This window comes from Chiloscyllium plagiosum, unplaced genomic scaffold (assembly GCF_037043375.1).
Source record: "Chiloscyllium plagiosum isolate Xiang-an unplaced genomic scaffold, Cpla_swu_hap1 HiC_scaffold_16, whole genome shotgun sequence".
Lineage (NCBI taxonomy): Eukaryota > Metazoa > Chordata > Chondrichthyes > Orectolobiformes > Hemiscylliidae > Chiloscyllium > Chiloscyllium plagiosum.
Genome location: NW_028270154.1, coordinates 21,717,182 through 21,789,270, shown reverse-complemented (window position 1 = coordinate 21,789,270; position 72,089 = coordinate 21,717,182).

The following is a 72,089-nucleotide window of genomic DNA, read 5'->3' as shown; positions in this document are numbered from 1 at the left end:
AAATGCCCATCAGCCATGATTGAATGGCGGAGTGGACTCGATGGGCCGAATGGCTTTACTTCCGCTCCTATGTCTTATGGTCTTATGGTCTTATAACCCACACATGAAGATTTAAAAACAAACTTTCAGGCTACTCTACCAATGCATTTCATGCTCTATCCACAAGGAAGTAATCCATGGACAGTTGTCTTTGGATTTCCTGCACCAGCCAATGGCACATCATAGGTAAGATTAGAAATACTTTTACTTACATATAAATGGGCAATAAAAGTGCTGGGTGTGTTTTCAGTGGGTGACAGGGAACATCTCATAGGACACTGTCAATTACCCTTTGGCTCACTGCCAGGGTATGGGAGGGGAAGGCACTAAAATTAGTGGCACACACACTTCATTTAAAAACATAAGCAAGGGTCAAATGAGTTTTTACACATGTTATCCTGCCTTTGCTATGACATGGCTGGCAAGGGTGGACAAGTTTAAGTCAGAAACCCAGGTTTTTTAAAAAAATGCTTTTTAAGGACAGAGTGTTATGATTAGATTAGATTACTTACAGTGTGGAAACTGGCCCTTCGGCCCAACAAGTCCACACCCACCTGCCAAAGCTCAACCCACCCATACACCTACACCTAACACTATGGGCAATTTAGCATGGCCAATTACCTGACCTGCACATCTTTGGACTGTGGGATAAAACCGGAGCACCCGGAGGAAACCCACACAGACACGGGGAGAATGTGCAAACTCCACACAGTCAGTCACCTGAGGCGGGAATTGAACCCGGGTCTCTGGCACTGCAAGGCAGCAGTGCTAACCACCGTGCTACCGTGCCACCCACAAGTCTTTGGGTAGTGTCCATAACATCTCTCTTTAAGGTTGCCAAACCCTCCCAACCAATGTTTTGGCATAACCTACCTCCAGGATTCCATTGGGCCTTCTCATTGGGATTGGTTGCTAGCATTCAGTACCTTTCTGTGGTGCTATTGGGAATCTGGGAGCTTCCAGCCAATCAGATTGCTACTCACTATGTATGAGGGGAAGTAGATGACAGGGGATTGGAGCTTAATGGGAAAGGCTCTGATATACCATACATAAACATCGATAGTTCGTAATGAACCTGCTCAAACATGTTGTGACTCACATCTGGAGCTGGTAGGAATCAAACCTGAGGCTCCCAGTCCAGAAGTGGGGACACTGCCACCAAGCTCTCAAACATTGTGTAAATAGATATTTTCCAATTACCCTTCTCAGAGATGTTATTATACACCTCTAAAATTGATGGGACTCCTGGCTCTGAGGTAGAGGCATTGCCACAGCACCATAAAAAATGCTACTATTGTGACTATTGTCATCAGCCAGCTCAAACATTTTATGACACATGTCCAAGGCAGGTAGACTTGAATCAAAGCCTCCTAGTCTAGATGAAAGGACATTATCACTGTGCCGCAAAAACCTTAAACATAGGGTTAAAGGAAAATGTTCCTAATCAACCTACTCAAAGTTAAAAATCACACAACACCAGGTTATAGTGCAACAGTATATTAGTGTAGGGTCAAGAAAGCAGAAAAAAATGTTTTTCTTTCAAAAAAAGAACAAACTGTAGTATTTAGTATACTGATTCCTGCCTTCGTGAGAAGATGTAAATCTGGTCCCAGGTCTGTGCCTGAAACATTAACTCATCTTTGCTCTTTACAGATGTTAATGAACCTGCTGTCTATTTCCAGTATTTTACAATTACCACTGGGACTAAGGTCTTGCTCCATCCAACACTCCTGACCAAATATTGGCCACCTTTCTACTACTTACTGAATGAGGCAAATGATAACACCTTCTTGGTAACTACTTATAAGTTGTTTAATGAAAACCAAGCCATCAATGATAACTATTCAAAAACTATGGGCTGAATTTCGCAAAAAAAAAAGATTGTGTGTTAATTTCAGGTGGGTTTTATTCAGAGCTTCTCTCTGTGGGCTTCAGTGGGTTACCTCACAGAATTCTCTGCTGCTCATTTATAGAACAATGCTATGAAGATACTCTCACAATATCTTGCATTTGCCAAAGTTAAAAGTCACACAACATCAGGTTATAGTCCAACAGGTTTAATTGGAAGCACACTTCCATCAGGTGGTTGTGGAGGACGCAATCGTAAGACACAGAATTTATAGCAAAAGTTTACAGTGAGATATAACTGAAATTATACATTGGAAAATACCTTGGTTGTTTGTTGAGTCTCTCATCTGTTAGAATGACCATGATAGTTTCACTTCTTTCATATGTAAATCACAAAGCTTTTTTAAAAAAATTACATTCTCACCTTAACTGTAACAATTGGTGTCAGCCAGATAAGATGTTAAGATGTTGAAGATGTTAGCCCCCTGTGTTCCCTGTCTGTGTCATAATGTTTAGACTGATTCTAAAGAGTGAGTTAACAGAGTCTTACATGGATTCATGCAGTTTTTGAGTAAAGTACATGTAACTCTGCAAGTACAAATTCATCCCACAAATGTATATGTGTATGTGTGCATGTGGGATTTTGTGTGTGTGTGTCTGTCTGTCTGTCTGCCTGGGGGATTTTGTATGTGTGTGTGCCTGTCTGTCTGTCTGCCTGGGGTGGGGGGTTGAGAGTGTATATGTGTGTATATGAGTGTAAAGTGTCTAAGTCTGTGAGAGAATGCATGTGTGAGTGTGGGAGTGCATGTGTCTGTAGGAGTGTGTGTGTGTCTGGGGTGGGGAGTTGTGTCTATGTGTGAGAGAGAGAGAGAGAGAATGTGTGTGTGTGTGTGTGTGGGTAAAGTGGCCTAGTCTGTGAGAGGATGCATGTGTGAGTGTGCATTGCCAGCAATAGAAGTATTTCCTATTGCCGGACTTTCCAGGATTTTCACTGCAAGTGCCATGTTTCCAGCCCAGCTGTGCAACAGCTCAATTGTTGCCAGCCATGAATAGATTAGATTCCCTGTAGTATGGGACCGCAGCTTTTTACAATATATATTAATGATATAGAAGATGGTATTAGTAATAACATTAGCAAATTTGCTGATGATACTAAACTGGGTGGCAGGGTGAAATGTGAGGAGGATGTTAGGAGATTACAGGGTGACCTGGACAGGTTAGGTGAGTGGCCAGATGCATAGCAGGTGCAGTTTAATGTGGATAAATGTATGGTTATCCACTTTGGTGGCAAGAACAGGAAGGCAGATTACTACCTAAATGGAATCAATTTAGATAAAGGGGCAGTACAAAGACATCTGGGTGTTCTTGTACACCAGTCAATGAAGGTAAGCATGCAGGTACAACAGGTAGTGAAGAAGGCTAATAGCGTGCTGGCCTTCATAACAAGAGGGATTGAGTATAGAAGCAAAGAGGTTCTTCTGCAGCTGTACAGGGCCCTGGTGAGACCTGGACTATTGTGTGCAGTTCTGGTCTCCAAATTTGAGGAAAGACATTCTGGCTATTGAAGGAGTGCAGCGTAGGTTCACAAGGTCAATTCCTGGAATGGCAGGACTACCTTATGCTGAAAGACTGGAGCGACTGGGCTTGTATACCCTTGAGTTTAGAAGACTGAGAGGGGATCTCATTGAGACATATAATATTATTAAAGGATTGGACACTCTGGAGGCAGGAAACATGTTTCCGCTGATGGGTGAGTGCCGAACCAGAGGACACAGCTTAAAAATAAGGGGTAGAACATTTAGGACAGAGATGAGGAGAAACTTCTTCACCCAGAGAGTGGTGGCTGTGTGGAATGCTCTGCCCCAGAGGGCAGTGGAGGCCCAGTCTCTGGATTCATATAAGAAAGAGTTGGATAGAGCTCTCAAAGATAGTGGAATCAAGGGTTATGGAGATAAGGCAGGAATAGGATACTGATTAAGGATTATCAGCCATGATCATATTGAATGGTGGTGCAGGCTCGAAGGGCAGAATGGCCTACTCCTGCACCTATTGTCTATTGAAACAACCCATCTGGCCCAATAGGTCTACACTGATCATCCGAAGAGTAACCCACCCAGACCCATTCCCCTGAATGATGCATCTAACACTTTGGACAACTTAGCACGACCAATTCACCTGACCTGCATATCTTTGGATTGTGGGCGGAAACCCATGCAGACACAGTGAGAATGTGCAAATTCCACACAAAGAGTCACCCGAGACGGGAATCAAACCCGGGTCCCTGGCGCTGTGAGGCAGCAGTGCTAACCACTGAGCCACCGTGACACCCCACTGCTCTGTGCACAGAGTGGGAGAAAAGTAATAAAGAAAAGCTCCTGAGGTCGCATAGGTCTCATGGATACAATTTTATTGGAAGTAGAGGCTCATATTCGTAAATGTTTTGCTACTTTACATTATCATCTGTGAGATTAACTGTCATGGTAACTGAGGCTGCAGAATAAAGCCACACAGGCTACTTGCCCTTAAAGCCAATCCATGCTCAAGCCCTATTTTAGGGATGTGCTACTCTTTCCCTAATACTCAGCATAGAATAACATCTTTCCATTGTTCAAGACTAACCAAGACCCATCCCCCAGACTTGAAAGGTCAACTCAACTGTCAAGTGCCCACAATCCTTGCTGATCTTGAGTAATTCCTGACTACCTTACCACTCATCCCAAGTTTGGTTGCACTGGAATCCTGACTGCCCAAGTGACTGTGTGACAGCATCCAAACCCCCTTTACTGTTCTCAGATGGTGCCCTTGACTCCTGTGCTGATGTCCCCGTGTGGCAACGGTCACCTTTGACTTGACAGAGGACTACTCCTCTTTGACCTTCAGACATAGGAATTTGGTTAAAGCCCATTCAGTGTGCTTGCGGTTTAAATTACTGGCACGTGCTGTTGGCATGATATTGATGTAGCACTGTGACTTACAGCAACATGTCCAACCCATTCTCTGACCATAGCTGACAAACCTGGCATTGCTGCCTGGCTTTTCCTCTGCTCTAAAAAGCCGACAAGCCAGAAGTACAGTGAGCCTGTCAGTTCTGAAAAACAGTGTCAAGTGCAATATAAGGCAGGGAAAAGCAAGGCAGAGAGGTTTGAGAATCCAATTATTCATGAGGTGAGCACTAATACTTCTTCTGTTGCTTTGAAGCAAGTGAAGAGCTCTGAGATGCACCCTGCTCTGATGTGGCAGATGAATGTTTGTCTCCACCTGCAAAGTGGCATGGTCACAGCATTGGAAGGAAAAGTGTTTGTGCACACCAAAATGCAGCATGAAAGAGGATAGCTGTATTCTGAGTGAGTCGGGGATGTGCCATCATGATGTGGAGAGGCTGGCATGTGTGTAAGTAATCCTTGCCCTGAGGTAGTGGGCTCTGTCAATCAAATCAGAGGCGAGGAGGAAGAAGCTGACAGTGACCAACCCTGACTTGCATGTCAGGAATTGTCACCATCTACTTTCTCTCCATCACATGGGAAAATAGCTAACTGCATAATAATGAGATGAGAATAGGTGATCAATGGATGCGTACATGGATGCAAATAGACTTCTCACCATTCACTAGTAGGATTCCTGTTTCTCAGTTTAAACTTTAGATGCATAATCAAACTTATTTTTCTCAATGTCAAGAATCTTATTTTCCAATCTCACCACATTTTCCTAACTGACCTATCATTGCCCAAATCTCAAGGCCTGAACAAATTCAGCCCTATGACTTCTATGATATGAATTGAAAATGGTTTTAAATTAGATGCTTTTAAAATTCTCAACCTTGTTTATAAGTAACCCTGTAGACTTGATCTTCATTCTTCTGTAATCTCCTCTTGCCCCGCAGTACACAAAGATATCTGTGCTTCTCCAGTTCAGACTTTTGCCCATCCTGATCTTTTGATTTCCTCCGTTGGTGACTATGCCTTGAACGGCCAAAGCCTTTTCTTCCTCAGTCCCTCTCTCCTTCTACTTCCTCCTTTAAGTCACTCTTTAAACTATATCTTCTAACTGAGTCTTTGATCACAGTCCTAAACTTTACTTATGTGTCAAATTTCTACTTGACAACATAAGTGTGAAATGCTTTCAGATGTTCATGCTACATTAGAGGCACTAAGCAAATAAAATCCCTTGTGGTATAATCAACAGAACTACATACATGTCATGGAAAAGGCACTTAATAAGACACTGGTTCATAATCACTGGTTCCTTGCCCAGTGACAGCATTTAATGAATATATCACGTAAAATCCACATATGTTTTGGTAGGTTCGGATGAGATTCTGAACATTTTAAGGCAGGTTTCCTGCAGAATTGTATGATCATTAAAACCACCTGCTTACATTACCGCTGCATTTTCAGTGTCTGTAACATACCAAGAATTTTAAAAAGGAACTGTAATGAGGGGCAATCAAATCCTAGATAAGAGCTGACTAATTCCTTTCCACTACCTCCATCTGCACTTTGGCTCAATCATGCCAGTTGCTGAGTTTCTAGCAGAGCTCTGTAATCATCTGCTCGAGCAACACACTCACTGGAGTGAGGTGGGACAAGAGGATTTACTTGCGATACAATAATAAATGCAACAAATACACAAGTGGTCACCCGAGAAGTAGTAAACCATGTTTTTCTTTCAGACATTGCCTAATCTGGTACATTCTTTTGCATTTATTTGCATCAACTCAGCAATATTGAACATTCACTCCACTTCTGGTTGCAAGGGGATGGGATGGCATTTTATTCTATGTGCTGGATTTTGCACGGTGCCACCAGTGAGTATCTTCTTATGGTTGTGGGGTGGGGGTGGGTTTCATAAATACATTGGATGTCCATCCTGCCTCCTTCCTGTTCACCTGATATGGAGAGATGGGAAGAAGCCTATCAGGGCATTGGCCATTAATTCCATTGCAGCCATTAAATACTCATTAAGCAGCAATTAAGAGCCTTAATCCACCTTTACTGCAATAAAATATTGGATTCCCTGCCAAGCTGTGCATGTATACTGATAATTAATTGGAAACTCGGGTGATCTAGTGGTAAACGATAAAGAAAAAAAGCCAACACAGATGATTTGGTGATTGGGAAAGAAAAGGTTCAGTGGTGCATGATAGCACAAATGGATATAATACAAACACTGGATAGAATTGTTTAGTTTTGGTTTGGTGGTGGCTTATTAAAAGAGAAAATTTTAAAAAATTGATTGCCCCCCCTCCAGCTCCCAGTCTTTCCTTGTTTTTGTTGTGGTACTGCACCAGTGGGCAATGCTTGTAAACTGTTGCTTTAACGAGTGATTTGGGTGATTTTGTGATGGTTAATCATAAATGAATGGATATTGGAGGGATAGAGAGATCAAGGGATGGATGGATGGATAGATGAATGAATGGAGGGAAAGATAGATGGATGGAGAGATGGATGGACAGAGTGATAGATGGATGGAGGGAAGGATAGATGGTAGGATGCTTGGATGGAAAGATGTTGGACAGACAGAAACAAGGGGCAGACGTCTCTTGTGATGCCATGGTCATGTCCCTAACTCAGGGCCTGGAGGGCTGGGTTCAAGTCCCATCTTCTCCAGAGGTGTGTAATAACATCTCTGAGCTTGTTGATTAGAAAATATTTAAAATTTGGGAGATAGCAGACAAGAATATGAAGGCTGCTTTTGAAATGGAAAGGAGGACGAACTTATTAATTGGGCAATGCCCTACCCACATTATGGGCACAAAATGTCATCATCTCCAAAATCCAGCCCCACAACAATCCTTCCCTGCATAAACAGCCCAGACTTACCTCCCTCCAGTGGCCTTGCTTCCTCTTCCCAGATCTCTTTTGAAGCCCTGGAAACTCCCATTGCTGAGTCTTGGTGTTGCTGTGACTGGAGTTGCCAGCAGGTCAAGTTGTTATTGGTGAGGGAAAATTTTTTTAAAGATTGGTCTATTTAAAACAAGCTTTCCTTCCGGAGCACGGAGAAAATGTAAACACTCCACCCACCCACATAATCCACTCATGAATTCATTATACCCAACAAATCAATGACATTAATGTCAGTAGGAAATAACCACTTTTTTATGACTTAATTCATTGTTGATTAATATTACTCATAAACGTTAACACATTACAGAAACTTTAGCATATTTGCAAAACAACATGGAGACCCAAAGCTGCTGTCAGCGATTCCCTGACACATCGGTTAAAGAATGTCATTTGGGTCAATGTGTGACTTACAAAAGACTCTAATCCATCTGAACGTGGCAGTATGAAAAACATGCTAGGTGTGCCAGGGCTAGTGCCCATTAGAAACTCAGCTATATGTCAGTCAACTAGGCATGACATTTTCAACAGTTTTTCAGAGACACTGACAAGTTTTGTCTTGTTGATATAAATAACATAAATCAGCAGTGTGAACAATCGATCCTGATAACAACGGACTCAGTACAAGCCTAGAGAATATTTATAATTGTTTCTGTCCTTGGACAATTTGCATTAGAAGTTGGAAAAGTAAGGTATGGATCTTATGGAGAATTTCAAGGGAAGTACTTCAAGATCTATGAAAGTACAGGTATCTCCCACCATTTGAATGTTCGCTTTATGCAATTTCGCTTTTACAAAAGACTTACATTCGTACCTGTTTTCGCGAATCCAAAGAGAATATTCACTTTTACGAAAAACAGTGATACTTTTTCCCATATAAATCATGCACCTTTGCTTTACGCCATTTTCAGCTTACGAAAGGTTTCCTGGGAATGCTCTACTTTCAGATAGCGAGGTCTATCTGTAATTCCAAACAAACTTGGTCAATGGTCGGAGGTCAAAGGTTGATTTTCTGCTGCCACCATATCAGAATGTAGAGGTAAATAGAGTAACAGCGAGACCAGGGCAAGATTCAAGATTACATAAGAAGTAGGCCATTCTACCCATTGAATCTACATCACCATTCAATGAGTTCATGACTAATCTGATGATCCTCAACTCCACTTTCCTGCCTTTTCTCCTTAACCCTTGATTTCCTTACTGATTTGTTTGTTACTGCAACACAGACATTTATTTTCTTTGGTTTTGCAAAAATATACATTTTAATTTCAAAACTGCTGCTTAATTTCCAATTAAGTTTTAATTCCCTTTATGAAAATCAAGTAATTCCAATATGGTTTTGCTTCTCTATTTTTCCTCATTCCCTCTCCAAAAGGATTGATTCTTGCTGAAGAATTGTGACATAGTCATCAGTCCAGTATTTGAACCTGGGGCCTTCAGGTTCACGCTAGAGGAGTTAAACATTGGGAAGTGCTTTCATTTGCTCAAACTGGTCAGAAAGGTCCGTAGGGGAGTGACCAAAGAAGGAATCAATTTGGACCCCTCTGGAGGGTTTCTGCCCTGTGCTTGACATGTCTGCTCAAACTGTCAGGGAATATCTAAATGCCAGATTCATCAGCTGCATCCACAAGATAGAGCAAAACATCACCCAGTTGCAGTGCAACGCCATCCATGCTCTCAAACCCAATCACAACATTATTATCAAACCAATAAAGGAGGAAACATCGTCATTCAGAATAGAATGGACTACTGTAAGGAAGTGCACTGACAACTGAACAATTAAGAACACTACAGGCAATTATTGGCTGATCTGACCAAAGAGCACACTCGTGAAATAAACAGATTGATCAAGACTTTTGATCCAGTCCTTCAGACTACCCGACTCACTCTCATCCCACATATTTCTCACATAGGGACATCTACTGCCTTCTGAAGATACACAAAGCCAACACACCTAGTCATCCCATCATATCAGGCAGTGGGACTCTGTGTGAGAACCTGTCTGGCTATGTTGAGGGCATCTTGAAACCCATTGTCCAGGGGACCCCCAGCTTCTGTCGCAACACTACAGATTACTTACAGAAACTTAGCACTCATGGTCTAGTCGAACCGGGCACATTTCTCATCACAATGGATGTTTCAGCACTCGACACCAGCATCCCCCACAATGACATTATCGTGGCAACAGCCTCAGTACTCTATACCAACAATTGCCAATCTCTGAGCACCATCCTACAACTCATGTGCTTCATCCTTGACCACAATGTTTTCACCTTTGACAACCAGTTCTTCATCTAAACACGCGGAACATCCATGGGGACCAAATTTGCACCCCAATATGCCAACATTTTCATGCACAGGTTCGAACAAGACTTCTTTGCTGCACAGGGCCTCTAACCAACAGTATACACCAGATATATTGATGACATGTTCTTCCTTTGGACCCATGGCGAGGAATCACTGAAACAACTATACAGTGATATCAGTGAGTTTCATCCCACTATCAGACTTACCATGAGCTACTCTTCAGTATCGGTCTCAGTCCTGGACACAAACATCTCCTTCAAGGACAGGCACCTCAGCACCTCACTCTACTGCAAACCCATGGATAACATCACGATGCTGCTCATCACTAGTTTCCACCCTAAACATATTAAAACAGCCATCCCCTACGGACAAGCTCTACACATACACTGCTCAGGTGAGGAGGAACGCGACGGACACCTGAAGGTGCTGAAGGATGCCCTTATAAGAACTCGATATGATGCTCAACTCGCCAATCGCCAGTTCTGGTGTGCCACAATGAGAAACTGTAATGACCTCCTCAGGAGACACACACGGGATGCAATCGATAGGGTACCCTTCATTGTCCAGTGCTTCCCTGGAGCAGAGAAACTACACCATGTTCTTCACGGCTTGCAACACATTATCGATGAGGATGAGCACCTCGCCAAGACCTTCCCACTCTCGTTTTTAAATAATTGCCAAACTTTTAACAGACCACTGTTTGCAGCAAACTGCCCAGCCTTCAGGACAACATCAACCACAAAACCATACAACCCTACTATGACAACCAATGCAAAACATGTCAGAGTGTCGACATGGTTACCACCATTAGACATGGGGACACCACCCACAATGTACGCGGCAGGTACTCATGTGACTCGGCCAGTGTTATCTATCTCATATGCTGCAGGCAAGGATGCCCCAAGGCATGGTACATTGGTGAGACCAAGCAGACGCTACGACAATGGATGAAGGGACACTGCGCAATAATTGCCAGACAGAGATGTTCTCTCTCAGTCAGGCACACTTCAGCAGTCAGGGACATTTGACTTTGGATCTTCAGGTGACCATCCACCAAAGCAGACTTTGGGATACGCAATAACACAGAGTGGCCAAGCAGAGGCTGATAGCCAAGTTCAGTACCCCTAATGATGGCCTCAACCGGGACCTTTGGTTCATGTTGCACTACAGGTGAACCTACTACATTATACGCTCACATACACACTCTTACATACTCACACACTCACGCAGACCCTTTCTTATACACACACTCTCTCATGCACATACACATACATCCCTCACACTCACATCCACGCTCACACCCTCTCACACATTCTACCAAGCACACAGACATACAAACACATGCTCTCACACTTTATCTCTCTCTCTTTCTTTCTCTCTCTCTCTCTCTCCCCCCCCAACCAATCCCCACCCCCAACCCTCCACATGCATGTGCACACACACACACACGCACACATATTAGTCTATGGGGTGAATTTGCATTTGCTTTTACAGATACACTCTATTTTGCTCAAAAAGCACACTATCTGCAGGCAGTCAATTCAGGCAGTCAATCCATGTAACATTTTATAAATTGCTACTTTGGAAATAGAACCAGTCGAACTCAAGATTGGGGTACAGACAGACTCTAATCTCACACCTTCAATCCATTTTCTGAGCTGATGTCACCTTTTTTTAAATTAAAACCTTAAATTATGTTGAGAATGTAACTTAAAAGAAGTTCTGGGATTTACACAATAATGAACTGAAACCTGCAACCCATTCTAAAATAGGAAAGACTTAACAGCAATCTAGGTTTGTTCAATATATCGTTTCCGTTGAATGACAACATAATTTTTTGTTATAAATTTTGTATCTTATGATCCTGCTCCACAGCTACCCAATGAAGGAGTAGCACTCCGAAAGCTAATACTTCTAAATAAACCTGTTGGACTGTAACCTGATGCTGTGTGATTTTTAACTTTGTCCACCTGCTAGAATGGTTATGTATATCAACAATGTATGAGAAAAATAATATTGTTCCAGTGTATAAATCAGATCAAATTTCAACATTATAAATTAATATGACCAGATATTAATATTGAAGCATTAATACTGTCACCTGCAGAGAGTCCCTACATGTACATATATGACTGAAGGGCTCCACAAGCAAACATGTTTAACTTTTTAAGTTAAAAATCACACAACACCAGATTATAGTCAAACAGATTTATTTGGAAGCACTAGCTTTCGGAACACTGCTCCTTCATCAGGTGGTTGTGGAGTATAAGATCATAAGACACATACATTACAACAAACATTTACAGTGCGATGTAACTGAAATTATATATTGAAAAGACCTGGATTATTTGTTAACCCTCTCATCTTTTAGAATGATCATGCTGGTTTCAGTTCTTTCAAATGTAAATCGTAAAACTTTTTTAAAAGTTGCATTCTCAAATGAACTTGAACAATAGGTGTCATGTCAGCCCAGATAATGCATTGAAGGTGTGAGCTGCCCTGTGTGAGACTGTCTGTGTCAGACTGATTCTAATCTAAAAAACATGGATTTACAGAATCTTACATGGATTAATGTAGTTTTTGAGCAAAATAAAATGTAATTCTGCAAGTTCAAATTCACCCCACAAACTTATAGAACATAGAACAGTACAGCACAGAACAGGCCCTTCAGCCCACGATGTTGTACTGACCACTGATCCTCATGTATGCACCCTCAAATTTCTGTGACCATATGCATGTCCAGTAGTCTCTTAAATGTCCCCAATGACCTTGCTTCCACAACTGCTGCTGGCAACGCATTCCATGCTCTTACAACTCTCTGTGTAAAGAACCCGCCTCTGACATCCCCTCTACACTTTCCTCCAACCAGCTTAAAACTATGACCCCTCGTGTTAGTCATTTCTGCCCTGGGAAATAGTCTCTGGCTATCAACTCTATCTATGCCTCTCATTATCTTGTATACCTCAATTAGGTCCCCTCTCCTCCTCCTTTTCTCCAATGAAAAAAGTCCGAGCTCAGTCAAACTCTCTTCATAAGATAAGCCCTCCAGTCCAGGCAGCATCCTGGTAAAGATGAGAGGCTTAACAAACAATCCAGGTCTTTTCAATATATAATTTCAGCTACATCACACTGTAAACTTTTGCTATAAATATCTTAAGATCTTATACTGCAAAACTACCTGATGAAGGAGCAGTGCTCCGAAAGCTAGTGCTTCCAAATAAACCTATTTGACTATAATCTGGTGTTGTGTGATTTTTAGCTTTTACACACCAGTCCAACACCGGCATCTCCAAATCATTTTTTAAGTTAGTCATCTCTGTGCTTATTTATCTACCTTTACATGTTAGGGTTGCATAAGCATCTTCCATTCCAGCCAGAAGTGCAGAAATGGTGATTGTTTTGAAGAAGGATGGTGGTTATGATGGAGAGTGTGTGAGTATCTGGTTCTGGCTTAAGTATTCTGAGGAATTTCAAAATTAGGATTCAGAGCATTGTATTCTCCCCAAGATATGGTTACGTCCTCTGAGCTTTCTTTGCATTTGTCCATCTTTCCTTTCCTTTTTCTTTGTTATTTTGCCCTTAGCAGATCTTGAAACATCATATTGTAGATCACAGTAAAGCAACATTTATATCAGCAAGCCAACAATCCTTGAAAATGTTCTGCCAAGTTGACTGAGATATTGCTGAGTTTCTAATGCTGTATTAAGCTCATAAGCCCTGCTCACCTTTCCTCACTAGCCATGGAAAGCTAATTTTATGTATGTACAATGTTTGTCCATGATACTAAAGTCCACATATTTTAATAATAATATCATTTTAAATATTGCTACATTACTGTAGCTTCTACCTTCAATTAATTATGCATCTGTTATAGTGTTTGAAATATTAAAAGTAGAAGTGAAGAGATGCAGTGTTTCTGGTTGGTGCTGATGAGAATACTTAAATGTGATTTGTTGTTTGCCCGGTTTCAGACGTCATTACTACTGTATATATGGAGATCTCCTTAACCTCAAGCCAGATTTAAATTTATATCAGGAAGTGGGGGAACCATGCACTAGTGATTGCTGGATCATGTGAGAAATTTTCTCCAAGATTGTCGCCAAAGTTACAATGTCACTTCATCACTGACAGCAATATCCAGCCCATGAAGAACATAAGAACTAGGAACAGATGTAGGCCTCAAGCCTGCTCCACCGTTTAATATGATCATAGCTGAACTCAGTTTGGACTCAACCACATTTCCCTGCTCACTCCCCATAACCATTTAACCCATTAATAATTAAAGATCTGTCTATCTCCTCAAATGTATTCAGTGTCCTGATGTCCAACGCACTCTGAAGTAGTGAATTCTGCAGATTCATGACACTCCGAGAGAAGTAATTCCTCCTCATCTGATTTAAATCTGCCACCCCTTAGCCTAAACTATAACTTCACATCTAGCTTGGCCCTCAAGAAGAAATATTCAGATTCAGCGTAGGTGATGTACTAGACTAGATTTCAAACTAGGTGATGTTATAGAGATGGTTTTCAAATACAATGAGTTACCAATCTGCAATATCAATTCTATGTCTGGGGGCCAGGTTGACAGCTCGAACCATTGTCACAAATTTCATTGAAGAATAGAACGGTGACACCTCAACTCAAAAAAAACTTGAGTCTTTCAGCTAGATGGAGAATGTAGTAACACAGAAGCAGTTTTAATTGGAAGAACCCCTTTTATTCCTTTGGCCTAGCTAGCGGCAATATTTCTTTCATGAATTTTTAGTAATCTTGAATCCCATTTGTTGACACAAACTTGTGTCATTCTTTCCCAAAAACCATTACAATCCTTATTAGATCAACCCCATTGCAGTCCAGAGATACGTGAATTCAAACAGCAAAGGCAGTAACCGTGCAGATTCACTGCTGTGGAGAAAGTGAGGTCTGCAGATGCTGGAGATCAGAGCTGAAAATGTGTTGCTGGAAAAGCGCAGCAGGTCAGGCAGCATCCAGGGAACAGGAGAATCGACTTTTCAGGCATAAGCCCTTCTTCAGGAATGAGGAAAGTTTGTCCAGCAGGCTAAGATAAAAGGTAGGGAGGAGGGACTTGGGGGAGGGGCGTTGGAAATGCGATAGGTGGAAAGAGGTCAAGGTGAGGGTGATAGGTCAGACTGGGGTGGGGGCGGAGAGGTCAGGAAGAAGATTGCAGGTTAGGAAGGCGGTGCTGAGTTCGATGGATTTGACTGAGACAAGGTGGGGGGAGGGGAAATGAGGAAACTGGTGAAATCCGAGTTCATCCCTTATTGTTGGAGGGTTCCTAGGCGGAAGATGAGGCGCTCTTCCTCCAACCGTCGTGTTGTTGTGGTCTGGCGATGGAGGAGTCCAAAGACCTGCATATCCTTGGTGGAGTGGGAGGGGGAGTTGAAATGTTGAGCCACAGGGTGGTTGGGTTGGTTGGTCCGGGTGTCCCAGAGGTGTTCTCTGAAACGCTCCGCAAGTAGGCGGCCTGTCTCCCCAATATAGAGGAGGCCACATCGGGTGCAGAGGATGCAATAGATGATGTGTGTGGAGGTGCAGGTGAATCTGTGGCGGATATGGAAGTTTCCTTTGGGGCTTTGGAGGTAGGTGAGTGGGGAGGTGTGGGCGCAAGTCTTGCACCTCCTGCAGTTGCAGGGGAAGGTGCCGGGAGTGGAGGTTGGGTTGGTGGGGGGTGTGGATCTGACGAGGGAGTAACGGAGGGAGTGGTCTTTATGGAATGCTGATAGGGGAGGGGAGGGAAATATATCCTTGGTGGTGGGGTCCGTTTGGAGGTGGCGGAAATGACGGCGGATGATGCGCTGGGGTGGTAGGTGAGGACCAGTGGGGTTCTGTCCTGGTGGTGGTTGGAGGGGCGGGGCTCAAGGGCGGAGGAGCGGGAAGTGGAAGAGATGCGGTGGAGGGCATCGTCGACCACGTCAGGGGGGAAATTGCAGTCCTTGAAGAAGGAGGCCATCTGGGTTGTACGTTTTTGGAACTGGTCCTCCTGGGAGCAGATGCGGCAGAGACGAAGGAATTGGGAGAATGGGATGGCGTTTTTACAGAGGGCAGGGTGGGAGGAGGTGTAGTCCAGGTAGCTGTGGAAGTCAGTTGGTTTGTAGTAGATGTCCGTGTTGTTTCGGTCGCCTGAGATAGAAATAGAAAGGTCGAGGAAGGGGAGGGAGGAATCTGAGACTGTCCAGGTGAATTTGAGGTCAGGGTGGAAGGTGTTGGTGAAGTGGATGAACTGTTCAACCTCCTCGTGGGAGCACGAGGCGGCGCCGATACAGTCATCGATGTAGCGGAGGAAAAGGTGGGGGTTGGGGCCAGAGTAGTTGTGGATTCACTGCTGTGTCAGTTAGCAGTGTAAGTTTCTTTTTCTCTCTTTCTCACTGACCACGTGGTCACTGACTTTGTCTGTCTTCCTCCTTTTAAAAGTGCCATTGTTTTGATCATTTTTCCTCCAAAGTTCCAAAACAATGCAATAGCATATAAAACAGCAATTGCTGCTCCTGGAATTTGAGGAAATCACCTGCAAAACCTAAAATACCTCAAAAAAAGGAGTAGCTTTTACAGCCACAATTTTTCCTGTCTTCCATCTTGGATTACCCAGAATCCTTTCATAAATCCTCCTATTTATCTTTCTACAGATGCATTTGTCTGTGATAGTATTAGTCGGAGTGACCACAGTGCAGTCCTAGTGGAGAACAAACACTGGTTGCACACTGAGGACCATCTCCAACATGTTGTGTGGCACTGCTACTTCTTAAAAGGGACAGACTGAAAACCAACATAAGAGCTCAAAACTAGGTATCCCACGAGACACTCGGGATTATCAGTGAAAGAGAAATGTGTTCAACTACATGAGCCTGTATTTGGAAAAATAAGATCACCCTGTCACATCACAGGGAAGTGACATTTGCTTGGCTGGTGAGTATTGCTGCTTAGGTCTAAATAATGGGTAGTTTTAAAAGATGTTAAAAATATTAACTGTTACTTATAAGTGACATCTCTTCAGCAAGTGGAACTTGAACACAGACTTCCTGGTCCAAAGGTCACCACTGTGCCTCAATAGCCTCTAACTCTTATGTCAACATTTTATCACTTGGCAGATTACCTACAGTATGGAAACAGGCCCTTCAGCCCAATTGGTCCACACCGATCTTCTAAAGAGAACTCATCCAGAATCATTCCCCTACTCTATATTTACCCCTGACTAATGTACCTAACCTACACATCACTGAACACTATGGGCAATTTAGCATGGCTAATTCACCTGACCTGCACATCTTTGGATTGTGGAAGGAAACACACACAGACTCAGGGAGAATGTGCAAGCTCCACACAGACCGTTGCCCGAGGCAGGAATCAAACCTGGGTCCCTGACACTGTGAGGCAGCAGTGCTACCCATTGAGCCAACATGCCACCCTTTGTAGATTGGTTGTGTAGATGTAGAGATGTATAGACTGAGTCATCAATATTGGTCGGATTTTTGGAAAGCAAGGATTATTAGAATTGAAAGGCTTGTTAGCATTAGTGAGATTTAGTAACAGTAACATAAGAATTATTTAATAAACTGCAGAATGGCAAAGTTGCTCCAACCTTGCAAATCCACACCCCTGTGCAATGTGGAGACTCCAGGATGCTTCCCAAGTCCTGGATAATCATTTATGCAGGAAGTGTCTTGGGTTGTAACAACTGAGCTCTGGAATTACAGTGCATCCCATGAGGGTCTTGGTGAATGAGGTCACCACACAGCTTAAGACTCTACAGGGATAGAGGACATGCATGACCATCAGAGTGTCAGAAAGAAACAGGCAATTATGCAGAAATTCCCAAAATGCATTTCACTCTCCAACAAGTATTCAGCTTTTACGAGTGAAATTTCATGTTATAATTCAGCCAGAACCAAGTCCAGGCCACTATGAGTAGATCAGCTGCACAAAGAGATGCAAGGAAAACGGGAAGAACAATACTGTTAGGTGATACAAAATGTTGGTGAATAGATCGGCATTTCTGTGGGTGCAGATGAGGATCCAGGCTAATGAGCTACCTCCCTGGTACTAGGGAGGAAGATGACACTGAGGAGCTGCAGAGTGCACTACGGGGTGAGGACAAATTGTTTGCTGTCATGGTTCACATCAGCACAAATAACGTGAGTTGGGGCACTGTCCTGCAGTCAGAATTTAGAGGGTTAGGTTGGAAATTTTAAAGAAAAGCACCTCAAAAGGGGCAACGTCTGACTCTCAGGGCTTTGTGCAAGTTTTCAATTAGGAAGAAAAGGTAGACTAATGCAATGCTAGAATGATGGTACAGGAAGGAATGCTTTCGACGTTTGAGACCCTGAGGCTAGTTATAAGGGGTTTGAACTGCCCAAGCCAGTTAGTTTGTACCTAACAAACACTGGGCCTCATTTCTTTGTGAGATGCTTTGCTAGTGCTAGTGGGAATAGGGTTAAGATTAGAGTTAGGTTTACAAGAACGATCTCTGTGTCATAAATTCTGTATCTTATATTCTTATTCTCCACAACCACCTGATGAAGGAGCAGTTCTCTGACAGCTAGTGCTACCAAATAAACCTGTTGGACTGTAACGTGGTGTTGTGTGATTTTTAACTTAGTACACCCCAGTCCAACATCAGCATCTCCAAATCAAGAATGATTTCAGGGGGGAAGGACCTGTCAAATGAAGAGCTGTTGAAAAGTCTAGGTCTATATTCGATGAAGTTTAGAAAGATAATGGGAGATCTCATTGAAACTTACAGAATACTGAGAGACCTGGATAGACCAGATGTGGAGAAAATGTTTCCATTAATAGGAGAGACTAGGACTCGAGAGCACAGCCTCAGATTGAAGGGAAGGGACAGCCCTTTAGAATTGAGATGATGAGGAATTTCTTCAGCAAATGGGTGGTTAATCTGTGGAACTTATTGCCACTGAAAGCTATGGAGGCCAAGTCATTGAGTGTACTTCAGGCAGAGATGGTTAGGTCCTTGATTAGTAAGGGGATCAAGGGTTATGGGGTGAAGGCAGCAGAATGGTGCTGAGAAAATTATCAGTCATGATTGAATGGTGGAACAGACTCAATGGGCCAAATGACCTTGATCTGCTCCTATATCTTATGGTCTAAACTAACTCAGAAAGGGTGTGGAAACCAAGCAACAGTATCAGAGAGAAATTGCCAGCTGCACAGAATATTGTTAAAAATCACACAGCACCAGGTTACAGTCCAACAGCCTTATTTGGAAGCACTAATTTTCGGAGCACTACTCCATTATCAGGTGGAGAAGGGATGTCTAGAATAAAGAATACTGTAAAATAGGGAACAGTAATTGAGACAGACTGCAGCAACTCCCTTCCTCACAGCATTATGAGTGTTCCTACACCCCAATGACTACAGCAGTTCAAGAATGCAGCTCACCACTAGCTTCAGAGATGGGCAATAAATGTCTACTGACTCAACAACACCTGCAACCCCCAAACAAATTAATGTTTTCTTTTGAATTTCTTACCTCATGAGCTATTTCCTTCAGTCCTAGGATTAATTATGTGACGGTTCTCTATGACAGTTCTGATAACTGATTATTCTTCAAATTAAGAAGAACAAAACCATACACAGCACTGCAGGTGTCATGTCGCCAAAACCAAATATAGCTTGAAAATCTCTGAATTTATATCATATGCTTTTGCCTTCCATCATAATCTTCTATTTTATTTTTATCAGTCTGAAAGCATTGTTTCAGTGATTCCAGTGATACATCCACCAAAAGTGTCAAGCTCTCTCCTATACTTCTATCTCAAATACATTTCCAATTACAAGAGCTTCAGTACCGCTTCCCTTCTGCAGAATCCTGTAATTTTTACTTTGCTGCATTTAATTTCATCTGTCATTTCTGGACCCACTGACTGATCTCATCAAAAACTTACTGAATTTGTACACAATGATATTCATAATTTCCAACTGCTCATAATTTGTTCCAAGTTACAAATCTGGCCATAATTTTTTTCTCTAAAACATTCATGTCAATTTTAAGCAAACAACTAGGAAACCTACACTGAACCTTGCAGCACTAAACTTGTTGCCATGTTTAGCTATGCTTAACTTCTATTTGTTGTCTACCAGCTAACTTATGCCATTTAATGCCCCCAGCTGTCCATGGGCATGGAATTTATGCAATAATGCCTGGAACTTTAGCATTGGCTGGGCAGAAGACAGGAGACAGAATTGGACCGTGAGCACTGCAGGCTATTAATAGTGGCAGCCTGATGTTCCATCTAGTAATTTAGCCAATGTATCATGCTCCCCATCCAATTTTTGTTCTTGTCGTCCACTCAGGCAATGCTCACTTAATGCTGCAAAGACAAAAATCTATACCTTGGTTTCTAAATCACTGCCACACTGTCAGAAAGACAAAGCATGGAGCAGTTTCCAACTTCACAGGATAGATGCAGCAGCCATTGTCATCTATCTCTTAGTGCAGCGGAGGCTGATGGAAAGGGCAGGCCAGAAATGCAGAGGCCATTGGAGACAGGCCATGTAAAGAAAAAATTACTTCAGGCAATAGCTCTATTAATCCAGCAGGACATGGGGGAGGATAATTGCATAATGAAGCTGGGTTTCAGCAGAGAAACTGTAACTATGTCCTATTGGAGCTACAGTCTGTAGAAACAATTAACTATAAACCATATGACGCCACTGACAGTGAAGGTCAACAAACTGATCAACAGGCAACATTAAAGTATACACAAGGACCAACTCAGAAACAAGGTATTGATGGAGTTCTGAGCAGGCCTGGGTGCAGGAATTTAAGACAGAGTAGTAAGTTATGAAAGGTATCTTCCATATTCCACAATCAAACCGAGTCCAGATAAATAATAAAAAAAGATTATTTAACTGCTGATCAGCATCAACTTTGGGGCTAAAAACACAGTTGTGTTTAGGTACAAGGCTTCCCCAGGTATTGAATCAATCCTCTCCCCAGGCCATGAAAATATCCAAGAAAATAGACAAAAAGATCAGTTGTCTCCTGTTAGGTGTCCTGTACACTTAGGTATCAAAGACGTGCAGTGGAGGCTGTTTCAACTGAGGCATTCAGGAGGACGTTGGATGATTATTTAAATGGAAAAAATTTGTAAAGTTATGGGGAAAAGGCAGGAAGGTGGCATTAAGTTAAAATAGTGCTCAGAGAGCCAGCGCAGAAATGATGGGCTGATTTTTTTTATTCATTCATAAGACGGGGGCATCGCTGGCTAGGCCAGCATTTATTGCCTATCCCTAATTACCCAGAGGGTAGTTAAGAGTCAACCAGATTGCGGCAGGCCTGGAGTCACATGTAGGCCAGATCAGGTAAGAATGACAGTTTCCTTCCCTGCAGGACACTAGTGAACCAGATGGGTTTTTTTCCAACAATTGGCAATAGGTTCATGATCATCATTAGACCCTTAATTCCAGATTTTTGTTGAATTCAAATTCCACCATCTACTGTGGTGGGGTTCACAGTCAGGTCCCTGGAACATGACCTGGGTTCTGGATAAACAGTCCAGCAATAATACCACTAGACCATTGCCTCCCCATTGCCATCGCTCTGTATTGTATCAATTCTGTGATTCTGAGATCAATAATGATGGACAGTCAAAAAAAAGGTATTGAAATCATGTTATTAATGGCAATACATTAACCTCTCCAGGGGAAATTCAAATGTCCACTACTTTGCTGAAACCAACGAAGTGAATTTCTTTGTTAAAATTAATATTGCATGGAATTTCATGAAACCATTTTTATTATTTGACTGGTTCAGCTGAGCGCTCTCCCGTCTTTGAGTGAGAGAATGGTCAGATTGAAAGATCTGCACTGGCATATTGCTGCAATGCAAATGTGATGCTACTTTGTCTGATGTCTTTACATGGGACGCCTGCTTGTTAAGGTGAAGCTGGTGGTGTAGTGGTAATTTCACTAAACTAGTAATCAAGGACATGAGACTAATGTTCCATTAACATAGGTTCTAATCTCATGGTGGAAATGTGAATTCAGTTAAAGTCTGGGAATAATAAACAGATGTAATGATGACTGTGTAGCGATTGTTATGAAAGCTGACCTGATTCACCAATATACTTTTGGAAGGGAAACCCTCCATCTTTATCGAGTCTGACCCATATGTGTCTCAAAAATCTAGCAATGGGATTGCTTCTTGTTAGGGTGTGAAATGCCTTGCCTGCCAACGTAGTAACCTCAGCCACATTAGGGGCATTTAAACAGTCCTTGGATAAGCATATGGATGATGATGGGATAGTGTAGGGTGATGTGCTTAGATTAGTTGACAGGTCGATAAAACATCAAGGGCCGAAGGGCCTGTTCTGTGCTGTATTATTCTCTGTTCTATTAATAGCCTTCTGGACAATTATGAATGTATGTTTTTGTTTGAAAAATGGAAATGTAGTAATGAGATTTCCAAGTGGAGTGCTTAACATTGATTTTTGAAAAAGTCCCACCAAAACAATTAGCTGCTGTTTTTTCTTGTGTGATGAACATATTGACTGCCACATCTGCCTGAAATATACATTGTATGTGCACTAAGAATTATTCATTGATGGAGCCTTTTGGGTGTTTCCTGAAATGTATAAAATGCAATTTTGCTTATTAACATAACCCAGAACTCATTCAGCTCTATTATATCTAGTTCTACTGTTTTTAATAATAGGATAAAGATTATTGGCAGTGATGCTATTCTAAAAATATAATATTTACCAAAGTCCTAGCTCCATTATTTTAATAGAGGTGCTAAAGTGTTGACAGTAAATAGTCTTAAGACCTTGGTTTAAATAGAAGAGAAGGAAATTTTTGCCAGCATATTATAGATTCACACAATAAAATCGCCTTCAAAATTTCAACCCTGTATTTCATAGTCTATTATAAAAGCACATTTACAGTGCTTGTTGATGGAAGTTGTTTCTCTTTGATAGACAGAGAATGTAGCTTTCTCTCATTAGTATGAATGCAAATGTAGCTCCAAACCAAATACAAGGCAATACATGAAAGGCAAATGACATGACCACAACGACAGTCCAGTAGGATGACTTGATTTTCAGGTTTGTTCAGTTTTTAGTTAATTATTTTCTTCCTTATCTCTCTGCCCAATAGTAATTAAATAATCCACATCCAAAGCTTGGATGTTACTCCGTGTAACCGAAGAATGCCTGAGCTCTTAAGTCTGTTTAAAGCACCTGTCTAACACCAGCATTGCTTTAATGAGGCAAGTGGTGATCCGAACTTGAAGAAAAAGACAGGTTCCTTTCAAAGCTCTGCATTGCAAAACAAAACAAAGCACCTTCCATTTTTCACCCAAAAGGATCAAGTTAATTACATTGAAATTGATCCTTCTGGTTCAGTAAGGCCCAGATAAAAGATTCTCTACCCTGAGGGTGTCCTTGGAGTGTATGAACATGTGAAGCAGCAGTGCCATCATGTGGAATTATTGAATGTCGTCCATCAGACAGCATGTTTTGTATGGCTTCATGGGAATGGAGCTTTTCTTCCATTCTATGAACAAAATAGTCTGTAAAAATCTACACATTTTGCCCAAAGCAACTTTAAAACTGTTTAGTTCATCAGAAAGGAAGGCCATTACAACCAGTGAAGTCCTTTTTGAAGTATAGTCACTGTTATAATATAAAAAATGAGTAAGCCAACTTGTGCATAATGACCACATCATCTGTTTATTTTTCTGACATCTTAATTCAGGGATCATCAATGTCATTCCAAACACTGGGAATAATTCCTCTGCAGTACTTCAAAATAGCAGCAGGGGAAATTTATGGCCACCCAGAAAGCAAATGGGACACTCGTTTAGCACCTTATCTAAAAGAAGACACATCCTATGGTTTAGTACAGTACTACAATAGAGACTCAGCTTTGATTTTTTAAAGTCAAGTCCAGGAGTGTGACTTGAACCTATAATCTTGCAACTCAGAGACAAGAATGCTACTGATCAACTCAGCGGCAGTTCGTAGACAAAGACAAAATTGTTTTTTAAAAAAGCAACAAAGCGTGACAAGACAAGAGAATCTTTTAGAAAGTGAAGTCGCATGTAGACAAAAGGATAAAAAAGCAAATTTAGATAGATCAAGGAGGAGTGAAGAGGAGATGTCTTAAGTAATTTTCAAATTTTCATGTTTGAAGATTGAAGAATGGAGAAGAAATTAGTAGTAGTCTATAGGCTTCCTAACAGTAGCTATACTCTAGGATAGCATATAAATCAGGAGATAATGAGGATATATAAAAATGTCTATATAGTAATTATGTATGTCTTTAATCTTCGTATAGGTTAAGATAGTCAAATTGGCAAAGGTAGCCATTAGAAAGGATTGATAGAGAATGTTCAGGGTATATTCTTATAACATAAGGTTGTGGATTCAACCAGGGATGAAGCTATTTTGGATCCAGTGATGTGTAATGAGATGGGTTTAATGTGTGATCAAGTAAAAGATCCCTTTGAGTAGAGTAACCATAACATGGGAATTTTTAGCATTCAGTTTGAGAAGGAGCAACTTCCAGTCAGTTCTGATGAAGAGTCATCTAGATTCAAAACATTAGCTTGCACTCTCTCCATTGAGTTAAAAATCACATAACACCAGGGTATAGTCCAACAGGTTTAATTGGAAGCACTCACTTTTGGAGCGCTGCTCCTTCATCAGGTGGTTGTAGAGTACACAATTGTAAGACGCAGAATTTATAGCAAAAGTTTACAGTAACTGAAATTATGCATTAAAAAAATATCTTGATTGTTAAGTCTCTCATATGTAAATTGCAAAATCTTTTTTAAACGTTACATTCTCACTTGAGAATGTAACTTTTAAAAAAATATTTGTGATTTACATATGAAATAAGTGAAGCTAACATGGTTATTCTAATAGATGAGAGACTTAACAAACAATCAAGGTATTTTTAATGTATAATTTCAGTTACATCACACTGTAAACGTTTGCTATAAATTCTGTGTCTTACAATCATGTACTCCACAACCACCTGATGAAGGAGTGATGCTCCGAAAGCTAGTGCTTCCAAATAAACCGGTTGCACTATAACCTGGTGTTGTGTGATTTTTAACTTTGTACACCCCAGTCCAACACCGGCATCTCCAAATCATCTCTCCATGACTGCTGCCTGACCTGCTGTGATTTCCAGCATTTTTTTTTTGGGACACAAACAACTGTTTTTAACCTGAATGAGGCCAACTACAAAGGAGTGATGGCAGAGCCAGTTAGAGTGAACTGGGATAGGAGTTTAAAACATAGAACAGTACAATAAAGTAGCAAGCCCTTTAGCCCACCATGTCTGTGCTGATCATGATGCCATTCTAAACTGGTCCTATCTGCCTGGGCTTGGTTTGAATTGTTCTATTCCCAATCTGTTCATTTGTCTGTCGAAATGCATCTTTAATTTTGCCATCATATCTACTTCTACACCTCACTTGACCACACCTTCCAGGCACCTACCACTCTCTGTGCAAAAATAATTTGCTATTAAACTTTCTCCCTCTCACATTAAGCCTATGCCCCCTATTGTTTGATATTTTCATCTTGGAAAAAAGATTTCAACTCTCCACCCAGTCCATGCTTCTCATAATTTTAAATATTTCCATCAGGTCACCCCACATCTTCCAACACTCTTATGAAAACAGTCCAAGTTTCCTCTCCTTCTAGTTAGTACACTCCAATCCAGTCAACATCCTCTGTAAACCTCTTTTCATCCTCTTCAAAATCCCCACAATTTTCCTTTAGTGTGGCACCCAGCATTGCAGACAATGTTCCAAATGTGATCTAACTAAAGCTTTAAACAGCTGAAGTATAACTTGGCACCTTTTGCACTTAATGCCCCACTGATGAAGTTAAGCTGCATACACCTTCCTTTCAACTTTATCCACTTGTGTTATCATTTGCTGGGAGCTATGGGTGTGTGCCCTAAGGTCCCTCTAAGTATTGATGTTCCTAAAGGTCCTGCCATTTACAATATACTTACCTCTTGCATTTGACCTCCCAAAATGCATCACCTCACACTTGTCTGAATTAAACTCCATCTGCCATTCCTCTGCCAACTTTCAACTGATCTATATCCTGCTGTATCCTTTGACAACCTTCCTCACTTTCCACAACTCCACCAATTTTTGCATCATGTGCAAGTGTACTAATCAGACCACCTACATTTTATCCAAATCATTTATATATAAACAAACAACAAAGGTCCCAGCAGTGACCCATGTGGAACACCACTTGTTACAGACCTCCGGTCAGAGAAACCCCCTCCACAATGATTCTCTGCCTTCTATAAGATTAGATTAGATTAGATACCCTACAGTATGGAAATAGGCACTTTGGCCCAACAAGTCCACACCAACCCTTCAAAGACCAACCCACCTAGACCCATTCCCCGATCTTATATTTATCCCTGACTAATACACCTAACACGATGAGCAATTTAGCATGGCCGATTCACCTGATCTGCACATCTTTGGATTGTTGGAGGAAATCAGAGCACCCGAAGGAAACCCACGCAGACACACAGAGAATGTGCAAACTCCACACAGACAGTTGCCCGAGGCAGGAATTGGACCCTGGTCCCTGTCTCTGTAAGGCAGCAGTGCTGACCACTGAGCCACCGTCTGCCCATAAAAAGCAGTCAGCCACGACTACAGGAGCCAAGCTAACTTTGAATCCAATTTGCCAACTCACCACAAATCATGTGTGACTTAATCTTCTGAACCAGCCCATCATGAGGAACCTTGTTAAATATGTATTAAAGTCCATGTAGGGTATATCCACTGCCCTAGCCTCATCAATCTTTGTCACTTCCTCAAAAATGTCCAACTAAGTTTGTGATATAAGTGTTTGCCTGTTGGCTATTCCTACTAAATCCATTCTTCTCCAAGTATGAGTAAATCCTGTCCCTAAAACTCTTCTCCAATAATTCCCCTCACAAGCCTATAATTTCCTGGATTATGTCTGTTTCCCTCCTTAAACAAAGGAACAACATTGAATATTCTCCAGTTGTCTTGGATCTTGCCTGTGGCTAAAGAGAATACAAAGATCTCTGTCAAGGCCCCAGCAATGTCCTTCCTTGCCTCCCTCAGTATCCTGGGATGGATCTCATCAGGCCCACGGAACTTATTTACTTTAATGTTTTCAAAACAGGCAGCGCCTCCTCCTTCTTAATGTCAACATATCCTGGAATATTAATATATCCCTCCCTAATTTTACCATCATCCAAGTCCTTTTCCTTGGTGGATGCTGATGCAAAGTAATCATTAAGGACCTCATCCATTATTTGTGGCTCCACACATAAATACCCTCCTTTGTCCTTGAGTGAACCTACCGTCTTTCTCCAAATACAGAGGAACCTCAATTATCAGAAGGACACGGTCGGGAAGTATTTTGCTTGGTTAATCGAATTCCACATAATCGAATGTAGTTTAGTCAAGCATCAGGACTTTGCGATGTTGCTGAATAATCCAATATTCGGATAATTGAATGCCGGGTATTCGAGGTTCTTCTGTATATGTATAAAATGGTGGAAATTCTACTTGATCCTACTTGCCATGGATATTACATGGTCCTTTTAGCACTCCTAATTCCCTGTTCAAGTTATTTCCTTATGCTTATTCTCCAAGGGCCTTTTCTGATTTTCTAAAGCTTCCCTAAGTTTCCTTTCACTTTTTGACTCAACTTTCAATATCTCTGGTCATCTATTTCAGTTACATCACATTGTAAATGTTTGCTATAAATTCTGTGTGTTAGGATTGAGCCCTCCACTACCACCTGATGAAGGAGTGATGCTCCGAAAGCTAGTGAGCTTCCAATTAAACCTGTTGGACTGTAAACTGGTGTTGTGTGATTTTTAACTCTGGTTATCTAGTATTCCTAAACCTTGCCAATGTTATCTTTCATCCTAAGAGGAACATGTTAATCCTGAACTCAGATCAATTTCTCGTTAAAGCTCTCTCTTACGTCAGATAGCCACCCTCAACCTAATTTCTCCAATTCCTGCCTCATATTGTTGTGGTTAGCCTTCACCCAATTTAGCTCATTCACCAAAGGACCTGTCTTATCCTTAAGACCTACAGAATTATGATAACTGTTCCCAAAATGCTTCCTCAATGAAACTTCAATCACGTAGTCAGGCTCATTCCCCAACACAAGTTCTAGTATGGCCATTTCGCATTGTTTCAGGAAAACCTTCTGGATGTACCGAACAAATTCTGCTCCATCTAACCCCTGGTTCCCTATCACTACTACTCACCTATGTTTCAACCTTCCCTGCTGTACAACAGGGTCAGTTGGGTTGCCACTGATCTAATCGTTGTTGTTGCTTTCCCCTTAGAGGCCATCCCCAACAAAAGTATCCAAAGCAGTATGCCTGTCTGAGAGAGGAATAACCACAGGGGATTCCTGCACTGCTTGCCTGCCCCTCCTGGCAGTCCCCCGTCTATCTGGCAGAGCCTTTGGTGTGATCAACTCACTAAAACTCCTACCTGTAAAACATTCTGCCTCCTGTATGCTCCTCAGTGAGTCTAACTGTCGCTCTAATTGATCCATGTGGTCTGAGAGAAGCTATAAGTGGGCACACTTCCTGCAGACATAGTTATCAAGATCATTTGATTTCTCCTTGATCTCCCACATCTCACAGGAAGAGCTTACCACTCACTAACTGCCATTACTATCCCTCTAGTAGTTGTTGGATTAAAAGAAAAAGAAAGACATTACTTTGTTAGACCTTAATGCTGCTCACTGTTCTTTCACACTGGATCCTCGGCAATTCCTTTCTCAATCATGGTGAGTGAGCCAACTTCTCCTCAGATTCTCCTCAGTCCCATCTCACTAACATCCTCATTCCCATCTCACTAACACCCACAGTCCTATCTCATTGACAACCTCAGTGTCATCTCACTAACCGCTCAGTCCCATCTCACTAATACCCACAGTCCCATCTCACTAACACCCTCAGACCCATCTCACTAACACCCTCAGTGTCATCTCACTAACCCCACAGTCAATCTCACAAACACCCTCAGTCCCATCTCACGAACACCATCAGTCCCTTCTCACTAACACCATCAGTCCCTTCTCACTAACACGCTCAGTACTATCTCACTAACACTCTCAGTCCCATCTCACTAACACACTCAGTCCATTCTCACTAACACCCTCAGTCCATTCTCACTAACACCCTCAGTCCCTTCTCACTAACACTCACAGTCCCATCTCACTAACACCATCAGTCCCATCTCACTAACACCATTAGTCCCATCTCACTAACACCCTCAGTCCCATCTCACTAACACCCTCAGTCCCATCTCACTAACACTTTCAGTCCCTTCCCACTAACACGCTCAGTCCTTTCTCACTAACACGCTCAGTCCCATCTCACTAACACCCTCAGTCCCATCTCATTGACGCCTTCAGTGTCATCTCACTAACATCCTCAGTCCCATTTCGTTAACATCCTCAGTCCCATCTCACTAACACCCTCAGTCCCATCTTACTAACATCCTCAGTCCCATCTCACTAACACTCACAGTCCAATCTCACTAACATCCTCAGTCCCTTCTCACTAACACCCTCAGTCCCTTCTCACTAACACCCTCAATCCCATCTCACTAACACCATCAGTCCCATCTCACTGACACATTCAGTCCCTTCTCACTAACACCCTCAGTCCCATCTCACTAACACTCTCAGTCCCTTCTCACTAACACTCTCAGTCCCATTTCACTACCAACCTCATTCCCATCTCACTAACGCTCTCAGTCCCATCTCACTAGCAACCTCAGTCAAATCTCACTAACACCATCAGTCCCATCTCACTAACACTCACAGTCCCATCTCACTAACACTCTCAGTCACTTCTCACTAACACCCTCAGTCCCATCTCACTAACACTCTCAGTCACTTCTCACTAACACCCTCAGTCCCATCTCACTAACACTCTCATACCCATCTCACTAACACCCTCAGTACCATCTCACGAACATCCTCAGTCCCTTCTCATTAACACCCTCAGTCCCATCTCACTAACACCATCAGTCCCTTCTCACTAACATCCTCAATCCCATCTCACTAACATCCTCAGTCCCTACTCATTAACACCCTCAGTCCCATCTCACTAACACCCTCAGTCCCATCTCACTAACATCCTCAATCCCATCTCACTAACATCCTCAGTCCCTTCTCATTAACACCCTCAGTCCCATCTCACTAACACCCTCAGTCCCATCTCATTAAAATCCTCAGTTCCTTGTCATTATCGCCCTCAGTCCCATCTCACTAATACCCTCAGTGCCATCTCACTACCAACCTCAGTCCCATCTCACTAACAATCTCAGTCCCATCTCACTAACAACCACAGTCCCTTCTCACTAACACCCTCAGTCCCATCTCACTAACAACCACAGTCCCTTCTCACTAACACTCTCAGTCCCATTTCACTACCAACCTCAGTCCCATCTCACTAACAATCTCAGTCCCATCTCACTAACCCTCTCAGTCCCTTCTCACTAACACCCTCAGTCCCATCTCACTAACAACCACAATCCCTTCTCACTAACACTCTCAGTCCCATCTCACTAACACCCTCAGTCCCATCTCATTGACGCCTTCAGTGTCATCTCACTAACATCCTCAGTCCCATTTCGTTAACATCCTCAGTCCCATCTCACTAACACCCTCAGTCCCATCTTACTAACATCCTCAGTCCCATCTCACTAACACTCACAGTCCAATCTCACTAATACCCTCAGTCCCTTCTCACTAACACCCTCAATCCCATCTCACTAACACCATCAGTCCCATCTCACTGACACATTCAGTCCCTTCTCACTAACACCCTCAGTCCCATCTCACTAACACTCTCAGTCCCTTCTCACTAACACTCTCAGTCCCATTTCACTACCAACCTCATTCCCATCTCACTAACGCTCTCAGTCCCATCTCACTAGCAACCTCAGTCAAATCTCACTAACACCATCAGTCCCATCTCACTAACACTCACAGTCCCATCTCACTAACACTCTCAGTCACTTCTCACTAACACCCTCAGTCCCATTTCATTAACATCCTCAGTCCCTCTCACGAACACCCTCAATCCCATCTCACTAACATCCTCAGTCCCTTCTCATTAGAACCCTCAGTCCCATCTCACTAATACCCTCAGTCCCATCTCACTTACACCATGAGTCCCATCTCACTAACACCCTCAGTCCAATCTCACTAACACTCTCAGTCCCATATCACTAACACCCTCAGTCCTATCTCACTAAAACCCTCAGTCTCATCTCACTAACACCCTCAGTCCCATCTCACTAACACTCTCAGTCCCATCTCACTAACACCCTCAGTCCCATCTCACTAACACTCTCAGTCCCATCTCACTAACACCCTCAGTCCCATCTCACTAACACCCTCAGTCCCATCTCACTAAAACCCTCAGTCTCATCTCACTAACACCTTCAGTCCCATCTCACTAACAACCACAGTCCATTCTCACTAACACCCTCAGTCCCATATCACTAACACCCTCAGTCGCATCTCACTAACACTATCAGCCCCATCTAACTAACATCCTCAGTCCCATCTCACAAACACTCTCAGTCCTATCTCACTAACACCATCAGTCCCATCTCACTAACACCCTCAGTCCTTTCTCACTAACATCCTCAGTCCCACCTCAGTAACACCATCAGTCCCATCTCACTAACACCATTAGTCCCATCTCACTAACACCCTCAGTTCCAACTCACTAATACCCTCAGTCCCATCTCACTAACACTTGCAGTCCCTTCTCACTAACACGCTCAGTCCCATCTCACTAACACCCTCAGTCCCATCTCATTGACACCTTCAGTGTCATCTCACTTACACCCTCAGTCCCATTTCATTTACATCCTCAGTCCCATCTCACTAACACCATCAGTCCCATCTCACTAACACCATCAGTCCAATCTCACTAACACGCTCAGTCCCATCTCATTGACACCTTCAGTGTCATCTCACTAACACCCTCAGTCCCATCTCACTAACATCCTCAGTCCCTTCTCACTAACACCATCAGTCCCATCTCACTAACACCATCAGTCCAATCTCACTAACACCCTCAGTCCCATCTCACTAACACCATCACTCCCATCACACTGACACCTTCAGTCCCTTCTCACTAACACCCTCAGTCCCATCTCACTAACACTCTCAGTCCCTTCTCACTAACACTCTCAGTCCCATTTCACTACCACTCTCAGTCCCATCTCACTAACAATCTCAGTCCAATCTCACTACCAACCTCAGTCCCATCTCACTAACACTCTCAGTCACTTCTCACTAACACCATCAGTCCCATCTCACTAACACCATCAGTCCAATCTCACTAACACCCTCAGTCCCATCTCACTAACACCATCACTCCCATCTCACTGACACCTTCAGTCCCTTCTCACTAACACCCTCAGTCCCATCTCACTAACACTCTCAGTCCCTTCTCACTAACACTCTCAGTCCCATTTTAACTACCAACCTCATTCCCATCTCCTAACACCCTCAGTCCCATTTCATTAACATCCTCAGTCCCATCTCACTACCAAGCTCAGTCCCATCTCACTAACACCCTCAGAACAATCTCATTGACACCCTCTGTTTCATCTCACTAACACCCTCAGTCCCATTTCATTAACATCCTCAGTCCCATCTCACGAGCACCCTCTGTCCCTTCTCACTAACACCCTCAGTCCTATCTCACTAACAACATCAGTCCCTTCTCACTAACACCCTCAGTCCCATCTCACTAACTCACTCAGTCCCTTCTCACTAATACCCTCAGTCCCTTCTCACTAACACCCTCAGTCCCATCTCTTTAACACCATCAGTCCCATCTCACAAACACCCTCAGTCCCATCTCACTAAAACCCTCAGTCCCATCTCAATAACACTCTCAGTCCCTTCTCACTAACACCATCAGTCCCATCTCACTAACACAATCAGTCCCATCTCACTAACACCCTCAGTGTCATCTCACTAACACCATCAGTCCCATCTCACTAACACCCTCAGTTCCATCTCACTAACACCATCAGTCCCAACTCACTAACTCCCTCAGTCCCATATCACTAATATCCTCAGTCCCTCTCATTAACACCCTCAGTCCCATCTCACTCACACTCTCAGTCCCATCCCACTAACACCATCAGTCCCTTCTCACTAACACCCTCAGTTCATTCTCACTAACATCCGCAGTCCCTTCTCATTAAAACACTCAGTCCCATCTCACTAACACCCTCAGTCCCATCTCACTAACACCATTAGTCCCACCTCACTAACACCCTCAATCCAATCTCACTAACACTCTCAGTCCCATATCACTAACACCCTCAGTCCTATCTCACTAAAACCCTCAGTCCCATCTCACTAACACCCTCAGTCCCATCACACTAACACCCTCAGTTCCATCTCACTAACACCATCAGCTCCATCTAACTAACATCCTCAGTCCCATCTCACAAACACCCTCAGTCCCATCTCACTAACACCATCAGTCCCATCTCACTAACACCCTCAGTGCCTTCTCACTAACACCCTCAGTCCCATCTCCCTAACACCTTCAGTCCCATTTCACTGCCAACCTCAGTCCCATCTCACTTCCACCCTCAGTCCCATCTCACTAACACCATCAGTCCCATCTCACTAACACCCTCAGTGTCATCTCACTGACACCATCAGTCCCATCTCACTATCACCCTCAGTCCCATCTCACTAACACCCTCCATCCAATCTCACTACCAACCTCAATCCCATTTCACACCCAACCTCAGTCCCATCTCACTAAAACCCTCAGTCCCATCTCACTAACACCCTCACTGCCATCTCACTAACACCCTCAGTGCCATCTCCCTAACACCTTCAGTCCCATTTCACTGCCAACCTCAGTCCCATCTCACTTCCACCCTCAGTCCCATCTCACTAACACCATCAGTCGCATCTCACTAACACCCTCAGTCCCATCTCACTAACACCCTCAGTGTCATCTCACTAACACCATCAGTCCCATATCACTAACACCCTCAGTCCTATCTCACTAAAACCCTCAGTCCCATCTCACTAACATTCTCAGTCCCATCTCACTAACACTCTCAGTCCCATCTCACTAACACCCTCAGTCCTATCTCATTAACACCATCAGCCCCATCTAACTAACATCCTCAGTTCCATCTCACAAACTCCCTCAGTCCTATCTCACTAACACAATCAGTCCCTTCTCACTAACACCCTCAGTCCCATCTCACTAACTCACTCAGTCCCTTCTCACTAACACCCTCAGTCCCTTCTCACTAACATTCTCAGTCCCTTCTCACTAACACCATCAGTCCAATTTCACTAACACCATCAGTCCCATCTCACTAACACCCTCAGTCCCATCTCACTAAAACCCTCAGTCCCATCTCACTAACACTCTCAGTCCCTTCTCACTAACACCATCAGTCCCATCTCACTCACACCCTCAGTCCCATCTCACTAACACTCTCAGTCACTTCTCACCAACACCATCAGTCCAATCTCACTTACACCATCAGTCCCATCTCACTAACACCCTCAGTCCCATATCACTAACATCCTCAGTCCCTTCTCATTAACATCCTCAGTCCCATCTCACTAACACAATCAGTCCCTTCTCACTAACACCATCAGTCCCATCTCACTAACACCCTCAGTCCCATCTCACTAAAACCCTCAGTCCCATCTCACTAACACTCTCAGTCCCTTCTCACTAACACCATCAGTCCCATCTCACTCACACCCTCAGTCCCATCTCACTAACACTCTCAGTCACTTCTCACCAACACCATCAGTCCAATCTCACTTACACCATCAGTCCCATCTCACTAACACCCTCAGTCCCATATCACTAACATCCTCAGTCCCTTCTCATTAACACCCTCAGTCCCATCTCACTAACACTCTCAGTCCCATCTCACTAAAACCATCAGTCCCATCTCACTAACACCCTCAGTCCCATCTCACTAACACCCTCAGTCCCATCTCACTAACGCCATTAGTCCCATCTCACTAACACCCTCAGTCCAATCTCACTAACACTCTCAGTCCCATATCACTAACACCCTCAGTCCTCTCACTAAAACCCTCAGTCCCATTTCACTAACACCCTCAGTCCCTTCTGACTAACACCCTCAGTCCCATCTCACTAACACACTCAATTCCTTCTCACTAACACTCTCAGTCCCTTCTCACTAACACCACCACTCCCTTCTCACTAACACCCTCAGTCCCATCTCACTAACACCTTCAGTCCCATCTCACTAACACCCAATATGTCCAATCTCATTGACACCCTCAGTGTCATCACACTAACACCCTCAGTCCCATCTCATTAACACCCTCAGTCCCATCTAACTACCACCCTCAGTCCCATCTCACTAACACACTCTGTCCCATCTCACTAACACCATCAGTCCCATCTCACTAACACCATCAGTCCCTTCTCACTAACACCCTCAGTCCCATCTCACGAACACCCTCACTCCCATCTCACTAACACTCTCAGTCCCATCTCACTAACAATCTCAGTCCAATCTCACTACCAACCTCAGTCCCATCTCACTAACACTCTCAGTCACTTCTCACTAACACCATCAGTCCAATCTCACTATCACCATTAGTCCCATCTCACTAACACCCTCAGTTCCATCTCACTAACATGATTAGTCCCATCTCACTAACCCCCTCAGTCCCATCTCACTTACATCCTCAGTCGCTTCTCATTTACACCCTCAGTCCAATCTCACTAATACCCTTAGTCCCATCTCACTAACATCACCAGTCCCATCTCACTAACACCCTCAGTCCCATCTCACTAACATCCTCAGTCCCTTCTCATTCACACCCTCCATCCCATCTGACTAACACCCTCAGTCCCATCTCACTAACACCCTCAGTCCTATTTCACTACCAACCTTAGTCCCATCTCACTGACACCCTCAGTCCCATCTCACTAACATCCTCAGTCCCATCTCACTAACACCCTCAGTCCCACCTCACTAACACCCTCAGTCCCATCTCACTACCAACCTCAGTCCCATCTTACTAACACCTTCAGTCCCATTTCACTACCAACCTCAGTCCCATCTCACTTCCACCCTCAGTCCCTTCTCACTAACACCCTCAGTCCCATCTCACTAACACCCTCAGTCCCATCTCACTACCAACCTCAGTCCCAGTTCACTACCAACCTCAGTTCCCATCTCACTAACACCCTCAGTCCCATCTCACTAACACCCTCAGTGCCTTCTCACTAACACCCTCAGTCCCATCTCACTAACACCTTCAGTCCCATTTCACTGCCAACCTCAGTCCCATCTCACTTCCACCCTCAGTCCCTTTTCACTAACACCCTCAGTCCCATCTCACTAACCCCTCAGTCCCATCTTACTATCTGTTTCTTTTCACTACCACTATCTATTAGTAACAAAGACAGTTGAGGGTCAGTATCAGAAGTTTAAGAAAGGTGTTCATAACTCACAATAAAGATTTATCCCAACGACCAAGAAGGATTCTTGAAGCAATGCCTTGATCTGTCAGAGTCAATCACCCTGGTTTAAAATTTAAATGCAGCTTGGCAATTAATTGTCAATCAGCACTCAAGGTAATCTGTCCATAGCTACATTAGAGTCCACTTGCCAACCAATCAACACTTTTCTCATATCTCATATAAATATTAGTTTTTCCTTGAATTGGTACTCTCGCAAGTGTTTTGAAAAGGGAAAGACAAAAATCTTTGAGAAAATGTGTCTTTTTGTCAACAGTAGTCAAGGTATTTAATGTATTCCTAATACCTAAGTGGCTTGCTATTGGAATATCATGAGCTACTCAGAAAGTGTAATTGTTATACTCAGATGGAACTACCACCTGATTGAATACTGTCTGTTCCGCATCGACTGATATTCCTCATCTACGGCATTGACAAAAGACCAGACTTATTTCAACTGCAGAAGTGAAAACTAAGGTCTGTATTTTACTATTTTTTGATCAAAATGTTTCTTCAAATGAGACTAATGACACACAGTCTGCCATCGCCCAAAATTACTTTTCTCCTACCATCTTCTGCTCCTCTTCATTAATTCTGTAGTTGACCTCTTCAGTGCCCATCTTGTGGTATCAGGCATCAGAAGACTTGAAGGTGCTCACCGCTAAGAGAAAGGTAAGTCAGAAATATTTTCCTAATCGTTCAGGTTCTGTATATTTTCATTTTTCCCACAGTTTCCCAACATTCTCACCATTCTCTCTGTCACTGAGGGGAGCTTAAAATTCTTCATTTTGATAAGATTTGATAAATGTTTGCAAAATAAAGAAGAGTGAACAGAGAAAGACTTTTCCCTTGAGTTGCAAAATCAACGGGATCATCATCATAAAATCTACCATTGGAAAGTAGGCTGATAATTTTGAAGTATTTACTTTTTGCATTAGATTTCTGAAGTTTTATCACGAAGTCTAATTGAGGTGTTATTAGGCTACAGATATAGCTTTGATATTTTGCGTATTTTTCTTTTCACCTCAGTTTTTAATAAACTGCTGCTTCACAGATGGAATGTCATCCAATATGTATTTACTCCACCCCTAACCTAACAGGATTCAGTTACTGTGGAATATTTAATATGGTAGTTCATGCAAATTGCACGAGACCTCCTTAATACTGTATGACATTATCAATTTGCATTCCTTCTATTAAATGAAGTGAAAATGTAATTAAAAAATGACTGACAAGTGAGCTTTCTGAACAATTATGGATACAAAGACTTATGAATCATATCAGCAATGGAAATTAATTGCCAAGATGTTATTGACCATCAGTCTTATATTCTCCAACTCAGATGAACGTCAATCACGATGAGCTCTCAGTAATTGTTTCAAACAGAATTACCCATCAACCATGCTTTGACAAGAGAACTCTTCTTGTCTTCCGTTTTTTTCTTCAGTTTCTTCAATTTTGGCAGCAACACTAAATTCTCTTGTGTAATGTTGTCAAATTCTCCCTTTTCCCTCCATGTTCCAGCCAACTCATCAGCCAGATGAATCTTTTCCTTCACTGTCACTGTTGTTCTAGTGCTGACTTCTACCTCATGGATTGTAGGAGCACAGCCTACAACAAACTTGGCGATTATATTCACTCTGCTCCTTCCTTTTATTAGTGCTACGATCAAAACGGATTCTATATCTCCCCAACAATGTGGTTGAGATTGAGGATTCATTTTAATCTAATTCAGGGAGGTGAACCCATCCTTTCATGCAGTGTGATTGCGTATTCATATTTATTCCATAGGTCATATAATGTTTACAAAGGTTCAGGAAGACAAATTATGGCAGTAATGCATTTCCTATATTACAATAATGACTGCATCTCCGAATGTACTCCACTGGATGAAATGCTTCATGGTGTCTGGGTGTCATAAAAGATGTTCTTTCTCACAAAAAAATGCACATACAAAAGAGCATAAGAAATCAAGATATAGAAAATGGTGCATTAAAGTGGCTCTTCAATTAAAAGAGGGTTCATTATAAAAGGATATATATTACAAAAAATGGTGAAGGGAGTTAAAGGGAGTATGTTACGCCTATCATGTACCACAGGAAGAAATGTCAGAGAAAGATGGATATTAAAAACCTGTACTGTCAAAAACATTCTGTTAAGTGGGTTGCATATAGACAGAAATGTATGTCTGTGCTTCTGTCTTTCTGTACAACAGCCAGCTTGTCTACTCCTATTTTTGTATGTGATCCACAAACATCTTTTTTTCCTTTTCAAATGTCTGTACCATTTCCAGTTAAATCTATTTCTAGATTTTGCTGCCACAATTGAATACAATTCAGAGATTCTCAAGCTAATTACTCCATATCCACCGTGTATTGTTTTTGTAGCCATCCTTTAATTCTCTATCTCAAATGTGTCACCCTCATCTTGTTAACATCAGCAGGAATCCAAACCCAAAGCAATGGGTTTGCTTGGCAAAAGAAATACAACAGGTCCCCAGTGAGCCTATTACACTCGACTCCACTTGTCCCCAGTTGGCCAATCCTCACCATGTAATCTAATCTAAAAAACATGTGGTCTAAATGAAGGGCCTCTGTTCAGCTCTTGACGATGGGATCATTACCACTAAGTTATTGATTGACATTATATCTATGCTCATAGCTATGGTTAGTTGTACAATAGTTTTTCTCTTGTTTGTCAATGAGAATAGGAATTATTTTAATTTTCTTTCCTTATCCTGAGAAATTTTCAGTATTAACATAGTTTATATTTTGCCATTATGCAAGCCTAATTAGGTGTCTGCTGCACTCAACCAGAAAAATATAAAGTACTTGAAATGGTTCAATGCACCAGCATTAATACACTTGGACATGGTAATTTATTCATTTAAATGAGACGAGGAGATAAATATTGTACTATTTGTGACACATTGTGCACCTCATGTGAGAATACGTCAATGTCTTGTTTCCTTGCAGATTTGGTAATATTTAATTTAATTTAAACCAGTTGACTTCAATGGTACAGTTTCTAGTTCAAATAATCATTGAAGCAGAAAGGTGTCAAAAAGGGGATTGACAAAGCAGACATAAAAAGGGTGTTGCCTCATGGGGCAATCGAGAATGCGAGAACGTAGGTTTAGGGGTATCAGGTTTAAAACAGAGATGAGGAGAAATTACGTCTGGCAAAAAAGTCATGAACTCATGGATTCCACTATCTCAGAGTGTGATAGATACTGGGACATTGAGTAAATTTAAGGAGGAGGAAGACAGATTTTTAATCAATAATAGGTTGAAGGATTATGGAGAGTGGACTTAAGACAGTGATGACATCAGTATTGATGGTATCAATTAGCAGAGTAGACTTGAGGGGTTGCTTTGCCTACTCCTGTTCTGTGTTCATAAAGTTCTAATAACACTCAATGCTTCCAGTTAATGCAACTGACTAGGTGAGAGCACCAGTTGGCTTAAAATCATAATCTCCACTTATTCCAACTTCACCCAATTAAAATCATTTGTGACGCGTTAATTTCAGTTGAAATGATAAGATGTTGTGAAACTTGAAAGGGTTCAGAAAAGATTTGCAAGCATGTTGCCAGGGTTGGAAGATTTGAGCTACAGGGAGAGGCTTAATAGGCTGCGGCTGTTTTCCCTGGAGTGTCGGAGACTGAGGGGGGACCTTATAGAGGTTTATAAAATCTGAGGGGCATGGATAGTGTGAATAGACAAGGTCTTTTCCCTCAAGTGGGGGAGTCCAGAACTAGAAAGCTTAGGTTTAGGGTGAGAGGGGAAAGATATAAAAGGGACCTAAGGGGCAACTTTTTCACACAGATGGTGGTGCATGTATGGAATGAGTTGCCAGAGGAAGTGGTGGAGGCTGGTACAATTGCAACATTTAAAAGGCATTTGGATGGGTATATGAATAGGAAGGATATATGAATAGAGGGATATGGGCCAGTACTGGCAAATGAGACTAGATTAGGTTAGGATATCTAGTCGGCATGGATGAGTTGGACCGAAGGGTCTGTTTCCGTGCTGTATATCTCTATGACTCTATAAGGTCCTGGTGAGTGTTGCCCCTCAAAAACACCTTGGGTGCAGATGCACAGTCCCTTGAAAGTGGAGTTGCAGGGAGACAGGATAGTGAAGAAGGTGTTTGGTGTGCTTACCTTTATCAGTGTATTGAGTATAGGGGTTGGGAGATCATATTGTGGCTGTCCAGGACATTGGTTAGGTCACTTTTGGAATAATGCATTCAATTCTGGTCTTCCTGCTACGGAAAAGATATTTTGAAACTTGAAAGGATTCAGAAAAGATTTACAAGGATGTTGTCAGGGTTGGAGGATTTGAGCTATAGGGAGAAGCTGAAAAGGCTGGGGCTATTTTCCCTGGAGTTTCCGAGTCTGAGGGGTGACCTTATAGAGGTTTATAAAATCATTGATTAGAGTGGTACTGGAAAAGCACAGCAGGTCAGGCAGCATTCGAGGAGCAGGAAAATCGACATTTCAGGCAAAAACCCTTCAACTGAAATGTCGATTTTCCTGCTCCTCAGATGCTGCCTGACCTGCTGTGCTTTTCCAGAAACACTCTAATCTTGACTCTGATCTCCAGCATTTGCAGTCCTCATTTTTGTCTAGTTTATAAAATCATGACAGGCATGGATAGTGTGATTAATCAATGTCTTTCTCCCAGAGAACAGAGTCCAAAATTCAAGGGCATAGGTTTAAGATGAAAGTGGAGAGATTTAAAAGGGGTTTAATGGGCATTTTTTTAAAAAAACAGAGTATGGTGGGTGTATGGAATGAACTGCATGAGGAAGTGGTGACGACTGGTACAATTACAACATCTAAAAGACATCTGAATGGGCATATGAATAGGAAGGGCTTAGAGAGACATAGGCCAAATGCTGGCAAATGGGACTAGATCAGTTTATAATTTCTTGCCAGCATAGACGAGTTGAATTAAAGGGTCTGTTTCCATGCTATACATCTCTATGGCTCTATGACTCTAAATCAGTTTGCAACAACTGATGTTACAACTGGTGTCAACTGATTTTCCTCACTGAAACAAACAATGATGCCTGAATTTACAATTGGTTGAAAGGGTGGATATGGAGCAGAGTCAAAGATTTTGCTGCTGGTAAAGCATCTGAGGAGCAGGAGAGTCGATATTTTGGGCATAAGCCCTTCATCAAGAATGAGCTTCATCAGGGATAGTGATCAGCACAGGGAATCTGACATAACAAAATGCAACTTGATTACTTTATTCACAACCCATAACATGCAGTGGAAAGCTTACCATATGTTTTTCTTCAGCACTCATTGAATTCAATTTTAACCTGTGATGATGGTTTTGCCCCTCACCTTGGACTGGAGAGAAAGCACAAATGTGTTACAGAAAAAGAATGCTTGTAGTAAATATTTGGCTCCTTTAAATATCATTCATGTATTCAAGATTTCAAATTCAATGTTATTTTCTTTAGTATCTTTAAAGTAAGAATCTAAGTGGATTAAAAAAAATTCAGCCTCTACTTATTGCGGAGGTGATAAAAATAAAATGCAGCAGGAGATTTTTGCTGTCCTTGAACTCAACATGAATAAGGTATTCAGATACAATAGAAGCAACTCCACCTACTTAGGAACACAGTAACTCAACCGTAGCAATATAAAGCTTGCATCACCAGCATTTATTTCAGACTCAGAGACTTCACAACACGGCGATGGGAATTACAAGTAATTGTTGAAAGACAGCCACGGAAAAAACAAGAGTCTTTGAAATGCAAGGGAGAATGTGGCATCTTGTGATCTTGGAATGAGAAAAAACTGAGGAGAGAAACCATGGCCTGTGTGTTTCAAGGCCACTGGAAAGTCTAATTATTTCCTTAATTTATAAATCTAATTTTTCACAGCATTCCTGTCAACTACCTGCTGCATCTATTAGTGTCCTCTCGACCAAAGCATTATCTGAAAAAAGGGATCTGTTGTTTAAGGCATATATAATAATGGCATATTAAGGAACTTGTCACAGATACTTGATGGAATTATTTATTTTTAAAGGTAAGTTTGTAATTGGACTCTTTTACAAGAAAGATTAAATAGGTTAAATTATTCTCTCAGGTGTTTTATTGAGAATCAGCCTATTTTGTAGCACACAAACGTAACTCCTGACTCCTGTATAATGATGGCTGGGATTTTGATCTTTTCCCACAGGTCTGGGTTTATAGTGTGGTTTGTAAGCCATGAACCAGTGGGGGTGCTGAGTAGGCATACCTTGGCTTCTAGTGAGACCAGTATGGGCCCCGTCACTGTTTAAAGATCCCCTGAACTCCAATCATCACCACTTAGTCCCTCGTCCATCCTTGGAACCCTATGCTTCCTCCATGCACCCCATGAATCCAACATTGTCATGCATTCAATGGACTGACAAATGGTAAGCAAAATGTGCTCCACATTGTCAGGCATTGGTCATTTCCAACAAAAGAGTATCCAACCATCACTATTGATATTCACAGGCATTCCCATTGTTTAATCCTCTACTGTCAATATCGTGGGGTTTATCATTCACCAGGTAAGAACTGCTCTAGCCATATGAATACAGTGGCCAGAAAAGTAGTTCAGATGTTAAGAATTCTGCAATGAGAAATCTACCTTCTGACTCCAAAAAAGCACATGTATCATGATTAAGGCACAAGTCTGAAGTGTGATGGAATACTCTACATTTGCTTGGATGAGTGCAATTCCAACAGCATTCAGGAACTTTGGCAATAACCAAGACAAAACAGCCTTGGTAGTTAACACCACATGCACAAACATTCATTCTTTTCACCATCTATGCCCCATAGCAACAAGGTGTACCATCCATTTGATGTGCTGTAGAAATTCAGCAGTACTCCACCCCCCAAATGACTTCATGTTTAATCCATAATGTGCCATCCACAAATTTCATTCAGTATCAATGCAAAATATTTTTTCATTCCTTTGGAAAAAATTCTTACCATCCAATAAAGACTTCCATTAAATGCATTACCATTTCTATTGAGATAAAACGTATTCTGTCTTTTGAAAAAGTCTTATAATGTTGATAATTCCATTAATTTGCATCAACAAACTATAAACCACACCAAACACAATTTGTTTCTTTAACTTTTTAAAACTTTCATTCTCCCATCAATGAAACACCTACAGTGCTGAACAGCATTAGCTCTTAAAACCCAGCCAAACATTCACAGTGATCGTCACTTTCCAAATAACTGTACTATTTGAGATGGAAAGAACAGAAGGTACTCATTTAAGTTTTAAAGCAGAATGCCTGTTGATCAATGGATTGGAGCATCTTGTTAAATCTTTTTTAAGTTTCAAAAGCACTGTTAATTAAAAAAAAAAGCCAGGGATGTCACTTCATATAATTCATGGAACAAACGATGATAGCATGGGCTGATGAGACATTTTGAACAATTTTTCTGTGCATAATGGTACTTTGCCAGTTGGAAAATGACATTAATGAAGATCAAAGGACAGGTCCCCATTTTGAATCTCTACATCAAAAACATAGTTACATTACAATGCAACATCCAATAGTGATATTTGAAGTGACATGAAAAACCACTTTTCAGTTGCCTTTCAGAAAATTCCATATTAATCGGCTAACTTTCCATCTTCTGCTTGAACTCTCAAATTGAATATGCTTCCAATGATCTTCCAAAACCATACAGCATCAGATCAAAATAAGGTGTTGCTAGAAATCCATTTTTCTTCCCTAAGTTTGAGATCCAGATTCCAAACTCAATGTGTGTTTTGAAAGCTGGGCATTCTTAACCGATAAGGTTTGCTGAGGAAAATCCAAAATTAACCAAAACAAAAAAAGCCCCTCTTTCCACTCTGAAGGCACCCTGCCTCTATTCCTGATGAAGGGCGTTTGCCCGAAATGTCAATTTTCCTGCTCCTTGGATGCTGCCTGACTTGCTGTGCTTTTCCAGCATCACTCTACTCGAGACTCTGGTTTTTAGCATCTGCAGTCCTTGTTTTTACCTAAAAAACAAAGTGTAGTCATTTGTGCAGAGAAAGAACATGTACACAGGAAATCAACATATTTATTCAAATGAAACTATAGAGAAATTCAGAGATGAAGTCCAATGAAGAGGCAGCCCTTTTACCTGAGGCACAGAATCAGGTGCCTTTGGTGAGAAGTCTACTTGAACTATCATGCCTTTACTGGTTCTGGGAAAGAGCTATCCAACTTGTACTCTCCACCCTCATAGCATTACTCTTTATTCACTTCAACTACCTAACTTACTTTTGAGTACTATTATTAAATCTGTTTCCACCATACTTTGCTTTACTAATTGTACAACTCACTGGGAAAATTCCTTCTTTCCTTTTACAATATGGTCTCCTCTATATTGAGGAGACAGGATGCCAACTCATGGAACGTTTCAGGGAATATGCACCAAACAACCTACCACCCTGTGGCCAACCACTTCAATCTTCCCTCTCACTCCGCCAATGACAAGCAAGTCCTAGACCTCCTCCACTGAAAATCCAAGCCACCCAACACCTGGAAGGAGAATGCTTCATCTTCTGCCTTGGGACCCTTCAACCACACAGCATCAATGACAACTTCATTAGCTTCCTCATCTCCCCTCCCCCCTACCTCATCCCAGATCCAACTCTCCAACTCGGCACTGCCTTCTTGAACTGTCCTTTCTGTCCACCTTCCTTCCCAACTATCTGCTCACTGTCCCCTCCAACCGATCACCATCACCCCAAACCTGCATCTACCTATCGCCTTCCCAGCTACTTCACCCTCACCCTCTTACTTATCTCTCAGTCCCCTTCCTCCCCCCACATTCCTGTTGAAGGTGTTATGCCCAAAATGTCGATTCTCCTGCTCCTCGGATGCTGCTTGACCCGATATGCATTTCCAGTGCCTCACATTTCGGCAGAATTATATGGCTCCCTTGTTGGGTTTGCAGGAGAAGGGACCTTTCTCTCAATCGCCACTCACCCTAACCTTCCTACAGTTTTGCATTGTGAAAGGCAGGCCTAGGCCAGCCCACCTTACCCCAAGTTAAAGGCCTTCAGTCATTCAAGGTACATTTCCTGCTCCACCACCATTTTTAGGCCAGCAAGGAGCTTTTGAGATTCAGGAGAGAAGCCCAGAAGATCATTGTTCTTCAATGGGAAAGAGAGGGTGCTTCTATCAGCAGTATTTTCTGTCTTTCAAGAGGACCAGTGAACCCGGCCCTCTTCCCACATCCCAACACCCAAAACAGCCTCTCTAAACTAATTCTGCTTTTTGTGGGTGCTCCCTGACTGTCCTTTCCATCAATGCTTCCATACTCCTCTAAAAAAACACCACCAATCCTCATCTGAAGACTTTTATCCAAGACTTTCAGCCTCCTACATTTGCCCAGTCCTGGGCTCTGGAATGCTGATTAGGGCACTGCTTACAGTCCCAGCAGTGGCCATAGCTGCTTCTGGTCCTGCTGTCTTTTTGCAATTCATTCACAGGGTGAGAGCATCACTGGCTTGGCCAGCATTTATTGTCCATTCCTAATCACCCAGAGGGCAGTTGAGAGTCAACCATATGTAGGCCTGACCAGGGAAGGATGGCAGTTTCCTTCCTGAAAGGACGTTAGTGAATCAGATTGGTTTTCCAACAATAGATACATGGTCATCATTAGACCTTTAATTTCATACTTTAATTGAATTCAAATTCTACCACCTTAATGGTGCAATTCGAACCTGGATCTCTAGAATGTTTCTGGGTCTCTGGATTAACAGTCAAATGATATCATGACATCTACACTCTGTAATGTGTAGAGTCTTGCCTGAAGCTAGTTAATGCTCCTTGGAATCCCAAACATTTGTAGTATCCTGGTCCGAATACCCTTGGAATTCATGGTGAGTGAGCACAATGATGGTCCACAACTGCAACAGATGAATATCTATTTTGGCTCAACTATTTTAAGAAACATGCAACGACCAGAGTTGAAGCATAATCAATGTCTCCACACAGAGCATAACATAGCAAGGCAACAATTGCAAATCAATTCTGCTTTCAATTCTTGATAAGTGTAATTCTCTGCTAGCCTATTATCATTAGTGAACAAATCTATGCTCTGCCTTAGCCTTTGATTCTTTCTATCAAGATTCACCTATTCAATAATTAAATTTCATGGACATTGGAGTGTGTGTGTCAGTTGTCTCTGGTATCTCATCTTATAATATTATATTCTCATCAACACACTGTTTCACTGTCATCAGTGTCACATCCACTGTTGACATAATTTACTGGTCTAATCCTCCTCTCCTTTCTTATCTAATCATAAAGCAGTTCAGCACTTGGTGAACCATTTCTCCCAATTTTCCCATTCCTGGATCAGGTGTGGCCCTGTGATTGTGTGACTGTTTCGGAGACTAGTGAACCAGTCTCCATAATTCTCCTGAGCACTGAAGCTGTTCCTGCATCTGCTATTGTATCTGTCCTGCTGCCTAAGATGGTTGCTAACTGTTCTCTAGTCTCTGGGTCTGCTTTCCAACTTCCACCAAATTGAGGAGTCTCTAAAATTGTATTCTTTTCTCTGGTGTTCAAGGTTCAATTTAATTACTGGAGTTTGTTGCTTCTTTTTGCCTTCTGTTGTGTTATGTTTCATGCTCCTTTAACAAACACGAACATTACATCATCAATACATCACAGCATGTGACTTAAGGACATAAAGATTTAAAACACCATCTCAGATCACTTGAAGCATGATACCCTCTAGTAGCATACTCTTCTTAATATCTTAATTTTATGGATATCTGCCTGAGGAATTTATACACAGAACAGTTACTTTCAATAAATGTCTCTAGATTCTGCAATGTCACATTATCCATGACAAGTTTATGATGTTACAGGACATAACACAAGCATTGTCATAGCAGGTAAAGTATCCTGAGGCAAACTCACTCCATGATAGCTTCAATGACAATCTCAAAAGTTCTCCAATATTTTGGTGGTGGACATTTGGAAAACTAATTGAAGATAACTTAAGCAGCAGCTTTGGACAATACAAAATTCAAACAAATGGAGAACTTCTCACCCTTTAGCAAAACTTATTTATATGAAAGCAGATAGCTACACAGATCTGTAGATAGAACATTAACTATTAAGACAAACGAGATAATTTATTTTTGACTAGATCATAAATTCTTCAATGACAAAGAAATGTCTAATATTGTTTTATTAAAAGAAAGTATTAAAAGGCTTTAATGCACTTTTGAGTTTCAACACAAAGCCAGCATAGTGCAATACATAAGCTGGAAGAATGTTCTGTTCCTGACAGTCGATACATTAGCAATTGCTTCTTATAACAGTAACTGTAGAGCTTGCATTCTTAAAGAAAGAATAGTTTTAACTGACAGTGGCACAAAGTCAGAGACACATGGCTTAAATTGGAAATTCCAATATTTTTAAATTGGAATCATGGATAACAGAAACCTCAATTATGGATTAGAAAGCATCAAGTGATCTTCTTACCGAATTGCAACTGTTCAAAACTGTTTCATATCTAGTCCAGGGTCAATTTTCTTTACATCAAGTCCAGTGTCTGCCTGTTTTCACTAAACCCAATGTCAGCCTTTTTTTTCCACACAGAGCTCAAGGTCATTCTGTGTGACAATTGAGATGGACTTTACATGACTTCACTTGTTGCGTTTACAACATGGGGGCAAGTAAAATAGGGCAGGTGCACAGCTTTCCCACTAACTTCTGAGCTCACTCCCACAACAAGGAGAATTGGCAGGCATTAAAATCAGAGGCCTGCCCACCATGAATAATTCAGATTCAATTGAGCATTTGGACAGTCGGGAAATGGCAGAAATGATGGCCTATGTTAACTTTGGAGGGTACCTTTTACCCAGTGAGGGCACCACCCATGCATACCTCTCCAAAGATTAAAACCATAACCCAAAGATGTTTTGAAATACCTTTTAAGATATTAAATCATTCAGCTCCAGCTCTGGGCATGGCAAAATAATTATTCTAAATCTCAGCATTGCAAAATCATAATAAAGTGTCATTTTAGAGCAAAATATTAAATAAGCAACAGACTCTGTTTAAATATTGGGAAGTAAAAATAGACAGCAGAGTGGCAGCAGCTATTGTGTTAAGCATGGGAAAGCTGGGTAACTGGTAAAGATGTCACACGTTGTGCAACATCTTATATTAAAGCATTGTCTCTGCAGGATAAATTCTTTCTAAAAGGTGAGACTCAGCAGAGATTTAATATGCTATAAGTTTCAGTTTTAATCAGTATTCAAATTTGTTCAGGTATCAGTTTGTTTACTGTCCAATATAGCTTGAAGCTAAATATTTGGTGTTACATAAGGTAATGATTCTGAGAAAGTTAGGGTACCATTGAGCCTCTGTAAATCTGAAAATGCCATGGAGTCTTTCGGTCAAATGAGTTATGTTGGATTCTGTACATGTAATAAAAGGAAGTAAATATGATCTCCTTACAGCTCTGAAGAATTCTGAGGAATTACAACTAATGAGTTGATGTAAATTGAACCTATTGCTATCACACAATAAACTATCTTTTTATACAACACAAGTGCCTCTTCTCTTTCACCTCACTATAGTCTACCCTCTACCACTGCGAATTAGACAAGTCCTCAATTCAGAATGGAAAAAAGGAGAATTGGTGACAATGTAAAATACTAAATGTCATCTTTTCACAATACAATCAAAGCTTCAGATCTTGAAGGTGGGACCCAAATGCTACCAGCATTTTCTGTCACTTTTTCATTACTTGAGGATTTACTTCAAAAGCCCAGTGCACGGATATTTCTCATACGTTGGCCATTCTGGGTGTTGATTCTAAAACAACTATCTGCTAATATTTTTAAGCTCTGTGTCATTACACAGAACAGAAATATGACCCAGCACATCGGTCATTTTTTTCTTTTGGCCACTGAGAGAGGCAGGTGCTTCTCCCCTGAGTAGCATTCCAGAGAGCAAATGTGGAGGGATTAGAGCTTAAATTCCATCTGGATACAGACTCCAGGTCTCAGCATGGATTCAGACTTCCATTCTCAGCATGGACTCAACTCCCAGTCTCATTGCGGACTCTATTGCCAGTCACAGCATGGTCTTTACTTCTGGTCTCAGCATGGACTTGGACTCCCGGTCTCAACGTGGACTCGACTCCCGGTCTCAGTGCAGACTTGGACTCCCGGCCTCAGCGTGGACTTGACTCCCGGTCTCAGTGCAGACTTGGACTCCCGGCCTCAGCGTGGACTCGACTCCCGGTCTCAGTGCAGACTTGGACTCCCGGTCTCAGTGCGGACTCAACTCCCAGTCACAGCATGGACTTGATTCCTGGTCTCAGTGTGGACTCAATTCCCAGTCTCAGCATGAACTCTACTCCCGGTCTCAGTGCGGACTTGGACTCCCAGCACTAAAAGCCTCAAGATGAAACCCAGCGCAGTCTGGATTGGAAGGACTGTTATTGTGAACTCCTATTTCTCTATTTTTCTAATTTACTGCTGGACATTTTATCTCTGTGTCTTTCAATTTTTTTTTTTGCTGTAAGAATTTGTACTTAAGAATCTGTACCTATGCCCCTTGATACCTAAGATGGTACCATAAATGACAACCTGTAAACTTTCCACTGTATTCATGTCAGTACAGTGACAATGAAGCTAATTCTAACACTACTTCTAATTCTAACATGGATACATTTGACTGTCTCAGCACATCTCCAATCACCTTGATGATTTCCTCACGTTCAGCTGTAATACTGGACACAAGATGGTTAAGGGAGAAAAACAATTGTAGCTTGTTACAAAACCTGATACAAAAGTCTAGAAATGGCAGTATGCTGTATTTAAATCTGAATGCCTTAACATGTTTACATGACATACTTTCATTATTTTAACAGAGGCATTAGCCATTCATATCAAACGGTTCGGTAAATTCTTTTGTTAATGGTTTATGGTACATTCATAATGGCACTTCTATGTCAGAATTATGCCACTAATAAATATCACTGCCAAACCTATTAAAAACACAAAAAGAATGACTGAAAATATCAACCACTGTCACACATCAGATAGAAGAGATTAAACATTCAGGGCATCATTTCTGAGATGTCAGGCGAATCGCAGACAGACTGCTTTTCCCTTTTAGTGTCATCAGTTATGGTGCAGTTGAAGACTCAGACTGGCACCACGGTCACAAATCTGTTTTCAAAAAGAGATTGTGCTTTCATTGTGATCATAACTGCCTTAAAAAAAATGAAAGCTACTACTTAATTTTAAAATGTTCTATTTTCCATTTCTCTTTTTGCTGACCTTGACCAAACTTACACTTCTTGTCAGAATTATTCACTCTGAATCATATCTGCAAACATGCACAGCAAACGATAAAATATCATTGCTTCAGTTTATGGTTTCAAGATGAGCTTAAAATCCTTCCTTCAATGAATTAACATTCAGCTTCTCTATTCATTTTCTCTGCAGGTGTTGCAAAGAAAATAGAAAGCTGATGACTCAATGTGACCAGTCAGCATTAAATATTGTTGTAAAACAATACTATTTCAGCAGCATGTTTGTTGGGATTTTATGTTCTCTCACATTGAAACCTCTTTTCTCATACACCATTTCGAACCAAGATGGTATTTTGATTCTGTGTCTTTGGCAATACCAGGATCAGCTGTCAGTTTGAATCCTGCTCAGCTTTTTCCTCCAATAATCTTTTTGCAAGAAAGGGTTTGCCTGTCAATTACTGCCGTACTTTGAATAGATGGCCAAGGACAAATGAGTTTGATTGCTTGCTTCCCAGACAGCAGTTTTGAAGTTACAAGGAGTCAGGTAAATGCCAGCTGGTGGTCTTTACACTGACTACCCTATGTTCCCCAACCCAACTACAGGGTATGGGGAAGAATCGAGCAGCTGACCTGCCTTAGGAGTCTGATTGATGGTCAAGTCAGGCCATCATTCTGCAGCTGCCATGTCATACCTAAACTGTGAGGAGGACCAAGCTGCACAGAATGTTCAGCAACTTCTGCAATAACAACAGGTCCAACTTCTCCAACCTATCTTCTTCACTAAACCTCCTTTTCAGAGTCATGTCTGTGGCCCTTTGGGACAATAATGACTATCACACTCTTCACTTGTACATCAATTCAATATCAGTTTCTTCCGTTTTATCTCAATATCAGTGGTGATCACCAGAGAATGTTTAGAAAGCTTTTCAATACCATAATGTTTCTTTCCATTCCACACTATGATTCCTCTACTATTATTTACTGAAATGATTGTTGATATTATGAGAGGCGAGATCATGTTAGAACACTTGAATTAATTCAACATTCCAGATGTGTTGGCAGTAAATCAGTATCAATTTAGAATAAAATAAATAGGTTATGTTCTAAACCATCTGTATGTTACTTAGTTGCTGTATTTTGTTGCTCCTTAGGGACATTACAGTCAGGTGCTACGTTTGTCTGTACATTTTGTTCAGTAGTGGGAATAATTTTATGGGAAGTGAGTTTCATCAGGTACCCAATCAATTGCCAGAGAATGACGGCACACCGGACACATTTACCCAGAATTCAACAATCTCAGTGACCTCCAAATATCTGCTGTGTGAAATAAAGAAACATTCTCCAGTGCTAGAGTCAGTGACCTTCTCGGGTGGGTGGAGGGAATGTGGGGGCTTGAACCCACATTTGGTTTGTACTGTGACAGAACCAATGGCTGCAGATTTTGACATATCCTCAAAATGCAGTTCATCTTTCAAGGAACCAGCACCAAATACTTCTAATGAAGAATTCTGGCAAACATCAGGAGGAGTTGCCATTTAATGTGGACTCCATATAGTCCAGCTCCCAAAGATGAAAGAACAATAGCCATAGAGTCAGACAATACAGAAGAGGCATTTCAGCCCATCAGTCTGTGCTGACCTATTTACACTTATGCCACTTTACAGCACCTCCTAGTCTGTTTGATTAAATCCTCCAGGCTATTTGCTGGCATTATAGTTCTATCTTTTTATCTAACATCTCTTCAGAGTTCAGAAATATCACAGTTAAGGAATGAAATGATTCTATATTTAAATAATTTTTCTTTAAGCAAGTTAACTTCAGTTAGTTCTGTTATTGTCAACACTATTTGGCTAGTGACTATTTGAATGACTGTAATAGTTTTGACAATTTTACAATAAACATATCTCTTCTTATTAAAAGAATTTGATGGAAATTGCATGTTAACGAAGGGATGGGTGCACTCCTAAGCCTCAATTCAGATTCTCGGTATCATTCAACAGGCACTCCCGCTAAAACAGAAAGCCATATTTTACTTGGTTTATAAACTCTAAGCTCATTCATACCAGCAAAGAAATCGAAACTGCAGCAATAAAAAAATGAAACAATTGGTAAATCATCCACAAAGCATAAACAAATAAACTGAGATGAGAAAACTGGGGACATCACGGAAGCAAAGTAGAGTTCACCAGAGGCACAGCCCAATGTGCAAGAATGTGCACACCAGGTTCAGCTAAGAAACCACAGCATCTTCAAAATCAAGGACATGGCTTTTTTTTATATCACCTTTAACCTCTTAAATCACACATCTATACTCAAGATCAAATCAATGGGAAACGCCATGAGAGGTAAGGTACCTAGCAGTGAACTATGGATAATTCCACTGGAAACATCTACTGAGGTACAAAGTCATCCAATGACCATTCCACTTTGATTCTTGCCTCTGAGGTTATTTTGGATTTAGCTTTCCCCTTTCCTATATATCCTATCAGTGTTTAGTTCAGGGACAAAATCATCATGTGGGAACTTAACACAAAACTTACTAAAACCCATAAAGGTTATACAAAATGCATCACCCTCACTGACCTTCTGACCAATGTTTAGCTACCATCCCTATCCAATGCTATAAACTTTGCATCAGTAGGATCACAAAATAGTCTTATAATATTATGGGATCACAGAATAGTCTTATTGTATTCCCACAAATCAACCAGAGCTCTCAACTCTTCAGCCTTATTACCTCAGCTTTCTGCATTCGTCCTGCCAAACCTCCTTGATACCTCTTTTCTAGGCTTTGATTCTTTTGTCTTCCAATTTCCTTTTCAAATTTTTGTTTTCTCTCTTATGAATCTATCAGATTCCCATTTCACCCACATAAAGCTAGCTTAAAAATAAAACTGTGGACTGAAATAAGAGAACTCTGTCTTATAAAAGTGTTTGAAAGGATGGCTATGCATTTTGAAATTTGGAAACCTGACATCCATTTCAATGATTGTGTAAATAACTGTTTGGACAACTAATAGTTGACACTTGAGTTGCAAAATTGGAGGTAAGAATGTGTCTAGATGCAGCTTTTATTGGCAACACAACCAGTTATGTACAACAGAGATTTTTCTTTTATTTCCGATAATTGTGTGATTGGTTCTCGGGTAACTGAACAGCTGGGAACTGGGTAGAAGTTAAAGAGAGCAAAAAGCAGTCTCTCTGTTCCCTGCAGTCGAAACAAACTTTAAATTCAAAGAAAACCAATTTGTCTTTGTGAAATAGTTGGTGGAAGCTATGACTTGTAATTGATTAGGCAGAGACATTTACAAGTGACTGGCCACCTTATGTGCCTCACCATAACCTGGAGAAAGATGACTGAAGCAAAAGTGCTGGCCAACAGAAGAATCATAAGGAATTTCTCAGCAACAGAACTTGGGTACACAGATTATAGAACTTTCCTTTCAGTTTTTTCTTCTCCTCTAACCATAGCCTATTTTATCCTGCTTGTTAACTTGTGTACGTGTGTGTGTGTATATGTGTGCGCGCGCATGTGTGTGTATGTTGAGGACAAAGGTTAAAAACATGTCATATGTCAATGGTTTATAACTGTTTACCAATAACTTGCATAAGTAGTGATTTTTATCTACTGCAGAAATCTGATCCAGGCTTTCTCTTAAACAGATAAATTGGGAAACTTTGCACATTTCGAAAATATTTAACTTTTGTGATAACTCCAGAAATAGTGGAGCCAATTTACAACTCACTACCTCCATAAGTTGTAACATTAGCATACCTACCAATGCTAACCCTCTGAGGGAATTGTTCCTGGTCCATCTTATATATTTCCCATCTCCCCAAGAATTTCAGTCCCAAAGTACTTTCAAACACTATTTTAAAAAAGTTATGACTCTGCCATTGCCATCTGGTTCAGTTGCCTTATAGCTGACAACTGACCAGACCCTCTCAAACACCCATTGTTCAATAATTTCTAACTGATTGTCAGAAATCAAATGAAGAAAGATCTGTACTGAAAACATTACTGGTAATTCCTCTTTCTAGAAGTAAACCATTTTAATAGATTTAATTTTACCTTTAATCAGGAATTCCCATTCACTCAATATCAAATTGAAAAGTTATAGCCAAAAGTGAAAAGCAACACCATGCAACAACTTTTCCTGTTCAGGAATTATCAATCTATTGTTTATAGTTTATCAATGTAACGGCCTCTCATTTTCAACAAAATAACAATTACATTCAGATCCTCCTGTGCAGAGAATCAAGAGAGAAAATAAAAGGAAGGAGGCATGTCTGTCTTTTCTCTTTAAGATTTGTCTTTCTTTTGAAGTTTCTCAAAGTGGACTGCTGTTATTTAAACTGCAATGACATTGAGCACTGATGCAGGTTAGTGTGCCTGTAGCGCCATCATGTGGACTTTTCAGTCTGAGCAACAGTATAATAGTTTTAAAACCTTGAGTGCTGCTGAAAAAAGACTCATTTTGACGAAGTTCTTTGTCTTGCATTCATCCAAACAATTTGCATTAATTACCAAAGTAAGTGAAAAATGACAGATATAGTTAATGAAAGGAGAGTCAAATTGATTGGAAAATGGGCTGCAATTGTTTGAGATGTTGCCATGGAAAATTCACCAGCTAATAATGACTGACATTTAACTGCCAAATGTTACTGAAATTTCAAAGCAGGCAGACTCTCATTAATCTCATTAATCAAGGCATTGCTGAGAAATGAACCATATAATGGCTATCAGCTATTTTGTGAAGTTTAAGCAGGTGCAATGTGTCTATATGTTTCTTCTGTTTGCAAGGAACATGGTCTTGTGTATTAATTTTTATATATTCCAGTACACAAATGTCCGCTACACTGTGAGCCCAACTGATAACCCTAAACTTGCCTTCAGCATAATTGATCACACATTCAGGATGATTTAGCAAGTATTATTCATTCACAGAATCATATCTAATGTTGGACACTGTGTATGGAATGAGCTGCCAGAGGAAGTGGTGGAGGCTGGTACAATTGCAACATTTAAAAGGTATTTGGATGGGTATATGAATAGGAAGGGTTTGGAGGGATATGGACCAGGTGCTGGCAGGTGGAACTAGATTGGGTTGGGATATCTGGTTGGCATGGACGGGTTGGAACAAAGGGTCTGTTTGCATGCTGTACATCTCTATGACTCTATGACTCTCTGCCTCCTAGCACTAAACCAATATTGGATCCAATGTGCTATTGCCTTCTTTATCAGTCACACAAATGGGATCTTGTCAAAGGTTATGCGGAAAACCATATAGTGTAAACTACTCAACCGCACTACCCTCACATATACACCTGATCACCTCCTCAAAAAATTCAATCAAAATGATTGCGGACTCTACCTCATCAAACTTCGCCTGTTCAAGTGGAGATTAGTTCTTTGCTTCCGAATATCTCCAATGGTCTCCAGACCACTGATTTGAGACTTACTGATATGTGGGTCCCATGATTTATCTTTACCATCTTTGTTGTGAAGGTGAACCTCATTAGCTGTTCTACAGTCCTCTGGCACCTCTCCTCTGGCAAGGTATTAAAAATTTGGGTCAGATCCCCTGTAATTTCCTCCTTGTGTCTGACAGAATTCTGGGATACAACCCATGCACACTATCCTCAAAAGGGCTTTGTCCACTTTTAAGCCTGCCACCAATACCTCTTCATTCCTTTTGTCAATCTAATCCAGATGAACTGTGAGTACAAGAAACAATTTCATACCGTCACAACAGGGCTTTCCAGGCACAAATTACCCATCACAGCTCACTTGCAAAAGTGAGGGACAAAGACACCTCAGCAGTCTAATCTGCTCAATCATTTTCATATGCTTTCAAAGCCATGCCCAGATTGCAGACATGCTCATCAATTCACAATGCCACATCAAGCTCAAGGGAAAATGTGTAACTCATGCTTAAAAGGAAACCACTTTGCCGCTGGTCAAAGAAGAGGACTTCATAATTTTCACACATGGAGGTGTCTGTTCCTGAGAGCAAGGCATTATATATATATTTTATATATATATATATCTTAGCACAGTCATTAAGCACCAAGTCATTTTAAGGGATACTCGATTGAGATCACAGGCATTTCATTGTCATTTCATTGTCTTCTCAATAGCTTCGAGTAATGGAAACAGACCTTTTGGCGCAACTTGTCCATGCACAGTAGATATCCTAAGTTAATCGAACCCTAGTATTTGGCCCATATCTCCCTAAATCCTTCCTATTAATATACCCATCCTGATGCCTTTTAAATGTTGTAGTTGAATCAATCTCCATGTAACAAGACTTCTTTATTCTTGTGGGTCAATCACTTTACAACAAAGTTGAGCATGTTATTTGATTTCCTCATTGCTTGCTCTATCTTCAAGATGACTCATTGTGTTCCTTATCTAAGTAAACCCCAGTCTCTCCCAAATATCAATAAGGTTCACATCCTTTAAGGGAACGTTTTTCTTGGATTCTTACCACTACATTAGACACAGATAATAAAGCATGGTCTGACTAGCATCAGCCACATCCAGAGGATAAAATGTAGATTTCGACAATGGGTCAGGTATTATGTCGATACCTAACCTTGTGTGAAATTGTGGTTGGGTCTGGCCTGTGTGTGATAGAAAAACAGCTGACAGCACTGAGCCATGTTCTCTGGAAAATCAGCATGACCAGCTGTTCACAGGTAGCCAGTCCCTATATCATGGAACAGGGAATGGAGGTTCTCTGAGGGAGAACCTACATGGTTCAATGTCCTTTTCAGTGGTACAGAGAACTGCAGCACTTCTAATATAGAGTCTGCATCTTGGTCTTTCTCACATTCTCCACTTCTGTGCCTTTTCAACTCTTTTTCAGTGATCGCCTACCCTGAACGACCAAAATCTCTCAGTACGCACCTCCCTTATTGCTGTGCAGAACTGAATGTGGCCACCCAAACTGACTGTGCTCAGATTGTTATAATTCACAGATTGCTGGTTTCTGAGCACGAAAAGTGCTGACAAAATGTATTCATCACACAGATCTAATGTGAAAACAAGCACTCCCTCAGTAATGTAAAGTCAAACACTTTTTTTGAAAAACTTACCTTTTATTGTAAGGCCATATGTATTGAACAGATGGCTCAATCCATCATTTGATATGTGTTGTGGGTTGAAAGGGTTTGATATAGCATGAAGATGTGCGTCATTATACTACACCAACAACACAGCACAGAGGACATAAAGAGCACCAAATACACAGGTCAGGGTTTAACACATTTTCTGACGATTCAGAATGACAATAAGATGAGGTACATTTAATTATAATTTTCCAGCTGACCATATTCTTCAACACTTGAATCCTGTAAGTTTGGAAGTAAACATGGCAGAAGATTCTTGAACAGGCTGTGAGGGAATGGATTTACACTACAATCCTAGTTCAGTGAGAAGCAATTGCTGATTCAAGCATGTGTTAGACTGGTAGTCTAAAATCGATTTGCTTCCCCAGAGACAGCAGAAGCATAAGGCTTCAGTTTAACACTGTGTGGAGTGTAAATCCAATGCAGCAACAAAGTGTTCAGGGGTCCACTAATATCCATTCAAATACTTTGAAAGTAGAGCTTGTTCCCTCTAAGCTCAGTCAGCATTTTCTTTTGTTGGCAGTTGGAGGACATTGCTTATATCCAAACTTGCACAGAACTCTCTTCTGAATAGGATTGAGAAAAGTCCAGCTATACCGGGAGCATGTAAAGTACACAGCATTCTCCTGACCCAGACCCAAACTGAAGAAGGACTTATGCCCGAAACGTCGATTCTCCTGTTCCCTGGATGCTGCCTGACCTGCTGCGCTTTTCCAGCAACACATTTCCAGCCCAGACCCAAACTGTAACAACTGGTCTGAGGCCAATTGTATAGTGGCAGTGCACCAATCAATTACACATTATTTTGCTATGTAATGGAAAGATACAAACACAAATAATTGAATGCTGACTCATGTAGGCTTCAATTTCAAATCCCCTATAGTCTTCAGCATTCTTTTTGTTCAAAGGACAAACTATTGGGTAGTCTGTGGCTGAAATGTATCTCCACGCCATCTGCCATAATATGTGCATAACACACCAGATCCAGAAAATCACACCACAAAGTACCACATCTCCAAGAAGTAAGAATCTAATCATCTCCACTCAATATTCAATGTCATTGACATCACTGAATCTCTCACTATCATCATCCTGGGAGTTATCATTGACTGGAAACTGAAATGAACAGGCCATATAAATACTGTGATAAATGAGCAGGGCAGAGACTAGGGGTCTTGCAATGAACAAAGCAGAAGTCGGGATTGTGCACACTCTCCACCAGCGTGGAATAGCACAGCTCCAACAACACTCATGTGGATCATAAAAGTCCAAGACAAAGATTCGTTGTCATCCCATCAACCTCCTTAAACTCAGTCCCACGGCACAGTGGCAGCACTATGTACTGTCTACAAGCTGTTCTGCAGCAACTCAGCCAAGTTTCTTCAATACCAACTTCCAACCCTATGCCTACTAACATCGAAAGAACAAGGACAGCAGTCATATGGGAACACCACCACTGCCAAGTTCTTCTCTAAAAGACATGTTACTCTGACGTGGAACTATATCACCAATCCTTCACCATCACTGGAACTCACTGCCTAATGGTATTCAAAGTGTACTTAACTCTCCATCGACTGCAACAGTTTGTATAGCCATAGAGGCATAGAGATGTACAGCACAGAAACAGACCCTTTGGTCCATCCCATCCATGCTGACTAGATATCCTAAATTAATCTAGTTCCATTTGTCAGCACTTGGCCTATATCCCTCTATCTCTTCCTATTCATATACCCGTCCAGATGCCTTTTAAATATTGTAGTTATACCAGCCTCCACCACTGCCTCTGACAACTCATTCTATATACGCACTACCCTCTGTGTGAAAAAGTTTTCCCTTAGATCCCTTTTAAATCTTTCCCCTCTCACCTTAAACCTATGTCCTCTAGTTCTGGACTCCCCCACCCCAGGGAAAAGACCTTGTATATTCACTCTATCCATGCCCCTCATGATTTTGTAAACCCCTGTAAGGTCACCCCTCAGACTCCGATGCTCCAGGGAAAATAGCCCCAGCTTAGTTCCAGAAGGCAGCTCAACATCACCTCTTCCAGGGTAATTAGGGATGGACAATCAATTCTGACCCAGCCAGCAAATCTCACACACCATGAACAAGCATAAAAAGAGACATATTTGTGTCAGATATTGTACAGTCCACCACAAATAAAATATGAATTTAAGAAAAATAATAAACCAAAGCCTCAAAACTTTGGATTGCAAAAAGTGGCTCCTAACAGATTGTGTTAAACAGCGGGATATAGTTCATTGGGTAATATCGGTTGATGAGGGAAGGACACCAAGTCTTTCTGAGATGAAGCATTTATTAATCATTGCCAGAATGCATTCCCATGATTAAACTTTAGAAAATAGTTTTTTTGGAAAAGTAGCAAAATCAGACACAGCAGAAAAAGGAATCCTTTATCTTCATAACCATCTCTCCATGAGAACTAACAATGCTACAGATTTATACAGATTCTAAAGCTTCCTCTCATTCAAACAAACCACTGGTAAAATGCTTTCTTAACTGCTGAAATATAGATGTCTGCCTCTCAAATTAGAAAAGTGCCCCTTTTAAAGGATCACAACTAATAGATAATTTAAGTCAAAACTTAGAGATCCTAGGTTTTCAATAGTTAATGACCACAAAAGATAGTACAATGAAGGATACATAGGTTAGCCTGGTCTTAGAGTAGGATAAAAGGCCGGAACAACATCGAGGACCGAGCAGCGCTGTACTGTTCTATGTTCTACGTTCTATGTAAAACTGTCAGTATTTGTTGCCATTCTTCTTCAATAACTGAAAACAACTTCTGAAATTCACACATGTATATTTAAACATAAAAATCCAGGTGCTGCTGCCTGTTCTACTCTAGGAGGCTCTCTATGTCCTCTCCTTCACCACCACATCAATCACTAGCAATAGGAAATCATCAGATTGCTGAGAGCTTCTAGTCTCCTAATCCCCTTGTAAAAAAGCCTTGAAATAATTATACTTTGTTAAATGAGGTTTGACAGCACTTTTAGTAGGTTTATTTATTCCTTAACAGTCTTACTGATCTAAAAGAGTATTTGTACATAAGAAATGTGAAATTTTTGATTCATTTAACATTGATTTTTACTGAAACTTCTGCCTAAGTGTCCAAATGATGTGGAGGTGCCAGTGTTGGATTGGGGTGGACAAAGTTAAAAATCACACAACACCAGGTTATAGTCCAACAGCTTTATTTGGAAATACAAGCTTTCAGAGATGAAGGAGCAGCGCTCTGAAAACTTGTACCTCCAAATAAACCTGTTGGACTATAACCTGGTGTTGTGTGATTTTTAAGTGTCCAATGCGTGTCCTTTATTGCAATATCCATGAAAAAATAAGAATTGAAAGTGCAAGGATTTAGTGTTTTTCTTTACATCCTGGTTTGCCACCTGGCAGAAAACTCCAACAGTTATTTATTCTGACTGATGACGTCAGTGTTGCAAGATACCTGGAGATCCCTTTGACTTAGCACTTGATGCAAACTGGCATTGAAAAAGGGAACATTTGTGCCCACAGAGGTTGCTAGATCTTTGTAGCAGCTTGTTTCAAGGTCAGTGATGAACACTGCTACTCCATTGCTCACCATCAAATTCAGGCAAGGAACCAAAATATTATGCTTTACATTAGTCACCATATCCTTCAGCTACTTCCCTGTATTTTCTCCATGAAGCATTTTGGTTTCGATGGCAATTTTGTTCCCCGCTTGTTGTGGCTTCAACCATCAAGGGGTCATCGACTTGTCCCACATTACAGTTGGCTGGAAACCTTCATCCACAACCCTGTGTTACTCCATCACCAAGGACCCAATTCATTTGCACTGAGGGGGAGATAGATTATGGCAAACACAAAAGTGAGGCATGGAACTGACTTTAAACATGGAGCATATGTCTCATTTCATCCTGTTAGAACACACTTTAAGTAACAGATACAGATGCACTCGTAAATTATATGTATGGACCGCGAACATCTGTCTTATTTCTCATATATTTGCACTGGAAGCATAATCAACACGGTGAATAGAGTAACAATAGACAAATTATGTCAGTGACTTCAAGACTAATAATATTTTCCAGTATCTAGGGCAGCACTAACAGCTGTATAAATTATGGAGCTTCCTGTACAGGGGGTGAATAATTTCTGAGTAATATATGTCAGCTTCTATCCATCGATACCTAACCACTACTCCACGAGGAACCTCTAATTATTTCATAGTAGGAAGACCAAGCTGGGATGAGCAGTGTTTAATTACTCTAAAATCTGCAGGATCTGGACAGGTTCACACCTCCCATATGCCTTTAGAAATTCACTGTTCTTTCTTATGATCTTGCTTGAAACAAACAGACTTCTGTACCCAGTGAACATGGTAATCTATGCAGTGTCATTGCTGGGGTTACATTGAAACCAGGTGTTGGAAATTCATTAGACAGCTAATTATACAGCCATCTGTGTTACATATCAACTTTCCCTCAGTTAGCACAATATTAAGTAGGGCTTTGAGTTAACCCATTAAGATCCATTAAAGTCTTGCTATTCCAAAATCATAATCTTATGAACTTGTGCATTGGAGCATCTGCTTTCACCCCATTCACCAATGCTTTCTGTTGACAGGCAAGCATCACCTTCTTACCTCTACCTACTTACTTCTCAAAGGAGAAAACAGGTCATAACCCAAAACAAGGATGTCCCCTCAGTCCCACAGTCACCTTGATGGAAAGCAATCAAATTGCTGTCATTCAGAGAGTTGAGATGACAAGAATGAGTTAGGTTTTAAAAGGCACACAGTTGTATGGAGTGGCAAAATGACAATGTTTTTAAAAAAGCAAGAAAGCTTCACAAGTTTCTTAATCAAATTCCTTTTGAAGAATGATACTATGCCTAGACAAAAGAGTATAATAAATAGGAACAGGAACAAGCTACTTAAAAAACGATATTGATAGGTTAAGTAAGTGGGCAGAAGTGTTGGCAAATGTGAGGAAATGTTCATTTTGGAAGGGAGAACAAAAGAACAAAGTATTATTAAATGGAGAAAAATTGCAGAAAACTGCAGCACAAAGGGACTTGTTCTTGTGAGTGAAACATAGAAAGCTACACACACGCACAGCAGGTAATCAAGAAGGCAAATGAAATGTTGACCCTTACTTCAAGGGGTTTGGACTTACTGCAAATGTACAAGGTGCTGGTGAGACCACATCTGGAGTACTGTGAGCAGTTTAGGTCCCCTCATTTAGAGAAAGAAAATATTTCTTTGGAAGCAATTCAGAGGAAGTTGACTAGGATAATCCCTGGTATGGAGGAGACGTTTTATGACCAAATATTGAATAGATTGGGACTCTAATCACTGGAGTTAAGAAGAAAGAGAGGTGATCTCATTGAAACATAAAGGATTCTTAAGGGGCTTGATAGGGTACATGTGAGAGGATGTTTCTCCTCATGGGAGAGTCTAGGATCAGAGGGCATAGTGTCAGAATAAAGTAGCGCCATTAAGCCTGAGATAAGGAGGAATTTCTTCTCCTTGAGACTTGTGAGATTTTCAAACTCCTTGCTACAGAGGGGGCAGTGCCCTTGTATATATTTAAGGCTGACATAGATTCTTGATCAGACAGACAATCAAGGGTTATCGGGAAAAGACAGGAAAGTAGATGGGAGGAATGTCGTATCAGCCATGATTCTATTGAATGGCAGAGCAAGCAACTCTAATTCTTATTTTTTAGAGTGTTCTTTTCTGTTCGAGTCTGCTCCACCACTCAGTATGAACAAAATACTGTGCATGCTGGAAATCTGAAACAAGTAGAGAGTGCTGGAGAAACTCACAGGAAGAGAAAGACAGGGTTTCAAGTCTGGTATTACTATGCTGAAGTGATGTCAGCAAGCATGGAGAAAAAGACATAAGTTTTGTTGTTTGCAGGCTGAATGCCCTCATCTTATAATGAACGAAATGAGAGGATTATCTACAGCATAAATATTGAAATGCAGATTTAATTTAAAAAGTAGAAAATCATGCGGGTGGGGATCTGAATGTGCTGCTGAACTCTGATATTTCCATATAAATGTAAATTCATTCAAAGCTCTCTGCCACCAAATCATACTCTCGATTGTCCACAAGTGGTTTCACACAAAGGCAGACAAAGAGGATACTTGGCCAGACCAAGGGTGAAGGGTTTGGTGCAACAACAATTTGTATTTAGATAGCAGCCCTTAATATGGTAAAATATCCCAAAGCAAAAGCAAATTTAACGAAAAACAGAATGAACCAGAGTTTCTCCAACTTCAGAGGCAAAAGTGAGGACTGCAGGTGCTGGAGATTAGAGTTGAGAGTGTGGTGTTGGAAAACCACAGCAGGTCAGGCAGCATCCAAGGAGCAGGAGAATCGACATTTCAGACAAAAGCCCTTCGTCATGAATCAGCCCTTCCTGATGAAGAGTTTTGCCCAAAACATCGATTATCTTGCTCCTCGGATGCTGCCTGATCTGCTGTGCTCTTTCTCCAACTTCCACCATACAGTCTGCTCATCTGTTTATATTTTGGGGCTGGGGTGGGGAGGGGCTTCGGTATTGAAGACATTTCTGGGAAGCAAGGAAGTGTTCATTACTAAGTAACTGCAACAGCTGTACAATAACCACATTGATATCTAAGCACAACAATCTATCTCTCCAGAACCAAAGCTCCTTTATTGCTTCAAAATTTCTGGGGAATTTCTGGGGAACTTTTCACCACATAAATATGATTAAAATACATTTGTACCAATTGCTAAATATAAAAAAGGATTAAATATAAATTGATACTTTATAAGTTATATTTTGAAGTGAATATCTCAGTGTAAAGAAACAGAAGGCAAAGCATATCAACGTGATTATATTTTGCCAGAATTTCCAAATGATTTATGTTGCTTAAATTTTAGTCACCCAGTTCCAAAACATTTTTGTAACAGCTTCTAAATTGTAGGCAGACACGTCTGGTAACTCTTAAGCCAAGTGTAATAGGCCATAAATATATCTGCTTTGAGACGGGAACTTAAAGATGAAATGCCAAGCTCAACTGACAAGCAGCCTTGTGCTCTCACCCTAGAGGGCACTAGTGAGTGACATTTGGCTGTATTAGTTGAGTTGACAGCAAGAGAGAGAAATTGTGTCTTGTAAGGCCATCTATGTTTGACCTGGAAAAGGGAGCAAACTAAGAAGGAAAAATAGATATTAAAGGAAAAATCTAAGTTCCTAATTACAGATAAGACCACCAGAAATTCATCTGGAGCAGCCTGAGAAGTGGTACAGAAAACAACAATATAGAAGAACGAAATTGAATTAATAACAAATACAAATAAGCCTTGTAAGAACATAAGAACTAGGAGCAGGTGTAGGCAATTCAGCCCATCAAGATACACTTAATGGTCAGGTCCTGGGGAGTGTTGCTAAACAAGAGACTTTGGAGTGCAGGTTCGTAGTTCCTTGAAAGTGGAGTCTCTGGTACATAGGATAGTGAAGAAGGCATTTAGTATGCTTGCTTTTATTGATCAGAGCATTGAGTATAGGAGTTGGAGGTCATGTTATGGCTGTACAGGACATTGGTTAAGCCACTTTCGGATAGGGTAAATAAACAAGGTCTTTTCCCAGCGTTGGGGGAGTCCAGAACTAGAGGGCATAAGTTGAGGGTGAGAGGAGAAAGATTTAAAATGGACCTAAGGGGCAACTTTTTCATGCAATGAGCAGGATATGTTTGGAATGAGCTGCCAGAGGAGCTGGTACAATTACAACATTTAAAAGGACCTAGATGGGTACATGAATAGGAAGGGTTTATGGAATATAGACCAGGTGCTGGCATATGGGAGAAGATTAATTTATGATATCTGGTTGACATGAACGAGTTGGACCGAAGGGTCTGTTTCCGTGCTGTACATCTCTACGACTCTATACTGCTCCACCACGCAATGAAATTGTGGCAGATTTTTCACTTCAGTCCTATTTTCATGAGTTAACCGTATCCCTCAATATTTTTAATGAGTATACATTTATCGATCTCACTCAAGAATTGAGCATCCATAGAAGGGACAAGGAATTCCAAGGATTCAGTATCTTCTGGGTAAAGAAATTCATCCTCACCTCAGTCCTCAATGTCCTACCTCTTCTTCTGAGCCCATGTTAAGTTCCTCCCATCAAACATATTGGTGAAAAAGACTTTGACAGAATTTAATGGTCCCTTGCTGGCTGGTTTGCAGAGACATGTAAAATTTTGCAGGTGACCTACATTTCTGTTTTATTCATTCATCAATGTGGGTGTCACTGGCCAGGACAGCATTTACAACCTATCCCTAATTACCCCGAGGGCAGTTAAGTATCAACCACATTGCTGTGCACCTAGAGTCACATGTAGGCCAGACCAGGTGAGGATGGCTGTTTCCTTTCCAAAAGAACATTAATGAAGCAGATGAGCTTTTTCTGACAACTGGCAGTGATTTTATGATCATCGTTAGACTTCTAAATCCAGATTCGAGAGTGTGGTGCTGGAAAAATACAGCAGGTCAGGCAGCATCCAAGGAGCAGGAAAATCGACATTTTGGGCATAAGCCCTTCACCAAGAATGAAGCTTGTGAGCAAAGGGGGTAGAGAGATAACTGAGAGTGGGGTGGGGCTGGGGGGAAGGTAGGTGAGAGTGCAATAGATGGATGAAGGTAGGGGTAATGGTGATAGGTCAGAGAGGAGGGTGGAGCGCATAGATGGAAAAGAAGATGGTCAGATAGGAAAGGTCATGACGTGCCGAGTTGTAAGGTTGAATCTGGGATAAGGTAGGGGGAGGGGAAATGGGGAAACTGGTGAAGTCCATATTGATGCTGTGAGGTTGGAGGGTCCAAGACGGAAGATGAGGCATTCTTCCTCCAGGCGGGTGGTTAAGGCTTGGCGATGGAGGAGGCCCAGCACCTGCATGTCCTAGGTGGAGTGAGAGGTCCAGATACTTTTATTGAATTCAAATTCCACCATCTGCAGCAGCAGGATTGGAAACCGGCTCCCCAAAAACTACACCAGAGTTTCTGGATTAAGCTCTTACAATCTGATTTTTAAACCTTTGCTCTCGGTGATTAATCATTTATTTCAATTAACAGACAGGAATTCATGCTCTAAACAATCCTCTCAATCATGAAGAGCATGATACAAAGCATTTGATCAGAAACCAATGTCAACAAAGCAATGGTCTAATTTGAGAGAAAGTAGCATGTAAGAGCTTGTTCCACAGAGTACATGGCAGTATCTTGAACAGCGTCATTGACAGGCCTTTTGAAATGTAGGTGCTGAAAGCATCCCACAGTGCACGGACAGATTAATATATCTCCCCATCTGGAATGCCACATTTTTGTTTTTCTGTCCGATTCTCATTTAGTTCTGCTTTTTTTAAAATGTTCACGTCCCATAAATTGACTGGAACAGTTTTTAATGGCAAATGAAACAGGAAATAAAAATACAATTGTAAATTATAGTGCAGTTCAGACAGCAGAGCCAGCCACGGTGCAATTGCATTTATAATGAATTGAATCTTACCAGTTTTATGCTGAGGTGGTTTTAGAGCTGGGAAGGAGGGGATATTTTGAAAATGGTCATGATTTGGAGATGCTGGTGTTGGACTGGGGTGTACAAAGTTAAAAATCACACAACACCAGGTTATAGTCCAACAGGTTTAATTGGAAGCACTAGCTTTCAGAGCACCGCTCCTTCACCAGGTGGTTATGATGAAGGAGCGGCGCTCCCGAAATCTGGTGTTGTGTGATTTTTAATTTTAAAAATGGTAGGTCAGGTCAACCATCCAACACATTGTCTCCTCAGGCAAAAGTGACCTGCATTGGCAGTTATTAGTAGTTCTTACACCCCAGCAGTGGCAGGTAAACAATATCGATTTTCCTACTCCTCGGGTGCTGCCTGACCTGCTGTGCTTTTCCAGCCCCACTCTAATCTAACCAATTAATGACAATCAATTGGCCACTTCACATTAGCATTGTGAAGTGTTTGAGATATTACTGGTAGGTGGACAGGTCCAGTGATGTGGGTAATACCTAACAAGTGTTAGAGACCACCTCCTGGTGACAGACAGGGGCTTTAGTAAAGCCACCCTAATTTATTCATCAAGCAAAGCACAGGAGCCCCACTATTTGCAGGGAGTCAGGGGCATATTGAGGCCATAAACATCCAAAGGATCCAATGATAAACTTGATGGCAAAATCTCCCTTATTGAGTCCGTCAGGTCGCCAGCTTAATTTACATTATCTTTCCAGCATCCACAGGCTTTTTTTTGTTACAGCCTAATTTATAGTCTGGTTGGTAGGTGAGAGGGAAAGTCTATTGTAGGGACTCTTTATACTGTGACTATCAAGCCAGAGAATTGAGCCTGTTTCAATGGAGAGTGCAGGAGAACATGCCAGGTGCAGCATTAGGCATTTTTAAAACTGAGGTAACAACCTGGTGATGCAATATCAAAACTACTAGCGTACCAAACAGTCGAAGCAGCATGCAGTAGACAGGGCTAGGTGATCCTACAGTCCATGGATCGTATTGAAACTCTAGTCTTGCTACGTCCAGTTGTTAATGATGGTGGACTATTAAATAACTATCAGGAGTAGGATGATACTCCACAAATATCCATATCCTCCAATACTGGGGAAGGCTAGACATAAGTTGAATGACGGGGGTGATATGGATCCATCTTCAGCCAAAAGTGCCAAATGGATAATCTATCTCATTCTCCTGAGGTCAACAGCATAGATGTCAATCTTCAGCTACTTCACTCCACCTGATATCAAGTTATGCTTGAAGACACTGGATAGTAAAAAGGCTGTTGATGCTGAGAAGATCCCAAAAATAGTATTGAAGACTTGTGCTCAAGACATAGCCATGGCCGTAGCCAAGCTGTTCCAGTACAACTACAATTCAACATCTATCTGACAACGTGGAAAATTGCCCATGTGCACAAAAAAACAAGATAAATCCAACAAGCCAATTGCCTCCCCATCATTAGTAAAATGATGGAAGGTACTGTCAACAATGCTATCAAGTTGTATTTAATCAGCAATAACTTGTTCACATATGCTTCCATTGCATTCTGCTCAGGCCGTTATCTTGGACTTCATTTGTGCCTTGGTGAAAACATGAACGAAAGTGCTGGACTCCACAGCTGACATTAGAATTGCTGCCTCTGACATCAAGGTAGCATGATACTGAACATGATGTCAAGAAACCATAACAAAACTGGGGTCAATGGTAATTAGGGGTAATTCCCAGCTGGTTGCTGTCAGACCTAACACAGAGGAATATGGTGGTAGTTGTTAAAGTTCAATCAACGCAACCCTAGAACATCTTTGCAGAAATTCCTCATGGTAGTGTTTTAGAGTAAACAGTCTTCAGCTGCTTCATCAATGATCTTCCCTTCATTAAAATGTCAAAAGTAAGAATGTTTGCTGATGACTGCAGAAGACTCAGAACCATTTATGGCTTGTCAGATGCAGAAGGAGCTGGACAACATCAAGGCTTGGGATTATAAATGGCAAGTTACATCATTGTCACACAGGTGTCAGACAATGACCATCTCAAATGGAGGGAGAATCTAGCCACCCCACCTCACCACCTTAATTTTCAGTGGCGTCGTCATCACTTAATCATCCACTAACAATTTTCTGGAAGTTATCATTGTGTAGAAAACTAGCATGTTTAATAAGCTTTAATCATCCTTACTTGCCAACTCACAGCTGCCTAGTGAGAAACCCGCCTCACTGCTCAGAGGATGCATTAATGATGCAGTGAGCTGTTCCTAATGTTGAGTTAGACTTTACTGGTCTTCCCATCCAATTCTGAAACAAATCTCATCACAGTCCATATTGCTCAGACTCCTCTAAGATTCCACCCATTAATACAAAGAAAATAGTTTGGACCTGGATGTTATATCTTATTCCTCCACCATCTTAAGCGATTTTGCTCACAAGTCCCATATGATATGATGATAGACAGTCCTCAACATTAACTCTTTCAGACCCATATACGATGAATTTGTACTGGAACAGGTTAGATTCTCTGACTGCCTGATGTCATGCAACTTGTTGCCAAGTCTGATTCATAGACTGCTTGAACTGTTACTTCAGCGCTTTTTGTTAGAAATGACTGAAAACAGCTTTTAGCAGGTTGCAAAAACTAACAACAACATGTCTCCCTCATCATGTAACGTTCTACAATTTTATTCCCAAGTAAGTAGGTGTTGTTCCTGTTGTTCAACACATCCTCCATTATGGTTTGATATCTTGAGGATATGAGACAATCTTCTTCATGTAATAGGACCATGACCGAGCCCTTCACTTTCATTTTCCACTAACTGAGTTTTGATCTCACCTTTTGATCAGCATGGACCCTGGCAACAAGCAACCGAGAGATTCCATGGTTTTCTGGTGTTAACCCATCCATAAACAGAGAGATGTGTGGTTTTCGGATGGTTTGAGACGTAATACCATCTGTTCTCAAAAAGCAAAGATGACGTGATTTTCAGGAGCCATTTTTATAGCTTGTTTGTGTCCATTTTCTTCAAGTGTTGGCTGAACGTTCAAAGTATGATCTCTCTGTTTTGGGCATGGCATAAGTCTTTCATAGCTACATTCGACAATAACTTTTTCAAAAATTTTAGACCCAAGAATTTTTTTTCATGGAAAACTCATGCAAAGTGTATCAAAACTGACTGAACAATAGAGTATTAATTCTAAGTTCTTCAATGCTATTCTGTAATGCTCTTAGTGACTGTGGTGATCGTAACACATTAATATGATAAATTCTGTGGCATCCTTGATTTTAATGATGAGCACAAAAATGATAATACCTGTATTCTATGGAAAAACACAGGAAATGATATAACATACATGATGACATACATCTCACTCACCACATTTTCCTGAGAATTCATAATCCACATATATGCCATTACCTCCAGTTATTGTTTCCTGCAAATTCAGGCTGACTGACTTAGATTTTCTGTTAAATTTGCAGTGGAGGGATTATTGAATGGAACAAAACAGGAAGGAAAATTATGGTGTGATTCATGTCCATTAAAAATATACCACTCTATTGTCCCCTGAGTTTTTACACCATTCCACAATTAACCTAGCTATATCTGTTAAAAGGAAATCACCGTACCAATATCCCCTTTAAAATGACTGGCAATTGTTATTTTCTAATGTAGAACCCACTGATGACACCACTCCCACTTAAACTAAAGGATGTTGGAGAATGGCCAGTGCTCTGATTAATTGACCAAATGCATTTTCTGATTGCATTTAAATGACATGGTAATTGCTATTTGCATTGATTGATTTGTGCTTGCTGCTTGGCTGAGATAGAGTTACTTTAAAGATTTCATTGTTATTTATTGTTGCTGTGCTACTCTTCTGCACATCTGTGTGTAGCTAAAGATCTTAAAATAACTGTTTGATAATTGAATGTTAATCCATGTGCCAATGCTTAATAAAACATACAAAACCTAGCATCATCAGGACAGCTTTCAAGACTCATCTGTCTGAAATTGACAGCCTGTACAGCAGCTAGGGAGTATGCCATTTATGGTTTGAGGTTATGCCTGCTGCAGCCTGTGATAGTGAGAATTGTAGGAAAATATTAAAGTGTTAGGTTACAAATTCTACATTGCACAATGCCATGCAGGAGTCTGTACCATAACAATTAACATAAACAGAAGCATGGATGAGATTTTAACTCATTCCAACACACCCATTTACACAAACTTAAAATTTGGCCCATACAAAAGTTTGGTCAAGGAAAGGTCACATGTTCTTTAGTCATGTGCTGTGTTTTTTAGTTTCAGAATTCTCAGTGAAAATTGCTGCTCTTATGAGTATGAGGAGAATAGCACTGGAGTCAAAAAAAAACAGAGGAAGTGACAGGATATAAACATCACCGATCAACTACAAAGGTCATCACTCGTCACTTTCTCTTGAAGCTGCCAAAGCAATCATCAAGGAAATGTCTTGCTTTCCACCACTGCACATAGTTCTGTTTTTGA